General features: G+C 37.0%; 3 protein-coding genes and 1 long non-coding RNA gene across 9 annotated transcripts in view; 2 read left to right on the forward strand and 2 right to left on the reverse strand.

Moving 5' to 3' along the window:
* The window catches only part of GABRB1 (gamma-aminobutyric acid type A receptor subunit beta1), a 439,527-nt gene extending 437,049 nt beyond the window's left edge, over positions 1-2,478 (forward strand). For 3 of the 4 annotated variants that reach the window (XM_032274094.1, XM_032274095.1, XM_032274093.1), the window contains one exon: positions 1-2,478. This exon is cut by the window's left edge and continues 333 nt beyond it. In XM_032274094.1, coding sequence (XP_032129985.1) covers positions 1-12 — 12 coding nt within the window. In that variant the 3' untranslated portion in view covers positions 13-2,478. The other variant, XM_032274096.1, reaches the window with a different exon arrangement.
* A 3,784-nt stretch (positions 2,479-6,262) lies between these two features.
* LOC116548684 lies at positions 6,263-7,806 on the reverse strand. Its single transcript, XR_004267505.1, has 2 exons — positions 7,662-7,806; positions 6,263-7,170 (listed from the first exon to the last, which is right to left on the reverse strand). It is a non-coding gene; the product is annotated as an uncharacterized LOC116548684 (long non-coding RNA).
* Positions 7,807-28,793: 20,987 nt separating this feature from the next.
* Positions 28,794-41,718, reverse strand: COMMD8 (COMM domain containing 8). 3 transcript variants are annotated; one of them, XM_032274100.1, is made up of 5 exons: positions 41,579-41,718; positions 38,096-38,251; positions 34,494-34,640; positions 31,023-31,178; positions 28,794-29,679 (listed from the first exon to the last, which is right to left on the reverse strand). In XM_032274100.1, exons 1-5 carry the CDS (start codon positions 41,642-41,644, stop codon positions 29,659-29,661), a joined length of 546 nt encoding a protein of 181 aa, XP_032129991.1. In that variant the 5' UTR covers positions 41,645-41,718; the 3' UTR covers positions 28,794-29,658. The 3 variants fall into 3 exon arrangements, with proteins under 3 accessions (XP_032129991.1, XP_032129990.1, XP_032129992.1); XM_032274099.1 differs by having other exon boundaries at positions 34,488-34,640; XM_032274101.1 differs by lacking the exon at positions 41,579-41,718 and adding an exon at positions 39,815-39,835 and having other exon boundaries at positions 34,488-34,640.
* Positions 41,719-63,721: 22,003 nt separating this feature from the next.
* Positions 63,722-72,089, forward strand: part of ATP10D (ATPase phospholipid transporting 10D (putative)) — a 106,308-nt gene continuing 97,940 nt past the window's right edge. Inside the window, exon 1 of the mRNA XM_032274098.1 lies at positions 63,722-64,013. The gene's annotated coding sequence lies outside the window, so the exon portion shown is untranslated. The remainder of the gene's footprint in view (positions 64,014-72,089) is intronic.

Here is a 72,089-nt window from a genome sequence, read left to right on the forward strand (position 1 = left end):
TATGTACACTGAGGTCTGTTCTAATGGTTCCATTTAGACTGCTTTCCTCTTCTATTGTTTTTTAACCTTACAGGTCCCCAACAGCGATACTGCTGTGTTTCTTGAGGTAAGAGATTCAGCCATCCAATTGGTTTTAGGTCTTGCATATGTTTTATTACTGCACTATGTTTACTTCAGAAAGACAAAACAAAAAAAAAAAAAATTTTTTCCAGTCTACTGTGGTCCAGGTTATCAGCTCTTTAAGAGCTCTATTAATTGCCATGTTTACAAACAAACACAAAGAGAGAAGTTAGATAGGTAGATCTTTAGCAGTCTTTTCTAGTTGCCCAGGATTTTACTGATTTATTTTTTAAGTGAAAATGAAAAGAGGACCTTGCTGTCTGCCTGCACTGCTTCCTGGTAAACTGTAACAATCTTATGTTGCCAAAAAAAAAAAAAAAAAAAGAAAGAAAGAAAAAAACCACCACAATTTCCAGGATCTCAGAAGAAAAAACAAAGCCATTGACAAGTTACAGATTTCCAGGAAGAAGGCAAAAGGAAAAGGAGCTTAGAAAGGAAAGGAAGATTCCCCTCTACCCATAAGTTCTCCCATGTCTGTTGTGAAAGGGCTCCACAGCTCGGTAGAAGAAGAGGGAAGGAAGGGCACGAGCTGGTCAAGGTTACACAATCCCAACCTGCCATCTTCACCTCACCATTAAGTTGGATATTCTGAAAGAGGCTTCTTTCTCAGACTTCTGGCAAATTTTAAATTAACATTAGAATCCAACCTGGTTGACCTGGTAGCAATGGAGAACATTTTTCATTTTTTCTTGAGAATAAGGAGCTTGGAAGGCAATGACCGTTTTTCTAACTGGCCATTTCAGATGTGCAGCCCTGAATTCATCTCATCACCCTGGCTCTCCCTGATGCTGTGCCAGGAAGCCATGCCATCCCAGTTCCATCATTGCTGCTCCAGAGAGTGTAGGAGGAAGGGGATGGTGAGCAATTTTTGCTTGAGAAAAATAATGCCCTTGCCACTAGGAAGGCAAGATTTATGTGCTGTGAAAAGGGTGCCTGGGCAGTTATCTGAACTGCCAAATCTTAAATCAAATAGTATATATTTCTTTGCCTTCTAGAGAGCAGTATCTAATGGTGACAGGCCAGTCACACAGGCCTCAGCTGGCACTTTATGGCTCTGCTCTCTGAGCTGTGCATTCCACACTGGAATGAATGCTTCGGAAAATACGCAAACACCCATGTTGGTGTCATTCCCCTTCAGCACCATATTTCCATTTTAAAGAAAATCTTGAAAATAGCAGAACTACAGATAAAAACAACAGCAATGACAAAAGCAGTAGAACTTCCAACACGTGCACCAGTCCCTAAAGAATAGACCCTGTCTACACTCATTAATCACTGTCATTGCTCCTCTGTCTTATCTCTACTTGTGGATTAATCTTGGTCATGGTTCTCATAGAAGAGGCATCCTTCAGTAGCCCAGCATAATTCTAAACATGTCCAACCAGCTACAGTTGAGATTCTTCCTATGTTATGTCATTGAAACCTCATCATTTCATTTTTTAACCTTAGTATCTAAGAATTCCATATGTTCATTTGCAAGATTGAATGAAACCGTAAGCTAACCAAACAGTGATACAAGAGGTTTGGGACCTGACCCATGAATGTGAAACAGGTTGAGGTAATAATTAGGAATGATGGCCTGGTTTAATGATCTAGCTTTTTCCCTAGAGCTGTGATGAGGGTCCATGTTTACAATAGCATCAGCTTCTGGAAATTACAGCCTTCACTGGACAAATGATGCTGAATTCTTACCGGTGAGCTGAAGGGGAGAAAGTTACGAGATATTCTTTTAGAAGGCAAGAGGAAAAGGGGACTTCAAAATAAATGAATAGTTAAGGCTGAACATGACATACAAACAAAGACTCTGCTTTAAGTGGAAAAAAATGATCTCAGTGGTGTCACGAGAAAATAATAGGGTTATAGGGACCACATTTTAATTTAGATTTTTAGTTGTATTATCACACTTTCCTGGTCAAGGAAATCCCCAGCCTTGGAGTCATTCATTTTGAAACTTTTCAGTCCCTTGACAGGGTGAGATGCTTTGCCATCGTAAAATGGCCAAAAAGAGTGGCACATGGCCATATCAGTGATTGTAAGGTTAATATTCTGTAATGACCACAAAGGAACCACTGTGCAGCCATTTATTTTAAACACAGGAAGGAACATTGTTGGCTGATGCCTAATAGAAATGAATCATTCTGGGTGTCAAAGCTCTTTTAAAAGCTTTTAAGAATGAAATGCCAAATCAGAAAGGAAGTGTCTGTAATCTATGTTCCTAACAAACAATTTCTTTTTATTTATCGACTTAGATTATTCTTCTTGGGAAGGATTGAAAATATTTGTATTTTTATTATATTTTTATCTTGCCTTTAAAAATCTAATGACTTCGATGCTGTAGTTTTAGATGTAAAGCATCTTCTGAGAAAAAAAAGAGAGAACATTTTGAATTCATATATTCACCTTTGTAAAATGTAAAATTATTAAGCCTGAATCTACCCATCAGGCACAAACTGGTGTCACCATACGCCCTCCTGGGCAGTAAAGGGGTCACAGCCAGCATTATGCAAATCCTGTTAAATAGCTGATTATAGAGGCAATGGCAACCAGAAGAACGGAGAAGCTGCTATATTTACGGTTAAAGACCTCTGTCCCCACTTCTTTCTGGACACTTCTGGGCCAAAGTCATCCCTCCTTGGCCCCGCTCCTGGCCAACTCCTCCCCTTTCAGGGTGAACAGTAAATAGAAAACAACAACAACAAAAAACAACTTCTTTTTCTGGCTGTCTCCCTTGTCCTGCCCTAAATCATGTACATAAAACATAAATGTTGTTGGACATTGTTAAATGCCCTCAAAACTGAACCCATTCTTGAAAGATTCAGATTATTACATGATAGATTATTATTCAATCATTATTGAGTTGTTTTCTTTTTGCCATGAAAATAGCCATACTCCCCTGCATTACTTAAGTTGAGGAAGAGGCTGAAAGTTGTACAGACTCACTCTCTAATGCCACAGTCATGTCCAAGTATCCCATGTTTACCGTTCAGAAACTGACATAAACTGTGTCACAGACATCATTTGTGTAAATCCAGTGGAAATTCCATCTTTCACTGGACAGTGATGACTGCATACTCATTCCTTCCAATCGTGCTCCTTGGCTTAAAATATTAGGGGTGACCTCTGCATCACACTTACCAGCTTTGTGAGGCAAAGATCCAGGTCAAGACATATTTTTGGCTTGAATTATCCAGGATTATTGCCTCTGTTTTCTACATTGCCAAATAGAAAACAGCAGACTGGTTGATAATTCTGCCAAATGATTGATATGTGTTTTCATACATGCCGTCTTTATTGTGCAGTACAATCAATGAAGGGTCTTGAACATGCAAAGAGAAAAGAAATGTGGTGCAGGAGAATAAACTTTGGTTTAAGGGTCCAAGGACAGGTGTTTCTTAAAAAGCATTATGTACAATACATAGAAATGTTGACTAAATTCCATCTTTCTAAAATCAATTACTATTTTATAAATATTAAGAAAATTCAATTACAATTTGCCAAGTTAAACAAAAAAGATATATTTATAATACTTCTAGAGGGAAGTAATTTCCAAGATTTCTTACGGACAATTTTGAATAGTATCTTACCAAAGGGTGATGTGTCACCATTTTCTTTCCTAAACAAAGTAAATCATATATCCCAGGAGGGAGGGAAAAAAGTAATGTACAAGCTCATGGTGGTTCAATCAGCATTACTGGGATGAGGGGGACAGAAAAACAAACAAATATATCTGTTTCCTGAAAGCACGCAATGAACATAAAGGTAAATTTGTTAATGAAATGTAGACTATTATGTAAACTTCCTTGTAAATTCTGTACATAGTTCATTGAACTGTTCCCTGTTGCGTGGTGGTCCTCAGCTTTGGGTGGATGTTAAAAAAATCTGATCATTGTAAATAATGTAAGCTTACAAGGCATTTGCTTTTCTTCATGAAGTGAAATGACTAGTGATTTGGGCCCAAACCAGAATCTTTTTAGCTCTTGCTCTTTCTCTGCCATTCTGTGTGTGCAGTTGTGTAACTCTGCTGCAAGCCATAGCCAGGTGTCTGTGATCACTGCCTCATTCCCCTACCCCACTGAAAGGGACAGCAGCTGATGAGAAGGCTGCAAGCCTGTGGGGCTCGGGAACAGTGCACCAGCAGAAACGGAAACTGTAGCAAGCTGCTCCTTGAACTGCGTCATAAAGATATTTGTCTTTATCAGTCATTCGTGGCTATTCATATATTCAGATACTGAATTATTCATGCTGTTGAGAGGGTCAGGAATGGAAGAGATATTCTAAATCCACAGGTAATCCAAAGCTTTATTTGCACCAATAGCTTTAGCTTCTAACTTCTTCCTTCCAGTTTCCCAGAACTTCTATTAAGAATAGAAGTGAATGAATGGGTTTGATCAGGATAAACAGTCAAATGTCCAAATGATGGGAAGGAGCAAAGGAAGAGACAGTAAATGACTGATAACACCAACAGGCTGATTCATTCCTGAAAGATCCAGAGGTAACTATGTCATTGTTTTTTAAAGGCAAAGAGAAACATTGATATACATTGGGATTTGAAAAAGTCTTTTTGGACAGATATGGCGATTCATGCCTGTAATTCCAGTACTTTGAAAGGTCAATGTGGGAGAATCATTTGAGGCCAGAAGTTTGAGACTAGCCTGACAACATAGCAAGGACTATCTTTATTAAAAAAAAAAAAAAAATTAGCTGGGCATGTGGTATGCACCTGTAATCCTAGCTACTTGGGAGGCTGAGGTGGGAGGATCACTTGAGCCCAGGAGTTCAGGTGAGCTATGATCTTGCCACTGCACTCCAGCCTAGGCAACAGAATGAGACTCTGTCTCTTTAAAATAAAAAAAGAGACAGAGAGAAAAAGAAAAAAAAAAAAAAACACATAAGTATTTTCCAGCTGGAGATAAGGATATGTGTGACATGTGCCAATTAAGCTTAAAAGAGTCTGGTAATTAAGTGTTCTCAAATACATTTCTCCCAAATATTGATATTCCTGAAAAAGTCTTCAGAATGGTGGGATATTATGCCACAAGATGTGTTTCCATGCAAACTGGCAGTCCCAGGGAGAGCAATGATGTCTACGGAAATTCAGAATATCCAAGTCAGCTTGTTTCTTAGTAATGTTTTAGAGTGGGCACGTCTTTCTTGGAGGTAAGAGCTTTGCAAGGTAGGACTTTTTGTGCCAACATTTTAAGTGCCAGAAGAGTTCAGTAAGCCATTATTTTGAAACATTGGTTCTAAAATGTGCCAACTAGGGTCCACCATCAATTGAGAAAGAAAAATGCTTTTTTTGAACTAATTAGGTCAGTCAATTACTAGTTCCAGAACACACTGTGCTTTTACTTTAGCCATGCTTTTTTTTTTTTTAAGATAACTGAAATCAACTAAGTAGAGAGAAAACATAATTTTTGGAGGCTGCAATTTCACTAAAAGCATTTTAAAGTATATCGTTTTTAATAAAAGAATTGCAAACCAGAGAATAATAAGCTTCTGGGAGGATAAAGGTAAAAGAGTTTTGTTTGTTATTACTTCTCATATAGCAGGAATTTCCTATTCAAAGTTGTTTGTTTGGGTTTTTTGTTTGGTTGTTGGTTTTGTTTTGTTTTGTTTTTTTCTAATTAAAGAGTCCTTGTTATATAATAAGAGACTCACCACTCCCTACTGGCCCCTGGATACTTTGCATATCCTGAAAAAACCAGCACTCATTAGAAAGCCTGCAGACCAGTCAGAATTCAAGGTGGGAAAAGTGGGTGTATTTCTGAACGATTTGGGAAGGAAAATCATTCTTCTGAACAACGCTACCTGCATTTCTGTTTCTGCAGACAATCGAAAAACAGACCAATAAAAGAAAGGCCAAATAGCATTATTCATTTGCCTTAGGCTTACAGGGTCACAGATTCATTAGCTTAATACAGCTTCATTTGGAAGCCAAAGGATGAGCAAGAGCAATCAGTATTGCTACCTGGCTCTTGCTTCTTCTTCCTGGGTTTTTTGTTTTGTTTTGTTTTTCAGAGAAACAGGGAAGGGATGACATTTTCTAATATAATTGTTTATAGGTACAAATTGTTAAAATATGGTATGTGTGCATTTTGCAAGTTTGACTTGGGTAAAATAGATTACGTCTCCTGTCTTCTTGCCTTCACACACTGTATACCATCCTGCCTCATGTTAACTCAGTGAAATTGATTCCATTATTTTCCTCTTTCTTATTTCCAAACCACCTAAGCTATCGTGCCCGTGAAAAGTTGAAAGCTTTGACTTCTCTGGACTCATATTGTGTATTTTCAGTTGAATTCATTAAAACAATGAATTTAAATAACTTTTTCTAAATTCTTATTCCTGTTGCCTTTAAAAGTCCTTGGGAGGCAGGTTGTATAATCATAATAGCCTCCTCTAAACTGCCTTGAGTTATTTTTCTTTTCTGCTTTTCTGTCACTTATGTAAAGAGTACACGTGTTTACATAAACCTTCTCACTCCCAGCCTACTTCAAAATAAAGTGGAAATAAAATTCTTCAGCTCAATCTTATGGAAATTTATATTATCTTCCCCAGAGTTTGAAGATAAGGCCATCTCCTTACATTACAATTGCAATATAGTGAATTTAAAGTGTATCAGTCCTTTATCAAATTTGTTTATTCATGCCCTTTCAGTCTTAAGTAGGCCCATTTTACAATTTATTATGAGTCTTCCTAGAATTCAAATAGCACACCACTAGTCACAAACTGTCCTCTAGGAACTTGATGCATTTCATCTTTTTGTATATTACTCCCATTACAAATTTCTACTTCTGTATATCACCCTGCCCACTCCTCCTCAGCCTTGCAGACAGCCTGCAAACTGTCTAAATTTCACCCATAAAAATAGGGGGAACACCTGTTTCCTCTAGACAGCATTTATATAGATTTAGAGAATAGAGAGTTCTCTAAACATACACCAAGCAATATGCAGCCTAACCTGAAAAGTTAATAAGTGAGCATCATGATGGAGACAGGGAATTCATAGTGAATGGAAGACACCTTGAAATTATTAATACGATTGAGGACCTGGACTTTGTGCTGCCTCTGCCACTGCCCAGGTGCATGACTTTAGACATGCCACCAGATGACCTCCAAGTTCTCTTCCAAAACTAAATTTCGAAGGTAATTTTAGAGAAGTTCATTTGCATGGGAGATGGGCAGAAAAATACAGGAGCACCATAGTCTCTGCTAACACAACCCAACAAATTTAGTAATAATTCTTGACAGCATGTCTTTGAGAATAAGCTATCTCAATCAAGTGAATTGAATTCAATACCTATTCATACTGCTTTAAAAATATAGAGAACATCCAGTTACGTTTGCAAGCCAAGTGAAAATATGTTACTATTTTTGTAATGTTCTATAACTACCACTTAGAGAATAGAGAGTTCTCTAAACATATACCAAACAATATGAAGCCTAAGCTTAAAAAGTTAACAATAAGTGAGCATCATGATGGGGACAGAGAATTCATAGTGGATGGAAGACACCTTGAAATTATTAATACCATAGAGGACCTGGCCTTTGTGCTGTCTCTGCTACTGCCCCGGTCCCTTTAAGAGAGAGTCTCAGATAATACAAATCAGTGTTATCTGGTCTTTATTTTTAGATCTCTGAAAGATAAAGATGTCCTTAAGCCATTCTCTGTAATTCAATCAAAGAAAAGCCATGAAACACCCATCATGGGTGGAAAAGCCAATCTATACGCAGCATCTAAGCCCAAATGTTGTTGCAGTGCCCTTCTCAGTCCTGGACCCCACACTGTCTTGTTTCCTGAAAGTAGAGTAGCAGATTTTTTTGAGTTCTCAGGCAAGAAGCAGCTTTTTATTTATAATAGTTGGAAAGATTCAAGGTCTTTAGAACCTCCATTATCCGCTCTCCTTGTTCAACTCCTTCCATCCCAGCTTACCTAGTTAAATCCAACTGTGTTAGGCACAGCCATGCCAAAACTGAAAATGTATTAACTTGTGATTAACATTCTAGCTATTAATGTTCTTCAAGCATGCATGAAGAATTCCAGTCTCTGAACACGGTCCTCAATTCAATTTCTGCAAACAGCTGTTCTTAACTTTTTTTGTTTGTTTAAAGACACCTTCCAACTCTAAAGTTTTATGATTCTCCTGAGAATTTCTTTACCAGTCAAGCTTTTTCCACTGTACTAAACTGCCTAGATTTTATCCATTTAACTTGATGATCCAGATTTTGGGTAGTTCAAAAATGAGTGGAGAGTAGTGGGGAAGAGAACTGTTCCCACTCCCAACAGATGAATATTGTGCTCATAGACACTCTGTGTCCAGTTTTGTTTTCTGTTTTTTCCTTCTGCTCCGCCCACCTGCTTTCCCATACACAAAAGCCCTTCCTTACTCTCTTGAGAAAACATGTAGAAGGAAAGTTTGCACAGCAGCTCAATAGCCTGAAATGTGCTCCAGTTCTTTTTGGTTAACATTATTGTTGTTAGAGGACTATGTGACCCAGTTTGCCTCAGACAGTCTCAGTGTGTAATTACTAAGAAAATTCTCAAAATTGTCCATGTGAATAATAAATTGTAAGGCCACCATAATTATGGGATCTCAGCAACCTGAAGGGTGGGGGAAATATTAACAAATTTCACATTAACACACTAGAGAAAACATGTCTTGGCTCCCTTCTCCACCACTCATACTCACCTTATTTCTCCATGAGTTCCTTAGCTTCCAGTGAGCTCATCCTCAGGTCTTCCTTATCCTTCCACTCCAACAGCCACACATCATCCCAAAATGTTCTCACTGCTGTGCTTGAAGTTTTACATTTTATTTCCACTGCCTAGATATTCTTCTTCCTAGCTCCACCTCAAGAGTGGTTTAAGAATCAGGCCAATATCATCCAAAATGCAGTCCTCAAGCACCCTTCCTCATTCAGTTCACCCTTCTGCGAACACTCCCTCAATTCATGTGGTCACTTTGTTCAATAATAATAGATAGTTTATTTGCACATTTCTAGCTTTGCAAATATTCTGCCACCCTAAATGGATTGTGAGGTCCTTAGGAGTAAACGCCCCATTTTCTAATTCTTTTGTATTATCTTTGCATCAATTGTTTTGTCCATGGCAGGGTCTGTAAATGCTGATTAAATGACCTACCATGGGAAATACAGAAAAGAGAAACACTTTTTCATAACAAGCAATATTTCAGGATTATAGATTATGCCTTGTGGGACAGACGACCTCTACACTCTAAGTTATTTTAGTCCCACAGAGCCTATATCTACAACTTCTCCATGAATAAAAAATGCAGTCAAAGTTACAGTAGAACCCAGGTTTGGGCCTTGCAAAGTGGTCATTAAGATTTTTTTCTACTGAGATTTACTAAACAGACTGAATCCTGATAATACCACCAATTTAGATTCTACCAGTTCTAGGAAAATTGAATATTCTATCCTAATTACTGCTGCTTTTTCCTTTATGGAAAAAGGAAAGTTTTCTTTTATAGTTTTTTTCCCCTGTTTATCCTTGCTTATTAAAAGCCTTTTGAATCTAGATTCTACAGGGTATTTATTCGTGAAGCTGGGGCTATACTGCATTATTGATGGAACATTCCAATGTGAATTCTAATACTCCCAGAAGGTGCTGCACAACAAATTCTATTTCTGCCAAGATACAAATAGGAGATTTAGAACTATATAAGAGGGATGGACAGTTCTTGACATTCAGCACGGCTTCTCAAAACTGCATAAAATATAATAGATGTACAGGGAAATGCATTTTCCACCTCCACCCCTTCTTTTAATTATTAACTTTCCTATTGTCCTGTTAAATATAGTATTTACTAATTTACACAAAAGAAATATATCTTTTGCAAGCCTTACCTCAGAGTGGCAACCAGCCATCCCAGTTTACTAGACAACATATTTTTCTACTTGATATTCCCCAAATACATTGAATTGCAGCATATTTGTTTTTTCTTTTTTAATTAAATCATTATCTTTTTCTTACATCTTTTAAAAATACTCACTGGATAAAGCTTGAAATTTTACAATACCCCTGAGACATTTTTAGGGAAGTCCTTTGATTATTCTAACTTAACATCAGTGTCATGGAAAACAGAATTATATATCAAAGTGTTCTCTCATATTCAGAACATCCAGTACTCTTCCAAGAAGGGAATGTTCAGATTATGTACACATATATTTATTGACTATGTTGTTCAACTCCTTATTTCAAGGACAGTCAATAACTTTCTTTCTTGATAAAAACTACCATGTGAGCTGGGCATGGTGGTTCACATTTGTAATCCCAGCACTTTGGGAGGCTGAGGTGGGCTGATTGCTTGAGCTCAGGAGCTCAAGACCAGCCAGGACAACATGGTGAAGCTCTGTCTCTACTTAAAATACAAAAATTAGCCAGACTTGGTGGCGTGTGCCTGCTGTCCCAGCCACTCGAGAGACTAAGGTGGGAGGATCACTGGAGCCCGGGAGGCTGAGGCTGCAGTGAGCTGAGATCACACCACTGTACTCCAGCCTGGGTGACCGGGTGACAGAGCGAGACCCTGCCTCAAACAAGCAAGCAAACAAAACAAAAAAACTACCATGTGCGTTATTACTAAGCCAAGATTTCACAAGGCTTTTGAAAATTCCAAATGGCTTAAATGTTTACAAGTACCAAAAACTTTTTGATATTTTAAAATAAGATTTTTCCTTTTTAATCACCGTGCAGTATGCTGTGCCATCATGATGGGAGCCTGATGGCTAATGTGAAATAATGTTGGCATGTCATTTAAAAGGTTAACAGGGCTAGGTGCAGTAGCTCATGCCTGTAATCCCAGCACTTTGGGAAGCCGCAGTGGGCGGATCATGAGGTCAGGAGATCAAGACCATCCTGGCTAACACGGTGAAATCCTGTCTCTACTAAAAATACAAAAAAAAAAAAAAAAAAAAAAAAAAAACTAGCCGGACATGGTGGCATGCACCTGTAGTCCCAGCTACTTGGGAGGCTGAGGCAGGAGAATCGCTTCAACCTGGGAGGTGGAGGTTGCAGTGAGCCAAGATTGCACCAGCGCACTCCAGCCTGGGCAACAGAGCAAGACTCCATCTCAAAATAATAATAAAATTAATTAATTAATTAATTAAATAAATAAGAGGTTAACAAACATGAAAATTGGGAAATTTAATATTGTTTAATACAAATAAAATTGTTTTTGAAAGACATCTGGGTTGAGGGTGGCTTGCTTGAAAACTTCTATCATCTCGGAATAATTATTTTGCTCCTCCTGACTTTACATAAGGCGCCTAACCCTGAGGCAAAGACCTTTTTACAGTGATTCAGGAGGTTTGAGAAAGCAGGACTCATGAGACTAAAAAGTAGGAAATTACTATCCTGCCAGCAATGGAACACCTCTTTGGCTACAACCTCACCTAGAACTTGATTGAATCAGAAAATTAGTTGAACTTTCCAAACCAGTCTCCTGCTATTTTAATTCATAGCATGCAGCTGGGGCTTTCAAAAGCAGGTGCTACGTATATACAGAGAGAAATACATGCCTTTGGTTGCCTCTCAAAATCCGTTATGCTAAACTCACCAAATACGTTACATGTTAAATGTTTTATTCCTTGTGTTTTCAGATCTCCAATTATCAAGTTGCTATCTATCCTCCTACCAAACATGATTTAATCAATTCATACCCTGATCAGTATTATAATTCTTGTAAATAAAATAACCCTTTTCTCCCTCTTTATTTTTACCAGGTGTAACCTCTTTGATTGCAAAGAAACATAAATTACAATATTTTAACACTCTTTTGACATAAGCATTCGCTTTCTTACATAAGCAGGTAATACTTTTGTACTCCTACCAGACCACTAAAGAAGCTAATGGCAAGAATTAGTATTTCTGTAAAACCTGTAGAAATTTTAATGAAATGGGACAGGTTTCTAAAAAAAAAAAAAAAAAAAAAAATGCCAAGAAAGGAAAAGGTTGACTCCTTACTTTTATATTTCAAGTTTTCTATTTTGTATCAATATATGCTGCATTTTCTGATTGAATTTGCTGTTCTGTCTAATGAAACTTGTGATTTTCGGTAGTTGCTTTTTACATTTGAAAGCAAACTTTCATACTGTGTGTGCTTAACTGTACCCTTTCTGTTAGGGATTGATTAAAATACTCTGTTTCATTAATTCCTTTTTATGTGCTAAATGTATGTGACATTTATGGCTTTGTTATCTTAAAAGCTATCTGTGGACAAAATCCATGAAGCCTGTAGACTGTGATTTATATACATGAAAGAAAAAAATCAATTTCCTTCTAAGCAGTGAATCAGTGAATATGAAACTGTTCAGTGGCCTCTGATTCCTGACCCTTTATCCTTCATGGCCTTTTTTCTATTCATAAACATTCCTTGAGTAATTGTGTGTTCTTGTAAAATGCAAAATCAACTTACATGCAATCAGGTATGGACACAAGAAATGCTTGTGCTCTCGATTTCAGGACTCACAGATACCATAACAGTCACAGGACTGTAGTTCACTCAGTATTTTTGTTAATAATGTGGCTTTGCTATAAAATAAGTTAGTGTTTCCTTTGCTTTGGTACTACAAGATTTTAAATGTTGCAGCAAATGAAAGAATGAAAACACATTTGAAAGCTGGTGTCAAAAATCATCAGCTGTACTTACAAAAGTTGTTGTGCAGCTTCTGAAATGTAGTTTATTGCTGTAAATATGTACAATTTATGTTAGCTTGTTTATTCTGAAAATACTAATAAAACTTTTTTTTAAATTACAAACGCCTACATATAAAGAGCTTATTTTGTACTATATTTTAAAACATTCAAGATTTCAGGCATACCTTTTTATAATCCATAAAGATGTATAGAATTTTGAATCTATCATTTGAGAAATTTTATTATAAAATTTAATACAAAGCTACATCTCTTTATTTGGAAGAAATTCTTTTCAGGATTACCCAAAAATCAAAAAAAGAAAGAAAAGAAAAAAAGATACCAGCACTTTTCCAGGAGCTTGTTTCTGTACCACTTTGTGATTTTTTAAAATATTCTTTACGATAACAACATGGCTTACAAACATTTACACATATGGAGTGTTTATATTAGAAAAGAAGAAATGAATAGTCTCCTTGTATTCAAAAATAATACCTAAAACTGACTTACTGGCATCCATTTGTGAGGTATATTATGTCAAATTTCTTTTAAAACCTCCACTGTAAATATGTATATTAGAGTTGGCCTAATTGTCAGGCTTTCCTAATTTGAAGACCTCCAATTTCCAAATTCATCCTCTCCCTTGAGAAATAGTGTGTTGACAATAAAACAATGAAGAGACCACAGTGTGAATTTTATTTATCCATTAATTGGTGGTTAGTAGAATAGCTTTTCAATAAAGTCTAAACTCCAATCCAGGAGTTAACATCTATTTAATAAAATAACTGGGAATTACCACTTTAAAAGCCGAGCTTTGGCCTGCAGAGCTAGAGATATTTGAGGCATCCTATACTGGCTACTATTTCCAGAGACTATATTACATATTGGGAGAAATAAATGCCCATCAGTTTTTTTTAATTAGAAAAGGAACACATGTATATGTAACATGTTTAGAATTTGCCATGTCAATAAGAAGCCTGAGTAAGATGGGTGCTTAGCATTCAGCATCTTCCTAAACAAAGAAAAGTATTGTTTAATTCAGCAATCATTGAATAGTAATCATACAAGGGCAATGGGAAAAGGATAGAGTAAAGATATCAAACAAATCTTCTCAGCTTCAGAGAAAATTACAATTTAGAGGGAGGCCAATTTAATAAACCATATTAGGGCAAACCAGCATATCTGCACATTCACAATAATTACAAAGTGAATATGAAAGCGCCCAGATAAAAGTATTTTTATCAGACGCTGGCACACAAGAGAGTTCTTCTCCAGGCAGCTGAGAATATATGTGTTCGCCCAGTCCCTGTACCTATGTCACTAGTATCCCACTTATTTCACATCTGAGTCTACTGCATCATTTCTTTTAGTTTTCTTTTTTAAATTCTGAAACATTTCAAACATAACCATCACCCAGATTCCACAACTATCGAAAGTCTGCCACTATTAAGTCATACTTGCTTCATTTGATCAGTTGTGGAGTTTTCTTCTAGGTAAATCTTATCACTTATGTGATTTCACATATATATATATGTTAATTATGGGCATTAAGAAAATCTAACCATAATACCATTATCATAGCAAACAAAAATAATAGCTCCCTGATATTATTTAATGAATTTTACTCATATTGCCCCAATTGCCTCCAAAATACCTTTTACAGTTATTTTTTTAAGTGAGGTATCTTAAGTCTCTTTGACTCTAGAACATTTCCCCTCTCCCTTTCTTTCATGCTATTGACTTGAAGAAACCAGAAGCTCTGCCAGTTGTGCAGAATGTCCCACGTGCTTACACATGGTGCTATTCAGCTGGGTCATTTTTTTTTTTCTCTGAAGATAACATTAGAATTTGCTTCATAGATGTTTTGTGAGAAATTAATCCAAAATTTATGAGATTTTTGTTTTTCTCATTTTGTGCACAGAGATATGGAAGTTCAGCAAGACAAAAAGAGTTTTCCAAGTAAGTGACCGTGCCAGATGCCCAAATCTAAAGCTCACACTCTGCCTTACACTTAGACATTATAACTGTTCATAATATAAACAGAGTTCATCAAAAACTCTTGTTGAGCTTCAACATGTTCAGTTTCAATATACATGTGAAATATGTACATTAATGAAAAACAAATACTACTGAAAGAAAATGTACACTGAATGTATACTATGTGTTTTTCATTAATGTATATTGTTCTATACAATATACATTATACAGATAGTACTGAAAGAAAAACTGAGTTTATCTGTGTGACTCATAGTATGATTCTTACAAAACAGAAAGAAATGAAATCCAAAGATAATATTTAAAATATGCTATAAAGAGGTGGAGGATGTGAAAGAAATAATTAATATACTATAAAAACTTTTCTAATATAGAAATAATTAGTGTCTGGGTTGAAACCATTTTTAAAGACTTAAATTATAAAGATATTCCAAAGGAGAAACTGGTTTGCAAAACAATGTGGCTAGAGGAAGCCCAAGTGACTACAGAACTTTTCTACCCTCTTTTTAAATTATTATTTCACTGTAAAAATATAAATAAGCAAGTAAGACCTAAAAACATAAGAGAATGCAAGTATGGCAAGTCCATATTTTTTTTAACTGTTAAGCAGTTTTATTTAAGAAGAAACAGTACTATCTAATATATTGCAATTCAGTAGATGATTTCATATCTAATTAATTAAAATTTAACTCTGTAACTTTATTTACTCTTTGGATTATATTCTGATAATATTAAACCTTTAACTTAAGAATATTAACATATTTTAGCTTTCTGATGCAGAAGTCAATTTTCTACTCGGGAAAAAAATGGAAGAAACTGAGATCGTGGTCTACATTCAGAGAATGTTTTCACTGCTTGATTAAATTTCTTGGTTTCACATTTAAGACTTTATAAGAAGTAAATTATGTGGTTTTCAATTTAAGAATAAATGAATGGGGGCTGGGCGCAGTGGCTCACGCCTGTAATCCCAGCACTTTGGGAGGCTGAGGCCTGAGGATCACAAAGTCAAGAGATCGAGACCATCCTGGTCAACACGGTGAAACCCCGTCTCTACTAAAAATACAAAAAATTAGCTGGGCATGGTGGCCCGTGCCTGTAATCCCAGCTGCTCAGGAGGCTGAGGCAGGAGAATTGCCTGAACCCAGGAGGCGGAGTTTGCAGTGAGCCGAGACCGTGCCATTGCACTCCAGCCTGGGTAACGAGCAAAAGCCGGGCGCGGTGGCTCACGCCTGTAATCCCAGCACTTTGGGAGGCCGAGGCGGGTGGATCACGAAGTCAAGAGATCGAGACCATCCTGGTCAACACGGTGAAACCCCGTCTCTACTAAAAATACAAAAAATTAGCTGGGCATGGTGGCGCGTGCCTGTAATCCCAGCTGCTCAGGAGGCTGAGGCAGGAGAATTGCCTGAACCTAGGAGGCGGAGGTTGTGATGAGCCGAGATCACGCCATTGCACTCCAGCCTGGGTAACAAGAGTGAAACTCTGTCTCAATAAATAAATAAATAAATAAATAAACAAATAAAGAATGAAGTTATATTATATTGGAAAAAACAAAGAGACCCTAAACTAAACAACAACAAAAAATCCATGTACAACTAATGTGCAGCTCTGAAGAACTTTCTAAAAAATAAATCAACTTTTAAATCTGTTAACTTTGGCATCTGGTAGTATATAAATAAAAGATAATACTTCACCTAAGCTCAGGGTTTTCTTGGAAAAAAAATAAGATATTTATCATGTATCCTAAATAGAAAATATCAGTAGCAGGAGATGCCAATCTTGGCTGGACATTAAGTCTATGAATATTATCATATCACATTCTCAAAATAGGTATTAGCTAGAGAAGTAACCCCCTTTTCAAAGAAAACAGAATTCTTAACAAAAACTTTAGCCTTATTAGAAGATAATTATATCTCAATGTTAAACAAATATAAACTATTTCAATTAGCACAGGAATATGTGACATTATTATCAATGACTTATGTTTGGGTTTGTAAGGCAGGCCATCACAAGATTGAACAGCTTTTGCTAGACAAGTTACAGATCAGTCTGTCTGTGCAGTACAGCCTACCAGTTACATACTCTATATCTGTAAGGAGAGATTATTATTTGAATCTGTTCTCCTTTAAAAGGGTCTTCACTATTTTTAGGATGTTTTTTCTTAAATAACCCTAGGCAGAAAATAAAATGCTATATGATATAGCCCAGCTTTTGACCCTAATTCTAAGATTCAATCTTATCAGCTATAGTTACAGGGATAAAATAAACATTGTATCCTATCTTCTCATTTTCTCTAATGACTTCAGAATTAACATACTTATACTACTTTATAATTAACTGTTCACAACATCTCTCAGGCATTCAGTTCATATTAAAATAAGAATAAAACATAGGTAAATTTTTTCTTAACCTCAAATTTTAATGACATGGATTTATACTTCCAATTAAGACGGATTAACAAGTACAGTATTTTCCCTTTTACAACAGCTGCCAAAACTAAAATAAAATATGTAGGAGTATATTTAACCAATGAGGTAAAAGATTTCTACAAGGAGAACTACAAAACACTGCTGAAAGAAATCATAGATGACCCAAACAAATGGAAACACATCCCATGCTCATGGATGGGCAGAATCGATATTGTGAAAATGACCATGGTGCCCAAAGCAATCTACAGATTCAATGAAATTCCCATCAAAATACCAACATCATTTTCCATAGAATTAGAAAAAACAATCCTAAAATTCATATGGAACCCAAAAAGAACCTGAATAGCCAAAGCAATCCAAAGCAAAAAGAACAAATTAGACTACAAGCCTATAGTTATCAAAACGGTATGGTACTGGTATAAAAGTAGACACATAGACCAATGGAACAGAATAGAGAACCCAGAAATAAAGTCAAATATATACAGCCAATTGATCTTCACAAAGCATACAAAAACATAAACTGGGGAAGAGACACCCTGTTTAATAAACGGTACTGGGAAAACTGACAAGTCACATGTAGAAGAATGAAAGGAATCCATACCGCTCATCTTATACAAAAATCAACTCAAGATGTATATTGAGTTGGACTTAAATCTAAGACCAAAAACTATAAAATTCTAGAAGATGACATCAGAAAAACTCTTCTAGACATCAGTCTAGGCAAAGAATTCATGACTAAGGCTCCAAAAACAAATGCAACAAAAACAAAAATGAATAAATGGGACCCAATTAAACTAAAAGACTTCTGTACAGTAAAAGAAATAATCAACAAAGTAAACAGACAACCCACAGAATGGGAGAAAATATTTGCAAACTATGCATCCAACGAAGGACTACTATCTAGAATCTACAAAGAACTTGAACAAGTCACCAAGAAAAAAAAATATATATATCCCCTTGAAAAGTGAGCAAAGGACATAAATAGACATTTCTCATAAGAAGATATATAAATGGCCAAAAAAACATTAAAAAATGGTCAACAACGCCGGGCGCGGTGGCTCAAGCCTGTAATCCCAGCACTTTGGGAGGCTGAGGCCTGAGGATCACAAGGTCAAGAGATCGAGACCACCCTGGTCAACATGGTGAAACCCCGTCTCTACTAAAAATACAAAACATTAGCTGGGCATGGTGGCGCGTGCCTGTAATCCCAGCTACTCAGGAGGCTGAGGCAGGAGAATTGCCTGAACCCAGGAGGCGGAGGTTGCGGTGAGCCGAGATCGCGCCATTGCACTCCAGTCTGGGTAAGAAGAGTGAAACTCCGTCTCAAAAAAAAAAAAAAAAATGGTCAACATCACTAATCATCAGGAAAATTGAAATAAAAACCACAATGAGATACCACCTTACCCATACAAGAATGGTTATTATTAAAAAGCCAAAAAACAATAGATGTTGGCCTGGATGTGGGGGAAAGGAAACACTTACACATGCTGGTGGGAATGGAAATTAGTATAACCTCTATGGAAAACAGTATGGAGATTCCTTAAAGAGTTAAAAGTACATAAACCACTAGATTCAGCAATCCCACTACTAGGTATCTACCCAAAGTAAAAGAGGTCATCATGTAAAAAAGACCCTTTAACATGTATGTTTATAGCAGCACAATTCAGAATTGCAAAGATGTAGAAACCACCTAAGTTCTCATCAGCTAATGAGTGGGTAAAGAAAATGTGTTATATTTACAACAATGGAATATGACTGAGTCATTAGAAGAAACAAAATAATGGCATTTGCAGCAACTTTGATGGACCTTGGGCCAATGAGTCTACGTGAAGTAACAGGGGTGAAAAACCAAAACCCTATGTTCTCAATTATAAGTAGGAGCTAAGCTATGAGTATACAAAGTCATAGAGAGTGATATAACGGATTTTAGAGACTTGGAAAGGGGAGGGTGGTGGGGAGCTAGAGATAAAAAAACTACTCAGGTACAATGTACACTACTTGGGTGATGGATATACTAAAACCTCAGACTTCAACACTATATAATTCATCTAGGTAACAAAAAAAAACTTGTACTCCAAAAGCTATTGAAATAAAAATTTATTTAAAAAACAGGTAAAAGATTTACACTATCACTTGAAATAATCAAAAACAAAAACAGCCACCTGCCCCCACTCCCGACTCCCTGACACACGCAAAGCACTGGTATTCAAGACACAAAATATCAGGGAACAAAGGATTATGATACCTGAGGGACAAGAAACAAAAAAGGTGCAGCCTACGACTGCTCCAGCTTACTTCATTGACAGAGTTTTCAAATCACAGTTCAGGGAGAGGAACCCATGGGGAGCGTGGAGGGCTCCCTGAATTGAGGAAGTACAATTGAAAGTCCAGGAAAACCAAAGCAGCTAGAATTCACAAGAGAGAAAACCCAAGAGGAGGAAGTTGCAGAGAAAAACAACCCCAGAAACCTAGAGCAGATTGCCCTTTGAGTATTCAGCAGAGTATTGATCAGTATATACATGTGAAGAAAAAAATCTAAGGCTGGAAAAAGAGCCACTTGAAGAAATTAGAGGAAACAGGGTCTGGTTCTCATACATTGCCAGGAATAGTGCCTGCTCCCAATGATGAAATACAAAAATCTTTTAATTCACAAGGCAGTAGGTGCTCAGGACAGTCCTGCCTCAGTTATAGGGAATAATTAGCCCATTACTGAGCACTGCTCTGGATTTGCCTCACAAATCAAAAAAGCAAGATCTTAATAGATCGCTGTTTCCAAGTAACTTAATTGTATTCAATTCAAAACAAAGCTCATGGATATTTACAGAAATATAAAAATAGCCAACAGCCAATACGGTTAAATTCATCATGACTGGCGCCTAATCAGAAATCACTAGGCACTCAAAGAAATTGGAAAACAAATTCCATAATGAGAAGACTAGTCAATCAAAACTAACACTGCTGTTAAAATTAAGACTGGAAAGTTATAACTATATGCCATATGTTTAAACAACTAGAGATATAAAATATGTTTACAAAAACAAATATGAATTTCTTGAGATCAAAACTTCAATGTTTGAGATTTAAAAAACACTGGTTTTAATGGCATATTAGACAATGTAAAAGAAATAACTGTTCTTAAAGATATAAGAATGAAACACAGAAGAAAATAATTTAAAAGAATGAAGTGTATTGGTGAGCAATTGGAGAACTTCAAGTAGCCCAACATATGTGTAGTATGGGGAGGGACAAAAAAAAAGAAGAAACTATCAATGAAATTTTTCCAAATTAGATGAAAACTATAAACCTAAGGATTCAAGAAACAAACTGCAAGCACAAGAACAACCAACCAATCAAGTATACCAAAGTACATCACAATCAAATTGCACATAACCATGGCAAAAAAAAAAAAAACGTTAAAAAGCATACAGAGAAAAGGACATGCTATTTAAAGAGAAACAAAGATAAGCAGGATAGCAGTTTTCTCATCTGATATATATTATAAACCCTCAAGCAAAAAGATTCTAAAATGCATGTGGAAATGCAAATGACCTAAAAGAACCAAAACAACTTTGAAAGAGAACAACACAGTTGGAGGGCTAACACTGCCAGATTACATGATTTATCAAAAAACTACAGTAACCAAGATGGCATGGTATAGATATCAAAATAGACAAATAGATCAATAGAACAGAACAGAGTTCAGATATTGATCCGCATGTATACAAACAATTGATTTTTTTTTTTTTTTTAAGACAGAGTCTTGCTCTGTCACTCAAGCTGGAGTGCAGTGGCACGATCTCGGCTCACTGCAACCTCCGTCTCCTGCGTTTAGGCAATTCTCCTGCCTCAGCCTCCCAAGTAGCTGGAATTACAGGGATGTGTCACCATGCCCAGTTAATTTTTGTATTTTTAGTAGAAATGGGGTTTCACTATGTTGGCCAGGCTGGTCTCAAACTCCTGACATCAAGTGATCTGTCTACTTTGGCCTCCCAATGTGCTGAGATTACAGGCACGAGCCACTACACCTGGCCTGAACAATTAATTTTTGACAAAGGCACAGAGGCAGTTCAGTAGAGAAAGAAGAACGTTTTCAGCAAATGGTGCTGAAACAAAATATTCACAAGCAAAAAGTGAACTTTAAGCCACACCGTGTGCCATATACAAAAATTAACACACAATAGGACATAGAATTAAACATAAAACTGAAACATTTCTAAAAGACAAGTTTGGAGATCATCTTTGTTAATCTGGGTTAGACAATGATTTCTTAGATATGATGCCAAAAGCATGATCCAAAAAAGAACTAATTAATTGAACTTCTTCAAAATTTAAAACTTCAGCCCTTCAAGACAATTGGAAGAATGAAAAGGCAAGCCAAAACTGGAAGAAAGTGTTTGCAAAACACATGTCTAATAAAGAACATCTATCCAAAGTATACAAAGAACTTTTAAAAATCAACATTAAAACAACCTAATTAAAAATAAGCAAAATGTCTGAATAGACACCTCACTAAAGAATATGTACAGATAGAAACATCCATAAGAAAAGATGCTCAACATCCTTGGTCACTAGGTAACTGCAAATTAAAACGACGAGATACCACTACATCTCTATTAGAATAGCTACAATCCAAAATACAAATACCTAATGCTGCTGAGAATTCTAAGCAACAACTCTCATTCATTATTCCTAGAACTGCAAAATGGAGTAATATCAGCAAGACTGCAGAATAGGAAGTCCTTGACTACCTGAGATCTGAAGTCAACAACATAACATACAGACCAATTTCTTTTGCAAGTAATCCAGAGACCAGTTAAGACGCATCTGTACCTTAAGAGAACACAAAACCAGCTACATCTCCAAAAGGAACATTTGTGGCATTCACTCACCATAGTCCACTGCCAAAGCTCAGCATGGAACCAGCAGAAAACTCCCAACTCCTGGCTTCTCCCAGGGAAGTGAGGAGTTGGAGCATGACTTCAGCATTCTGGCTTTGCAGGAGCTGCCCAAGTGACTGGTTTCTGTCTGGGATTATGGACAGAACTTGGAATACTCTAGATGCCTGGAGGCCCCTGGGAACAGAAGAAAGCTGCGCTGCTTGCTGTCACTCTAGAGGACCTGCAGTACAGTGGAGGGTGATACAACTTGGTAGTCTCTTCCCGGGAACTGGGAGTGGAGGAGAGAATAGTGGAGCATGCATCCAATGTTCTGATGGTTTAGGGCTTCCCAAGGGACTGATTTTTCTCCTGCCTGACTCAGAGTACTGACAGAACCTAGAAGACTCTAGAACCTTTAGGCAGCTGAGAACAAAAGAGTAGGGCTGTTTGTGACAGTCCAGAAATCCTGCAGTACTACAGACTGACACCAGAAGCAAGAAGAGATTATAGACATCTGACAAACCCACAAATCACTAATTGGGAATCTGCACGAGACAACACAGAGGCAGAAACAGATAAAGGATATTGCATAATGATAAAATGGTCAGCTAGGCGTGGTCGCTCACGCCTGTAATTCCAGCACTTTGGGAGGCCAAGGTGGACAGATCACCCTGGGTAAGGAGTTTGAGACCAGCCTGACCAACATGGAGAAACCCCGTCTCTACTAAAAAATACAAAATTAGCCAGGCATGGTGGCGCATGCCTGTAATCCCAACTAATCAGTAGGCTGAAGTGGGAGAATCGCTTGGACCCAGGAGGCGGAGGTTGCAGTGAGCCGAGATCACAACATTGCACTCCAGCCTGGGCAACAAGAGTGAAACTTTGTCTCAAAACAACAGCAACAACAACAACAACAAAAGGTCAATCTCCAGGAAGATCTAACAATGATATATACATAGCACCCAATATCAGAGTATCCAAAAAGAGGATCTAACAATGATATATACATAGCACCCAACATCAGAGTATCCAAATATATCAAACATTGAGGGAAATGAAAGGATAAACAAGCAGCAACACAATACTAGTATGTTTCAGTATTCCCACTTTCTGTAATACTGGCATCCAGACATATCAGTAGTGGAAGAGAGGACTTGAACATCATTATAGATCACATACACCTAACAGACACATAAGACACATACAGAACATTCCATCCAACAGCAACAGAATACACATTCTTCTCAACAGCACATGGAACAGTCTTCAAAATTGCCCACATTAGGTTACAAAACAACTCTTAACAAATTTAAGATGATTGAAATCATACCTCATATCTCTTTAGACCACAGTGGAATGAAACTAGAAATCAATGGCAGAAAAAAACTAGAAAATTGACAAATGAAAATTAAACAAGATACTCTTCAACCAGTAGAAAAAGAAGAAAAAATGATGCCCAAAATTAGCAGCAGGAAGGAAATAATAAACATTGAAGCATAAATAAATATAGAATATAAAAACAAAAGAAAAATCAATGAAACTAAGAGTTGGTTATTTGAAAATAGCAAAATTGATGAATCTTTAGCTAGACTAAGAACAAAAGACAATTAACATTTTAAAAATCAGAAATGAAACAGAGGATACTACATCTGATGCCACGGAAATAAGGATTATAAGAGACTACTATGCTAATAACTTAGATAACCTAACAGAAATGGACAAAGTCCTAGAAACACACAACCAATGAAGACTGAATCATGAGAAAATAGAATATATGAAGACTTACAACTAGCAAGATTGAGTCAGTAATCAAAAATCTCCCAATACAAAAAAGCCAAGGACCAGAGGGCTTCACTGAAGAATTCTGCCAAACACTTAAAGAAGAATTGAACTCGATCTTCCTCAAACTCTTCCAAAAAAATTGAAGAGGAGGGAACGCTTTCAAATTCATTTTACGAAGTCACCATGATGTTGATACTAAACCCAAAGATATGACAAAAAAGACCATATGCCAATATCCCTACAACTATAGGTACAAATATCCTCAACAAAACACTAACAAGCCAAATTCAACAATATATTAAAAAAAATCAAACATCATGTTCAAGTGAAATTTATCCCTGGGATGCAAAGATAGTTCAACATATGAAAAATCAATCAATCAATCACACCACGTTAACGAAAAGGATAAAAATCACATAATGAATTCAATAGATTCAGAAAAAGCATTTGACAAAATCAACACCCTTTCATGATAAAAAACACTTTCAACCATTAGAAATAAAAGAAACTATCTAAATATAATAAAGGCCACATATGAAAACCCACAGCTAAAATCATACTTAGTGAAAAACTGAACGCTTTTTCTCTAAGATCAAAAAGAAGACAAAGATGTCTACTTTAACCACTTCTGAAATATAGAACTGAAAGTCCTAGCTAGAACAACTAGGCAATAAAAAGAAGTCAGAGGCATCCAAATCAGAAAGAAATAACTAAAATTATCTTCGTCCATTAATGATATGATTTTATATGTAGAAAACCTTATTTTAAAAAACCTGTTAGAATCAAAGAATTCAGTAAAGTTGCAAAATACAGATTCAGCATACATAAATCGGTTGTATTTCTATACACTATAAATGAACAAGGCAAAAAAAAAAAATTAAGGAAATCCCATTTACAATACCACCAAAAAGAATGAAATATTTAGAAACAAACATAACCTAAGAGGCAGAAAACTTATATACTGAAAACTACAAAATATTGCCAAAAGAAATTTAAGGGCCTGGCGGGTGACTCACACTTGTAATCCCAGCACTTTGGGAGGCCAGGAGGGCGGATAACAAGGTCAGGAGTTCGAGACCAGCCTGACCAACATGGTGAAACCCTATCTCTACTACAAATACAAAAATTTAGCTGGCTGTGGTGGCACGTGCCTGTAATCCCAGCTACTTGGGAGGCTGAGGCAGGAGAATCGCTTGAATCCAGAAGGCGGAGGTTGCAGTGAGCCAAGATTGCGCCATTTCACTCCACTCTGGGCGACAGAGAAAGACTCCTCAAGGGAAAAAAAGAAAGAAAGGAAGAAAGAAATTAAAGAAAACACACAAATAAAAGACAGTATTCATTATAAATTAAAGATTTAATATTTTTGAAATATCCACACTACTCAAAAAAATCTACAGATTCAATGCAATCCCTATCAAAATCCCAACGGCATTTTTTGCAGAAATAGGAAAAAGCAATCCCAAAATTCAAAGGAATCACAAAGACCCCTACTAGAAAAACACATACACACACACACACACACACACACACATACACACACTCACACACAATCCTGAGAAAGAACAAAGATGAAGGCCTTGTAGTTCCTGACAGGTGCCTACAAATGTATGAAAAAAAACTACAAAAATCAAAACAGCAAAGAAGTAACATAAAAGTAGGCATGGAGACTAATGAAATAGAATGGAGCACTCAGAAGTACATCAACATGATCCAGTCAACTGATCTTCTACAAGGGTGCCAAAAATACACAATGGGGAAAGGACAGTCTCAACAGATGGTGCTGTGAAAATGGAATGCCCACATGTAAAACAATGAACCTAACCCTTATTTGACATCATACACAGAAACCTACTCCAAATGGATTAATCCATTTCTTGTGGGATTTGAAATTTGTAGATAAGAAAGGATAGGAGGCTAGAATAATCCATGTAATGGATTAGATTTGCAGACATCAATATGAGCTTGTTTAGCTTAATATAGATATGTATGCTCACATAAATATTTATAGGTATGTGTATATACACAGATTACTACACATGCACATATTTCTTAGTTCTGTCAGCACCGAAAGAACCTAAAAGAAGTAACACCTCAGTAGCAATGAGCACACCTAGCTTGGTTTCTAACACCATTCTTCAATAAAAGGAGAGTTCCTTGGAGAAATAACTGATTTTAGGATTGGGCAGAAAATACACAAGATGAGCCTGAAGCATCTTGTACTGCCAGAGAGTAAGGAAATAACTTTCCAAGATAAAAGGAAAAAGATGTACCTCGCTTCCCTGAAAAAAATTAAAAGTCCACTCTCATTGATGGGAATATTGTCAAAGGGACATAGGAGCCAAGTGAAAGAGCTCCTAATGGCCAAGCCTAGAACAATTTGAGTAACAAAGCAGTACTGAATTATAACCCAAAGTATGAGTCCATCCTGATCATAAGTAGAAATCTCAATAGTAGAAAAGAGACAAATATGTAAAAAATTCCACACAATTTATGTAGATACTCCAACCCCAAAAAGAGAGAGCACACCTGCCCACTCCTTAAGTATGGGCTGAACTACAGTGATTTCCTTAAGTACAGTAGGAAAAGAGGAAAATGAAGAGTCAGTTAACAGTGAGGACACCTGTACATCAGCCAGGTAATCAAGATTAATGTCAAGTCATAAATCATGCTAGCAATATGTACCCTTAATTTGATGTGATAAAAATGGCTTTTTATCTCTGTGATCTTCCTTCTCAACACCCGTAACCCAAGTCTAATCATGAAGAAAACAACATCAGACAAATTCCAACAGAGAAAGACATCCTACAAAGTATTTCATGCACTCTTCAGAACTGTCAAGGTCATCAAAACATCCCAACTAAATGTAATAATGCTACCTAGGATAGAATTCTGAGGCAAAAAGTTAAAAAAAAAAAATATATATATATATATATATATATATATATATATATATATAAACTTAGAAAGTTTGAATAAACTCTAGAATTTACTTAACAATAATGTGTCAGTATTAGTTCACTATAGCAAATGCACTGTATTAATGTGAAATGTTAATAATATAGAAGCTCTGTACTATCTTTTAAATTTTTATCTAAAACTGCTTTAAAAAATATAAGATTAGTTTACATGGTTCAGAAAAGATAAGCCACAGATTAGAAGTATCTGCAAGGTATATATCTGATCAAGGATTTGTATTCAGAATAAGAGAGCTCTTGAAACGCAATACTAAGAAAACAAAAAATCCAATTGAAAAATGAGCAACAGATCTGAGCAGACACTTCACTGAAGATGTATACATGGCAAATATGCATATGAAAACATGCTCAGCATCATTGGTCATTAGGACAATTTGTTAAATACTGTTAGAACCACAGTGAGACACATACATATTAAAATAACTGAAATTTAAAAGACTGGCAATGTCAAGTGTTGGCAGGATGGAGCTGGAACTCTCATAGACTGCAATGGAAATACAAAATGGTAAAATCACTTTGAAAAATTTGGCAGTCATTCTAAGTCAAGTAACTTGAGAATGGAAAACCAAGTATCATATGTTGTTACTTATAAGTGGGAGCTAAGCTATGAGGATACAAAGGCATAAGAGTAATATAATGGACTTTGTGGACTCAGGGAAGAAGGTTGGGAGGGGCATGAAGGCTAAAAGATTACATTTAGGGTACAGTATACTGCTTAGGTGATGGGTCCACTAAAATCTCAGAAATCATCACTAAATAACTTATCTGTGCAAAAACCACCTGTACCCCCCCAAAATTATTCAAATAAAAAATTTTTTAAAGTTTGGTAGTATCTTGAAAAAATAAACCTACCGTATCATCCAGCCATTTCATTCTAAAGTACTTGTTCAAGAAAAAGCATATGTTCATTCAAAGATGTATGTAAGAAACTGTGTATTCTAATGCCTAAAACTTGTATCAACCAAAATATCAATCAATAGGTGAATAAATTGTGGCAGAACTCTATAGCATAATACTTCCCAACAATAAACTACTGATACACGCAACATAGATGAAATTCAAGATAATGCTAAAAGAAGCCAGATTTTTTTTTTTTTTAGAAAAGGAGGCACACACTACCTGATTCCTTTACCCTAAACTTTCAAAAACACAATGATTGGTAGTGACAGGAAGCAGATCAGTGGTTACCTGTGGGGAATGGAAGGGGCAGGGACTACAGAGGACAAAGAGGAAAACTTCAGGAGTGATCAAATATTTATTATCCTAGTTGTGGTGATGTTTTCATGGATGTATATATGTCAAAACATCACATTGCACACCTTTAATATGTACAATATTTAGTATACAGATTCAATTTCAATAAAGCTGCTGAATATGCTAATGGAGTGTTACCATGTGGTGAGGGGGAGACTAAATACAGCAAGACGTTTTCCTTGTAAAGAAGATACTGCATGGAAAGCTGAAATTTAGGAGACTTCATGATGAGTGCTACTCAAAGTGCTGTTCTACAAACTGTTACTGGCCCATAACAACAAAGAACTTGCATAAGAAGGTAAATCAACTACCGCACTAAGCACACTGTTTGCTTCAGCTGATACAAAATTTCTCGATGAAGAAAGCAGTATACTGATAACGCTTTCTAGCCCAAGCTCCTTATTAAATCACCGACCTGTAACAAACAGAACTGTACTTTTTGGCAGTTTTTGAGTAGCACTGTTTAGATCACACTCAGATATTTATTAAAACTCTCTAAGCCTATCCTCATCTGTATGATGAGAACAGTAATAATTGCTCTGGATGCCTCAAAGAATAATCTGACACTCTAATGAGCCATATGGCTTGCAAATAGCAAGCACCTATTAATTGTGTATTATTGACTTATGCATAATTATGTACAACTACTGAGTTATTTGGAGTCATTTAAAATAAAGTAATATATAAAAATAAAACAAGACACTTTTCGTTTGCTCAGAATACTTGTTTTTAAAGTTAACTGAGGTTACAAATGGTTTGTTTTTCCAATGAATCTGTTAACATCCAAAAGTATTCAATATTGAGTTTATTAACAAAAGTGGACCTGGACATAATCTTATCTGATATTTGAATAACATACACACTGCACAATGACATCTATTTTTTATCAGAGCAATGTTTCCCAAACATAGAAATGCAGAAGTAACAATGTTACTTTCATTTTTCTATATTGTAGAGATTTTAGTTTCTAGAATTCATAAACTCAAAATTGTTCACATAAGTTTAGAGTATTTGTTCTTGTTTGTCTCCAACAAAGAGATAGTCTCTAAGAAATTTTACATTTTATAATCTTTCCTCTGAAATATGAGAAAGATATGGAATCTCCTGAGTTATATATGCAGCTAATACATTCTTTGAAAAAGTTAATTTTTAAAAATATGACAAAGTAATTATATATCCATAATATAAGTTGCTATTCACATAATTCTTTAAGCAATATTCAAGTATATTTGTGCTTTATATGTTTACATTACATTAGAACTTATTTTTAGCTTTCAATAAAACTGTGTATCTCCAAAGATTTCTCAAATATTTAATAAATGAAGCAAAACAATCATGAAAATATAAACTGCTACTATGGATTTTTCATCTTTCATTTTATGCATTTCCTCTCAACCATGTAATTTCCTGTTAAGGAATGTTGATAAATTTTTATCTTTATAATATCAACACTGCCGCTTTCTCAGCCTGGTGTAACAGTCAAGACATCGCAGCATTTCTGAACACACAGTATTCACTCTGCCATATAAGTTGGAGCAATAAAATCTGATAGCACTGGTATTCATCATTTCCAGTTATTTCAACTGCAGGACCACCTTAAAACACAAATTGAGGAGAAAATATCAGGTTATATGAGACTGATGCTGATATATACCATATTAAATGTTTTAAAATCTCTGAAAAAGGGCATGGAGAACTCATAACAAGCAAGTACAATGCACAGTAACTGATGACACATGCCTGCCAGGATCTATGGTTCAGAATCTGTTAGCATTTATACCAGGTTCTACCACACACATCCTTCACACATGTAGTCCCACTCAGCCATCCTGCGAAGCCTGGGCTGCTTGTTTCGTTAATAGGCATGTGGACCAGTAATCAAAGCACTCAAATGTTTGAGCAGATGCAGAGTGCGGAGAGAAGCTGAAGTTCATCAGAGATTTTAAAAAGTAGGATCAAGAAAACTGAATAGTGGGACAGCAGAGGTAAGAATCACTGAGATTTAATCACTGAGATGAGATCACTAGAGAAAACAATGAGCAATAACAAAGAAACATACATACACAAAGATAATTATTTTTATTCCTCCTCACAACAGGTTCTACTGTTTAAATATTATTTTTCTCACGTATTAAACATTAGGAGTGGTTACTGTTGTTTAGCCACTCCATTGTAAAAGTGAAGTTTTTGGACATTCATTAGTTCTGTCTTGCCTCAACCTGATTTTGTCATAATAACTACAAGCCATATTTTGTCTTCCATACTTAGAGGATCATAAAAGCAATTTTCTATTATTAGTTCAGTTAATAAAGCCACGTTTTATCAGGATCATAATTTTTTTAATCATAAAAACTTCACAATCAATTAATTTTATGATTCTAAGGTGAAAATTTTAGTTTTATTATTAATGAGCATTGAAGCAAAAGAAATTCAGCTGTTAGAACAGCACTATTATTCTTTCAAAAATTACTTAATATGTTATGCTCAAAACTAAGTAATTGAACATTACAAGTTATAATTAATATCCAAAACTAGAGCTTAGAACATATTAACAAAGTACTTTCTGTGCTTAATTAACATAAAACATCAGGAGAAAAAACACTAAAAGTAAACTATGAGTCTAGGAGTATAAATCAAAACATAAACACTTGGCTGGGTGTGGTGGCTCACGCCTGTAATCCCAGCATTTTGGGAGGCTGCCTGAAACCCCATCTCTACTAAAATACAAAAATTAGCCACGTGTGGTGGTGGTGGGCACCTGTAATCCCAGCTACTCAGGAGGATCAGGCACAAGAATCACTTGAACTCAGGAGGTGGAGGTTGCAGTGAGCATGATCGCACCACTGCACTCCAGCCTGGGCAACAGAGCAAGACTCCAAGTCAATGAAACCCGAAAACCTTAAACATTCAAATCATATGACAAAATTATGGCAAATACCTTATATGCTGCTTCCAAGGAATGTATTAGATTCTGCAGTTCCTCTCTACTCATTTCAATAGAATATGGTTTTACTTCACCATTTTCTTTTACATCTAGATGCAGGCTTAAAAGTGGCATTCGTAATGCAGCAATCTTGTCACTGGAAAGTGCAAGCTGTTTAAAATTAGAAAAATAGCAATTAATAATAAAGAACTATAATGAATATGCATCAGGGGTTAGTTAGCAGTAGATTTTTTAAAAGTACTCCTGTTTGCCATTAAGTATAGAGAAAGGTGAAAGAAAAATTAAATTCATGCTAACACGTATTTGAAGAATAGAAAGAGAAAGAAGAGCAAATAAAGGAGAGGAAATGGGTAAGAAAATAAGACAACCAATCAGCAATCTTGTGGCAGAAGCAGATATCTAGGTCAGAGTCATGCCTGGGAAGTACTGAATAGGTCTAAGATGCAAGAAACATAGAGAATTCTTAAGGAAGATTAAAGGCACCAAGAAGAAAAAAGTTCATGTGCAAAGACAAGTGAGACCAAAAATATTGGTAAACTCTCAGAAATTAAGATGCTTAATCCGGGCAGGTGTGGTGGCTCACGTCTGTAATCCCAGCACTTTGGGAGGCCGTGGTGGGCGGATCACAAGCTCAAGAGATCGAGACCATCCTGGCCAACATGGTGAAATCCCGTCTCTACTAAAAATACAAAAATTAGCCGGGTGTGGTGGCACGCGCCTGTGGTCCCAGCTATTCAGGAAGCCAGGCGGAAGAATTGCTTGGCCTCAGGAGGCAGCGGTTGCACTGAGCCGAGATTGCGCCACTGCACTCCAGCCTGGCGACAGAGCAAGACTCTGTCTCAAAAAAATAAATAAATAAAATGCTTAATCCATGGTCAGCTAGCTAACTACTATACTACTGATAAATACGTTATCAAGATATCATCTTCAATTATAGCCACTGGACAGAAACATTCTGCACATTTACCTCACTTCTTAATTTCCTTCTCCGGAGTATATCCTAGGGGAATTGGAAGAACCAAATATTTATAATACTAATACTTTTTGAAACGAGCACTGTAGCATCCTTGGCAGACAGCATAGGGAAATTCAATTTTCCTGGAATCTGAGTCAGAGAAATCCACAAAAACTGAACCTTTGTTTAGAATGCTACCACTTGCAAAAAGATTATTTGTACAATGATAAGAGACATCTCCCTTAACAACCTCAAAGGGTCTCCCTTGTGGTACATACACACAGAATCAAATCTTGACATAGCTCCTCCATTCTCTCATCCCAAAACTGGAAGTATCAGCTTTGGGTTATCTATTTCATGCATAATTCTTCTTCTCAATATTTCCAATAAATGTTTCTTCAGCCTATGCTTGAATACCACCAATGATGAGGCATGTGCTACCACGAGAAAAGGTTACAATCATTTCCAGATACTCATATTTATTAAAAAGTCCTTCCCTAGGTTGAATTGAAACGCATCTTATTGCAAATAATATACCTTAGGCCTTCTCCTAGTCTCTGGAGCCACAAAGTCATAGAGCCCCCCTATGACTTTTAGCGTTTTAAAGATAAATGTCATGTTTCCACTAGGTTTAATCTTTTCCAGGTGCATGGTCTCAGTGTTTCAAAGCAATTTCACACACCATGATTTTAAGTTTCTAGTCATTCTTTTCTAGTTGGAGTCCAATTTCTTTAAATCTCTCTTAAGTTTGGCAGCCAGAACTAAAAAGATTACATTACACTAAAAAGATGTCATCATCGAAAACAGAATGTACTAGTACTATCTCTTGCTTGAAGAACTGCATTTCTACCCATAAAACATGAGCCTGAATCAACACTAATGAAGCTATACTTTGATAAACTAACTAAATATTTCTCATATATGCTACTATTAACATCTCTCCCTTATCTTTTATTTATTTACTTTTTTTCTGAGACAGAGTTGCACTGTTGCCCAGGCTGCAGTGCAGTGGCATGACGAACTTGGCTCACTGCAACCTCCACCTCCTGGGTTCAAGCAATTCTTGTGCTTCAGCCTCCCAAGTAGCTCGGACTACAGGCACACACCTCCATGCTCAGCTAATTTTTGTAATTTTTTAGTAGATATTCAGTTTTGCTTTGTTGGTCAGGCTGGTCTCAAACTCCTGGCCTGCAGTGATCCACCCGCCTCAGTTTGCCAACATGCTGGGATTATAGGCATGAGCCACCATACCCGGCCTCCCTTATCTTTTATATTTATAAAAATATAAAATCTGAAACTGAAATTTATAAAATTTAAATAAAGATTTAAATTAAAAATCCTCTGTTTAGGTTGCCTGATTAATGCAATTTTGCTTCATTTGGTCACTGATTATAATTGCTGTGAAATAATTTTGAACTTTGTGTCACATTATATGCTTGTTGTTTCTCTAGTTTTGTGTCTGGGCCAAGACCAGAACCACAGAGACTTCTTAGCTAATATAAATTCATCTGTCCTTGGGTAGTTATTTATCCAATTATGAACCCACCTGTTATATTCTCCCACATTTTTCTCTACTTAATCTAGATACACAATGTAAGGCACTTAATTAGGGTCATGCTAAAATCAAGAAACACAATGTGTTTGCTTCCTCTTCAGCCACTAGTCTAGGTATCTTATAAGGACAAAAAGTTGGTCTGGAATTGTTCTTTATAAACCCTACTGATAGTGACTCTCCAAAATGTATTTAAAACTGATGTTTTAATAACTTATAGGTTTTCCTTCTAGAGGAAGAATCACATTTACCAGTATTAAGAAAGCTATAAAGTCTAGAAAGTTGTCGTCAAAAATATATGTTGACCAGGTGTGGTGGCTCACGCCTGTAAGCCTGTAATCCCAGCACTCTAGGGGGTGGCAAAGGTAGGCAAATCACTTGAGGCCAGGATTCGAGACCAGCCTAGTCAACATGGCAAAACCCCATCTCCACCAAAAATACAAAAATTAGCTGGGCATGGTGGCATGTGCCTGTAGTCCCAGCTACTCAGGAGGCTAAGGCAGGAGAATGGCTTGAACCTGGGGGACAGAGGTTGCAGTGAGCCGAGATCGCATCACTGCACTCCAACCTGGATGACAGAGCACAACTCTGTCTCAAAAAAAAAAAAAAATATATATATATACACACACACACACACACACACACACGTATATACACACATATATGTTGACTATATGCTGCCCCATCACTTATATCATTTAATGTTTTATAGATCTAATTGAATTTATTATCAATTGAATTTATTATCAATGTAATGTTATTATATATGGCTTGGATGTTTGTAGTGTACTTATGCCCAAGTTAATGCAAGATGTAATTTAAACTATCTTTGATATTTATTTGGGATAATACATTCCCAAAACAACAAATTTTAAATATATAATATTATAAGATATTTCTCTGTATCTAAAAAATGAAATAAAAATACGCATACTCATAAATAGATTCTTACCTTTACCTGCCAATCAAAATCCTGTAGCTGTGCAGAGGAAATAGCAACTATTTCTCTTAACAGAGCCTGTTTGATTTCATCTTTCCTACTTTTCACGCATTTCATGATAGTTTCTTGATGAGATGAATTCAACTGATTCAATTGCTGAAGTATCTATAAAAATAAAAATAGGCAAAAGAGGCTTTCTGTTTAAAACGTAAAAACACAATTCCACTCTCCTTTTACACATCTTTTAAAACAACAGTAAAAGGAAAAGAAAAAAGAAATACTTCTGTAATTATAAAAAAGAAAAAGATGAGAATGAGTAACCAGAAAATAGGATTTTAACAAATTTCTGCAAAATAAAGAGTAAAGAAAAAGGACTGATGGAAGAAGCAGCACAAAAATGAATACACCTGGAAAACACAAAAGCTGATACAGCCACGCAGGGTGAGTATCTCAAATTCCAAATGGAAAAAGTTCTGAGCACTGACAGGATGCTCAAAGGAAGGACTCATTTGAATAGTTGAGGTTTCAGATTTCAGATTTTTGGAGTAGGGATGCTGCACTGGTGAGTATAATGCAAATATTACAAAGTCAAAAAAAATCCGAAATCCAAAACACTTCTGGTCTGAAGCATTTCAAATAAAGGGTACTCAACTTATATTAATATATCAGACAATGTAGCCTTTAAGGCAAGAAATATTACAACAAGTAGAGAAGGATAGTAAAAGGGCCATTCAACAGAAAGACATACAATCATAAATCTGTGTGTACCTAACAGCATAGTTTCAAAATATATAAAGCAGCAAAACTTGGCAGTACTAAAAGAAATGAATAAATCCACTTCACAATTAGAGGTATTACTACAACTCTCAATAACTGACAGAAAGAAATAACAAAAAAAATCAATGAAGATATAGAAAAATTGAAAAACATATTCTACCTAAGCTTAGCAATATACAGAATACTACATATGACAACTACAGAATACACATTATTTATAAATGCATATGCAACATTCACCATAATGTACCATATGCTGAGCCATTTAGCAAACCACAACAGACTCAAAATCTGAAATAATATTGTTTATATATGTATTACTGTGTAATGAAGTCATAACTAATGAGAAAAGATAATCAAAAAATTTCTACATGTGTGAAAATTAAGTAACGCAACACTAAATAAATAAATAATATCAATTTCACTTACTCTTCCTGAGGACAAGAAGAAGAAAAAAAAAATCCTTCCAAATTCATTCCATGAGGCCAGAATAAAACTTGACCCCTTGACAAGAGTATTATAGGGAGGAAAAAAAAAAACTATAAAAAAAAACCCACCTAGGCCAGTATCACTAAAACATACATGCAAAAATCGTAAACAAAATATTGGCAGTCCAAATGAAGAGACATATATACAAAAATAATACATCATGATCAAGTGGGGTTTATTTGGGCAGTGCAGCCTTAGTTTAACATTTGAAAATCACATTAAAAAAATTAAAAAAAATTATAAATTCAGGGAAAAAGCATTTGATAAAATTCAATATCCAACCATGATTAAAAATTCTCAGCAAAGTTAGAATTGTAGGATACTTCTTTAGTCTGATAATGGAGATCTATAAAATCACAGAGCTAACACACTAAATGGTGAAATAGCGAACACTTTCTCCCTTAGGTTAGGAATAGACATATGTCTACCATCACTGCTTTTTCAAAAGAAACATTGCCTGATAGTGTTAGCCAATGCACTAAGGTAAGAAAAATAAGTAAAAGATGTTAAAGTTGAAAAAGAAAATGATTATATACAATTGTCCCCCCCAAAAAATCTATACACAATTAGACACTGTAAACAAATTTAGAAAGGCTGTGGGACATAAGATATATAAAAATCAACTGTTCGTACATACTAGCAAAACATTACTGAAAAATGAAAGATCAAAACATCACTTAGAAATAAAAAATATTTGTGAGAGCTCTACACTGAAAACTACAAAATATGAGAGAGAAACTAAAGCTAATCTAAATAAATAGAGAGTTATCATGCCATATTCATAGCCTTGGAAAGATAATGTTGTTAAGATGTCAATTCTCCCCACAGATGATCTAGCAATTCAGTGTGATCTCTGTCAAAATTCCAGCAATTTTGTAGGTTAACACTGAAAAGTAGATTCTAGATTGTTATCTGAAAATATAACAGCCAAGGCAATCCCAAAGAAGCATGAGAATGAAGGTCTTCTATTACCAGATATCAAGACATAATTTAATTTAGCTTTAATTCTATAGTAATCAAAGCAGTGTAGGATTGGCAAATATACAAAAGTAGACTAATGGAGGATGTTAAGAGTCCAGATACAGAGGCACACCTATGTGGCCATTTGATTTACAATAAAGGCTACATGGCAACATTGTGGTGCAAGGATGGTTATTTCAATAAATGGTCAACTAGATATTCATGTAGAAAATTTTGAACTTGACCTCCAGTCCATACACAAATACTAATTCATAATGCATCAGTGACATAATGTGAGACCTAAAACAATCAAGCTTCTACAAGAACACACCAAGAATCTTCATGTCTTCAGCACAAATATTTCTGAAACAAAACATTAATAGCATTAGCCAGCAAAAGAAATATTGACAGAGTGGACTTGTTAAATTTCGTAAGTTGTTTCACCAAAAGACACCATTAAGAGAGTAAAAGGCAAGCACATAACAGAAGATATTTAAAATACATATTTCTAGCAATGAGCTCATATCCAGAATATCATCCAAATCAATATGACAAACATACGTAACTCCATTTTTAGAAAAGTGAGCAACCTACACAAATAAGCTCAAATGATTTTTGAACAATTCAGTGGGAGAAGGATATCCCATGGCCCTGCAATTTCACTTCAAGATATCTACCCCGGAAAAGCAGGTCTGAGTGTGCACAAGGAGACAGGTAGTAAAGAATGTTTATAGCAGCACTGTTTGTAATAACAAGAGAAGCAACGACTAACTGTTAGTCAGGAGGGAGATAAATCTTATGTAATTCCTATCATCAAATACTAAAAGGAGTTAAAATACACAAACTAGATTCATGTTTATCAATGTAAAACAAAATGCTGCATTTAAAACAATTTACAAGTGCATACATATGTTACAGTTACAAGTTATACACTTAAACACCCCAAATAATTCAATATACTAAAAGATTCAAACATACATACAACATATAATACAAAACATGAACACCACCTTCAAGATGGTGATCTCTAGGTAAGGATGGGATATCTAGGTGAGGGACAGGGGAATTTAGGTGTCTCTGTAATGCTTTCTTTCTGAAACAAACATACATATTGCAAAATGTTAACACCGTTTAACTGTGGTAATGGAAACGTAGGTAACAGTTATATAACTTCTTGTTTTCTTCTGTAGGCTTTAAATGTTTCACAATTAAAAGAGTAAAAACAACCAAAAATAAACTGCAAAAACCTAGGACTTCCACAGATTTTTCCATCCGCAATTATGAGGTATTTGTTGTTATTGACGATGGCCCTTGTATTATACAGTGCTCTAAAAAACTCAAAGAGAAACCTAAGCATTAATTATTAAAGTTATAGAAATGTGCAGAGAAGTTACCTCTTCATCGGGTAAGTTTTTACCAACTACAGCTTTGAAAAATTTGGTAACATCTTCTAAAACGTGGATCCATTCTTCTGATTCCCAAACACTGTGATAATCTTGGTACACAGGATAAGCTCGACCACAAATGCCATCAATTATTTTGTGAAGAAGCTAGCAAGAAAAAGGGAAATAAATGTACTTATAAGTAAAATGATAAAACAAATTTATCTTCCTTTTAGCAAACAAATGTTAAGAGATGTTCGTGTTAACTGCAAGACCAGCTGAAGTTAAAATGTATAAACCACTTTTAAGATTATTCTTATGAAAAATTAAATCTCATAAAAATCCTAGACTTTCTATTATTATGTCGACCTTCAGAAACTAATTTTTATGTTATAAAACATAATTTTTATGTTATAAAAATTACATAATGAAAAAACTGAAATGAAGATATGTATAAAAGACATCATATTTACAGCATTTACCAAAGGACAGGACTTACATCAAAGTCTCTTACTGTAGGCCTATAAGCTTCATTTTGCTTTGCCTCCATTTTCGTAAGGTTGATACATTTTTTTTCTCTTGAGGGTCTCATTATGTTGCCCAGGCTGGCCTTGAACTCCAGAACTCAAGCAATTCTCCCATCTCAGCCTCCCAAGTAGCTAGGACTGCAGGCGAGCACCACCACACCCAGCTCAGCAGTTACTTTTCTGTATTCCCAGAAAGTCTTCAGTAATTTTTTCCTTTTTTTACATTCCTTTCTATCCTATTAGTATCTTCATATCAGCAATGGAAAGCCTAACACATGTATAACTGAACATAGTGAGATAAGACTGTGAATTTTGGAATAAAACTATCAGTTCAAATCCCAGTTTCAGTATTTTTAAGTTTGATTTAAATGTTCTGAGTCTGTTTCCTCTAGTGCTAAATCAGGATATCATCTATGCTCGTAATCTTGTTGTAAGGATTGAATAAGAATATATGCAAATCACTCGGCACCTTCCTGGCATGTAAAAAGACATGTAGACATTGCTAGCCTGCATTACCATTCTTCTTCTCATTATTATCACTCCTCCTCCTCCTACAATCCATGCCTTCAACATCTATTAACTGAGACAACACAATGCCAGTACTATTCTAGGCACTTAACATTTAATAGGGTTATGTTTCTCAGGAGATATTCGTATCTTACAAGAGGAGTATTTGAACCAAATAACTTGGAAATGATATCTAAGCAACAAGTCTTCCAACTCTTCTCCCCTAGATCATATTCCACCCCATTTTAATGGATAACTCCTTCCCTCTAACACCACACATACCAAAACACAAGCAACTGTTTCCAAATGGTGGCTAATATACTATACAAACTAATTTTTATTAACCATAAATCAAACAACATACTCAAATTTGAATTCATTCAAATTCTCTATACCTTATCCTATATCGTCCCCATGCTAAAGCAAAACCCAGAAGTCAAACTGAAAAATAAAAGCATTATCTTTTTTAGAATATGTTATTCATTCACAAATATGCAATGAACACTTCATTCCAGTTATTAAACAAGGTCATAGAAATGACCTTATTTAATGGCAAAGACACCATAATAGCTAGCACTATGGGGCCCTAACTAGGTACCATGCTCTGGACTGATCCTCAGTACAACTCTAAAGTAACTATTTTATTATTCCCATTTTACAAACGAGGAAACTGAGAATAAATAAAGTAAGGCCCTACCATAACAGAGCTTTAGTCCATTAGAAAAAGGCAAACGTATAAATACATGCAATTTAGAATGATGGGACCATAATAAAAGTATATAGAAGGTATAAAGGAGCTCAGAGAGTAAGCAAGGAAAAGGCTGTCTTAAAAGGATGAGTAGTTTGCCAGGCAAACAGGAGAGAAGGGCATTTCTAGAAACAAGCACTGGCATATACATAGGATGAAAACTGTAAAATCACACTGCTTGATTTAGGGAATAGGAGGCTATTTCGGGGGCGAGGGAGTGACATGAGACAAGGCTGGAAAGGTGGGTGAAACCAAACCAAAAAGGGCCTTGTGTACAAAGCAAAAAAGCCTAGACTTCAATCTGTGCTCAACCGGGAACAATCCTATTCACATATCTGCATTATATTTCCATATATTTAACAGATTGGAAGATGTAAGAGAAGATGAGAGAGGGTGAGCCTACAGGCTTCCATTTTCAGTTAAGGAGCTAAAGATTAAGGCGCCTAAATTGTTGAGGACAAGGGAGAAGAGATGTGAAGAGGCCATGAAGGAGACCTAGAATGGCAGGTTGAGTGGCTGGGTGAAAGTGATGGTGCCACAAACTGAAAAGGAGGCTACAGGAGGAGTAGGTCCAGGGGGAAAGAAGAGCTCACGCAAGGGTGCACTGAATTTGAGGTACCTGTGGCAGAAGGCTGACACTCAGAGAAGAGAGTCTGGTTTGGGTTTACGTTCTTGAATCATAGAGGAAGAAATTTTTGGCTGGACCTAGAGATTTAAGAGTCATCAACATACATGGTAGAAAAGGTTATGGGCCTTATCTAAATGTGTAGAATGAAGACAGGGAGAGCCAAAAGCCAACAAAACACTCAGAATCAATAGATCTGAGTATAAAATCCAGCTTTGCCACTTACTGGCTGGGCAACCCTGGGCAAGTAACCCAAAATTTCTGCGGACATTTCAGCTTCCTCACTTGCAAAATCAGAGAAAAGAATTCGGGTGGTTTTTTTTTTTCTTGATCCTGGCAGGAAGTAAGTTAATTCCTTTCTGTCTCTCCCACACTTTCTCCAGTGTAAGTGGAATAGAGGAAACAGGAAGATCAAAATTGGGGCTCATAAAAAAGATGCTCCATCAGGTCACAGGCTGTCTCACTCACCATTTTACCTCATCCCATATGGGCGCTCAATGTATGGCAGACTTCAAAGAAAAACTGGCTGAACAAATGAATGAGGTTGCTTTTTCCGGATTCTTACAAGCCAGGTTCTTTGATAGACTGGAAGTCAATGGGCATATCACCTCTTGGGACGACTCTAACTAAAGTAACTCTCCCAGTTATTTCGCTTCCTTCGACGCACCCTCAACGGGGGTCAGGGTCCGCTTCGGTCTACGCCGCATAGTATTCCTAGCACCTAGCACTGTGCTCGCTGCCAGGTACGTTTGTGTTGAATGAATGAAGAAAATGTTTGCAAAGAGGCAGCAAACACCGACTTGACGTCATAAGCTTTCAAAGCCCAGTCTGAGGCGGGCGCCTCTGGGCGCTTCTGCGCGGAAAGCGCCTGGAGCTGCACCTCTAGGCCAGGGCGCAGAGGTGGGGCCCCAAGCTGTCCTCCCAAGTTCCCCAGAGGAGGCGGGGACCGAACACCCGAAATCACGCCCCTTCCTCCTCCCTTCTCCAGGGAGCCTGCAAAGGCGTCTGGGTCGCACCAGGCCTGACCTGCAAGCCACACCGTCCCAAAGCCCCGGCCCCGCGCCGCTTACTCAGGGACACCCCCTCACCTGCGGTCCCCGCTCGGCCGGCAGCTTTTGCAGCTGCCACAGGGGCGTCCCCTCTTCCGGCTCCATCCCTGAGAGAAGCTGGGGCGTGGGTCACGTGACAAGGCTGGCCGCGCGTCCTAAGCCGCGGCTCGCCCACGTGACTCTCTCTGGAGGGGAGGGGCCGGGCGTGGAACCAACGAGTCCCTGTGCGCTTGCGCAGAGACCCAGCCACCGCTCTCTCGGTAACTAAGGAGCGTTTGCAGTTTGCAGGGATGTGGCTAAGATACCCCTGTGCTGTTACTTTGAAGGCAAGTGTACATATCTTTCAACGCAGTTTGTAAGTTTGTTCCGGGTTCTATTAAGCTTTCTCTGTACTCTTTAGAAAACCGTTGAATAAAGGTAACCTTCTATTTGGGTGCCTGTGCATGGTCTTTGTCCCAGAGTTTTAACAAAGTCTCTACCAAAATATCCTGATTTGCAAGGTAAATTAAAGTTTTGCCATGAGCAGCGTTCTGTATATAGATTATCTTAGGGAGAAAGTGCTATTTTCAGCTCCATTTGCAGAAAACAAACATGATCAGAGAAGCCGCTAGGGTTGTCAGATTTAGCAAATGAAAATACCAAACGTCCCGTTAAATGTGAAATTTCAGATAAACAAAAGTATTTTGTTTTAAGTATGTCCTAGATATTGTATGGGGTATACTTATACTGAAAATTATTTGTTTATCTGAAATTAAAATTTAACTGGGTATCCTATATTTTATCTGGCAACCCTAAAAATCACTAACCTAAGCTAAGTAAGATGCCCAGTCTGAAGTTAAACAAAATCAGAGACTCTAGAGGCATGCTGTTAACGTTGGACTAAGTCCAAAGTCCAAAATAAACTTGAAGTAATATCTTTTGCAAGGTTGCATAGATAGAAGTTACAAAATTACTGGTCTGAGTCCAGAAATGGTGGTCTCAGTCTGCATGCTTGATACCCCTGCTGAGGAAAGAAAGGCATGCTGTGGTGAGATAGCTTACCTAAGGCCACATAACAGATGACTAAGGTAAAATGACACATCCAGCAGGGCCCAAGATTTAGTCAGAGGACACAGGATTAGACCCTAACTTATCTTTCAAGCAACACTGAGTACTAAGAAGAATTTGATCTTTTCTCTTGAATTTGGATGGGACAAAATTTAGCCTGTAACAAATTGGCTTCTAAAATAGTTAACTTGAAAGAGAGACAATGCTTAATATTTGCCCTTTGATTAGTAAGAGGATGTTCTTTCTTCTTCTTCTTCTTTTTTTTGAGATGGAGTTTTGCTGTTGTCCAGACTGGAGTGTGATGGTGCAATCTCGGCTCACCCAACCTCCACCTTCTGGGTTCAAGCAATTCTCCTGCTTCAGCCTCCAGAGTACATGGCATTACAGGCATACGCCACCACACCAGGCTATTTTTTTGTGTTTTTAGTAGAGATGGGATTTCACCATATTGGCCAGGCTGGTCTCAAGCTCCTTACCTAAGGTGAAATGCCTGCCTCAGCCTCCCAAAATGCTGGGATTACAGGCATGAGCCACCGTGTCCAGCCTTAAGAGGATGTTCTTATGTGTGTAATCCATATGTCTGTATTAAATTATCAATTTTATAAAATTGGTAATATAAAATTATAATATTATAATTGGTTATAATATAACCAATTGTGATTGATTATAATGACAGCATAAAATTTGCAGGGTTGTTGTAAGTTGACACATGTAAAGTTCTTGAAAGGAAGTCTGGTCTGGCACATAGAAATGGCATTATATTCCCTTGTACATGGCCTTCTTTGCTCTCCTGTTATCTAGCCAAAGCCTAGTGGGTTCCAGAAAGTCTAGTGGGTTCCAGAAAGTTACCCTCCTAGTGAACTGTCGCTGCCTTAGAGATGTGGTCTGCATCTAAAACCCAACTAGCCTGCTATATAGTGCTGGATAGGTGATATAGGTCAGTGCTTACAGTTGGGAGAGATGTTCAAAGATCTCAGGTAAACCCCACTGTGTGCACTTGCTGAGCTGAAACTGGAATTCAAGCTTACTATTTGTGAAATAGTTAATTTGTTGCTTTTTTCTGAAGGTAGTTTCCTTGAGATTTTTTGTTTTGAGGTGGAAGCAGGAAAGAGTTTTGTACACCATGCGTTGGGAAATTCATTCATTCACTCCTTTAACAATTTGTTTAAACATCTACCATTGATTAGATGCTCTAATGACTCTGGGAATGCAAGCAGTGGACAATAATTTACTTTCTGGTTTCAGGGAAGATGGAGTGCTTAGATAATGAACAAGTAGACAATTAGGATGATTAGATATACTGAGAAGTATCTTTAAGAAAGTAAAACAGTAATATAATAGAGATGGATGCTAGAAATATATCTTGGATTGGTCAAAAAGCACCTAGCTAATAAATTGCATTTATACTAAGGCATAAAGGCTGAAAAGACATAAAGGCAACATCTAGGGAAAAATAGTTATGAGCAGAATGCAGAAGCCTTGAGGCAAGAGAAAGCCTGCCTTATTCAGGATAGTGATGCAAGGCCCCTGTGGCTGGGCAGGCCTTAAAGACGCCAGAGATGTGGGCATGGATTTTGACCAGCAAATTGACATAATGTGGTTTACATTATTAAATGGTTATACGCTGGAAAATAGTTATACTATGCAAAACAGATCTTAGAATGCATGAGCAAAAGAAGGGGAACCAATTTGGAGACTACTCCAAACTCACTCTAACTACACTACTATAGACATTAGAGTTAATACGACCCAGTTTGTACCCCCAGACTAGGGAATTTCAGGGGCTTAGATGATAGGTGGTAGTGGCAGGAGCTAAATACAAATGGAAAGAGTCAAAATATATTTTGGAACTAAGACCTATAGAAGTTGATGATGGATCGGATGCTTGTGGAAGAGAAAGAAAAGTGGAAGTGAAATGCAGACTAAAAGAAATAGTAAAGCCAGCATGAGGTCTTATGCCCTGAACAAGAGACAGTGTGTAGAGCCATATACTATATATAGTGTATAGAGCCATACGCTATAGCTTCTTTGTTGGTGAAAGACTTCTGGAGGTGCAGTAGTGTAGTGATTAAGTACACAGGGTCTAGAGTCAGACCTGGATTCCAATTATGTCTCCACCACTTACTAACCCACATTACCTTGGACAAGTTGCATAAACTCTCATACCTAAGTTTCCTCTACTGAATATAGGATAAAACTACCATTTATTTAATAAAGTTGTTCTGAATCTCAAATAAAATGATGTACATATTCGTGTCCAACTACTGATAAAAAAAAAAAAAGAAGAATGCATATAAAGTGTTAAGCAAAGCACCTATATAGTGTGCCCATAGTAAAGGTTAACTGTTAATGTTAGCAGTAGTAGTATTACTTGGGACACAAGTAGTGCCAATCGGGAGCCCTGGGAACAAAGTGAGACACATTCACACACATACGCACACACCCTATGCCACAGATTAAAAACATTCATGAGCAACAGATAGGTGGATCAGGTGACGTGCCTTGACAAGTAAAAGTAAAGAAAAAATGGAGCTTGCCTCACACCTGTAATCCCAGCACTTTGGGAGGCTGAGGCGGACAGAACACTTGAGCTTATGAGTTCGAGACGAGCCTAGGTAACATGGTGGAAACCCATCTCTAAAAAAAATACAAAAATTAGCCAGGTATGGTGGTGTGTGCCTACAGTCCCAGCTTCTTGGGAAGCTGAAGTGGGAGGATGGCTTGAGCCCAAGAAGCAGAGGTTTCAGTGAGCCAAGATCATGCCACTGCATTCCAGCCTGGGAAATAGAGCCAGACCTTGTCTAAATAAATAAAGAGAAAGGAATTGAGAGGGAAAAAAGAGGAGAGGAGAGGAGAAAATGGAGTTGATTCAGAGGAGAGGGGAGGGGAGGGGAGGAAGGAATGGAGCTGATTCATCCCTGTGAGGTCTCATAAACTGACTTGGGCAAGGGATAGCTGGAGGAAGGTTCTCCAATCATTTGGGTACAAGCTAAGGGCCTTCTTAAGTTGGACATTTTAGTAGAGTCTGCAAGTTGTCCCCCAATATCTATGTTCTCTGTTATGGGTTGCATTGTGTCCCTCCAAAATTCATTGTTGAGGTTCTCAATGCCAGGACCTTAGAATGTGAGCTATTTGGAGACAGGGTCTTTACAAAAGTAAGCAAGTTAAAGAGAGGTTATTAGGTTGGGCCATAATGAAATGTGACTGGTGTCCTTGTGAAAATGGGAAATTTGGACAAAGTGATACACAAGGAGGGAAGATGATATGAAAAGACATAGGAAAAAGATAGCAATCTACAAGACAAGAAGATAGACTGGAACAGATCCTTCTTTCATAGCTTTCAGAAGAAACCAACCCTGCTGATACCTTGATTTTCGGCATCTAGCCTCCAGAACTGTGAGACATTATGTTTCTGTTATTTAAGCCACCAGTTTGTGGAACTTTGTTATGGCAGCCCCAGCAAACCAATACACTCTTCTTTCACCACAGTAAAATAATTTCTACCTGGGCACAAGTTTGCCAGAAAGAGGACCAACTACATTTCCCAGCCTCCCTTTCATCTGGGTTGGGTGGTATCTAAGTGCTGGTAGTAGGATGAAAGTGGAAGTATCATGTAGCACTCCTAGGTAACTTTTATTTAAGGAGAACCCAAATATACCATTTGCCTTTTTCTTATTTGTGTCTGCTTTCATCCTTCTTCCTGGAACTCAAATGATGCTGTTTTTGAACAGGGAGGTCATGGGCCAAGTACAGAGAGTCAACAGGATGGAGTTAAGGTACCTGACATTGTTGAACCCATGCCTGATGTCGCGTTAGCTAAGGACTACCTACACGGACATCTATGGGAAATATTACTCTACTTCCCTCTTATGTAAGCCTCTTCTATGGTGGTCCTCCTGTCAATATCCCTCAGCCTAATCCCAACTAATATAAACATTATAGTTAATGACACCTAATTTGCATCCACATGCCTGTAGCCTTGGATTATACTTATGATGTCAATGGTAAAAATTAAAAGGCAAATTGTAAAACAAAAGTGTAAATTTGAAAAATAGGCATTCCTATATATTGCTATTGGCATATTTTCTAGAGGGTTGTGGTTGCATTTAGAAAGTCTTCTAAATGTATATACTCTTTGACTTAGAAATTCCAGTTCCAGAAATATAAAAGAATAAAATATTTGGTTCTAAGATTATTCATTTATACATTGTTTACAATAGCAAATAATAGTAATAAGTTACTGGCTTAATAAATATTATAACATAAAATTAGCCACAAAAAGTGATTTTATAGAAGAATATTTAATAGTATATAAACTTGCTCACAATAACTATTGGGAAAAGTACTGTGTGATCCATGGTGTGTTGGGTTTCTGTGCGTGTTAAGTTTCTGTTGTTTAAGCCACCCAGGCCAGCGCCTGTATGTGTAGTGTTCAATTTCCTAGAAACAGGAATATACAAAATTTTAGCAATGGTTATCTTGCATTTAGGAGATTACAGATGATTTTGATTTTCTTCTTTTAGTTTTTCTGCATTTTTCACTCAAATTTTTATTTAAAATGTCTTAAATATTTTAAGATTGCTATGGTAAATTATGACTCTAATGATTCCCTTTAATTTTGCTTTCAAACCAGCCAGGTCTTACTAGCCAGCCCTTTCCTCCAACATCTTGCTAAACATCACCAACAACAACCAATTCGCTGATAATAATCTGTTTTTCACCCCCTTGTCTAGAGTTGCACTCTCCATTGGAATTGAATTTGTCTTCCTAGTTGTCGAGTTGTTTTAGCCACTGCATAATATGGATCCCTGAAGTTCCAGCCTGCTGATAATCACTAAGCAACCACATACTTTAACTTATATTACAGCAGCCTTTCACTTTTTGTACGAATGTCTGTATTAGTCAGCTGGTTAATTCGTTTAATCGTTAATGAGTTCAATAAAACTGCAAAATTTTAGAAGTTTAACATAATCTTTGTTTTATTTTGTGTGTGTGTGCTTAGCTAACAGTCTGATGTGTACAAGTGTAGGCATTTAGGTGGCTCTTCTATTCTCTAAGACCTCAGAATTATTCTGTTTATTCGCGCATTGGTTGCATATGAAAGAAGTAGCATATGAAGGATCACGGAGGGAATTTTTATGTGCCAGACTTAGATATGATGTGTATTATTCCTACCTGCATTTCATCACCTGGAACCCAATTGCGTGGCAGCATGCAACTGTAAGGAAGTTTTAGAAATATAGCTTAGCTGTGTGCCCAGAAAGAAAAGGAATTTAATAAACGTGTAGTCGTTTCTACCATAATCATGCCTTTTTTTAAAAAAAGAGAATTTATCATAGAAGAAATTCTCATATAAACACTGTAAACAATTGTCTTTCACATTTTTATGATGAGCCATTATCCTTGATGACTTGCAGCTACCACTAGCAAAATATAAAACTGGGATCCAACTAATGTCTTGCATCTGTCTCAAAAATGTATTGATTCAGATTTATATTAAGAGGAAAATCTGAGAGGCTAGTAATCCAATCAGTCCCTTTTCATTTTATTGCCATGATCAGGTTAGATTAACATTTGTAATTATAGCAGTTATATCTGAGAGAAGTCAGGGAGGTGAACTTGGGTGGCTGCCTGTTTAGGTAAGCCTCTGGATTATACTAATTCAGAATTAAGAGTCTGTTTTTCAGCTTTTTAGGTCCCCAAACTTGAGCTCATCATTTCATTCAGAAGAGACTCACTCATTATAACCAAGCTCTCAACAAAAAGTAATTGTCTGTATCTCTTTTGTTCACATTAATTTCCTCAGTTCAAACCTGCTTTTCAGGTTATCCTATGACTTGAAGTTGACTAATTTGTTCACCTGAATTAGATGTGTTGTAATATATATGTAATTAGTTATTTGAATTGTAATCTGCGTAAAATCATTCCTGTTCATAAACGATTGAGAGAAAAGGGGCTTAAGGTTCAAAGGAGTTAAATTACTATCTTGTAACCATATAGAAAATATTTGAATGTTACATTGGCATTGGTTCTATTGCATTAAAAGAAGTTATGAATGACTAATTGGCAAAGATTTGCAAGGTGATAAGTTTAATCTTATCTGTATAAACCTAGACAGATTTGGTTGCCTATAGAAATTGATTCTTAGAAATCAGTTTAATAAATGTCTCATTTCATTCTGGTCAATGAACTTAATAAACTGAAGGCCTTTATGTTTCTTTTAGAGGCTTGTGTGTAATTCAGAAATGTTAACACCTCTTTATTTCATTATATTTTTGTAGAAAAAATAATCTTGTAGCTTGAGCCACCTAAGATCTCCATTAAAGAGATCTTTAAAATAAATAGATATTTTGATTTAAGAAGAGCAATAGAGGTAGCCTATGACATTTATTTCAGTGTAGCACTAAAGAAAACAATACATTAAAAGCTCTGAAATAGCTCTGTTAAAGTGAAATACCTGAGTGAACTGCAATTTTGGACCTAAGAAGTAATACACACTATATCCTCAGGGGTTGGCATTGTTTAATGGCATGCCAAGTGTTCAGTGACTCTTTCCAGTGAAGATTCTGTGCCTTTCTATGCCTGTAAACCTCTCACCTTCCAATTGCCACCTCTTTTAATCCCTGTAGAACCACCACATCTGTAAACTGTTAGGATTTCAGCCAGTGGTTCTTTTCTTTTCTTTTCTTTTCTTTTCTTTTTTTTTTTTTTTTTTGGAGACAGAATCTCACTCTGTCACCCAGGCTGGAGTGCAGTAGTGTGATCTCAGCTCACAGTAACCTCTGCCTCCCAGGTTGAAGTGATTTTCCCACTTCAGCCTCCCAAGTAGCTGGGACTATAGGCGTGCACCACCACAGCCAGCTAATTTTTGTATTTTTAATAGAGATGGGGTTTCACCATGTGGCCAGGATGATCTAGATCTCCTGACCTCGTGATCCTCCTGCCCTGGCCTCCCAAAGTGCTGGGATTACAGGACTGAGCCACCTCACCCAGCCCAGCCAGTGGTTCTTAATCAGAGAAGCACATTAGTCAAGAATTTCTGAGTATTGATTTTTCACTTTAAATGTGTCACAGTTTTGTTTTCTAATTTTTAAATAGCTTTATAATAACTCATACCATAAAGTCTACCCATTTAAAATACAGGTTGACTTACTAAGTTTACTAAAGCAAGGTTTTTTAAAATTGATATAGGAATGCAATTATCACTACGTCTCCCAAAATGGCACTTACACCTATTTGTAGTGGACATATGGGGAGCTTTTTAAAAAAAAGAAGAAGGAAAGTAAAGGTCATACCTTGCACACAAATACTATCAGAATCTCTTTGACAACTAACACCAGTGTTATGTTGTTGCTGTTATAAAACATCCCAGATGATTTTAAGTCAATTTTGAGATACAGTGATGTGGACAAAACTTTGTAGAAAAGATGAAGATCTGGAAAATACAGCCTTTTACTAACCAAGAGATCACCTGGCTTAAACCAAATGTCACAACAGCAGCAGCAGCAGTAACAAAGGAGGCCTTTAGAACATTTAGAAAATGGTGGTTTTCTGATCCTCAGTTTTTGTTCCTGTAGTTTCCTTTGCCTAGAATTTCCCCTCCTTCTTCCTGCCACTCTCTCCATGCACACCTAGTTGACCTAGAGAATTCATACACAACCCCAGAGAACTTTAATTGCTGCCTCCCCTGTGTTTTCATATATCTTTGAATAAACTTCTATTATAGTCCTTATTGCATCATAGCTGTTTCTTTTTTTTTTTTTTTTTTTTTTTGAGACGGAGTTTCACTCTTGTTACCCAGGCTGGAGTGCAATGGTGCGATCTCGGCTCACTGCAACCTCCACCTCCTGGGTTCAGGCAATTCTCCTGCCTCAGCCTCCTGAGTAGCTGGGATTACAGGCATGCACCACCATGCCCAGCTAATTTTTTGTATTTTTAGTAGAGACGGGGTTTCACCATGTTGACCAGGATGGTCTCGATCTCTTGACCTCGTGATCCACCCGCCTCGGCCTCCCAAAGTGCTGGGATTACAGGCTTGAGCTACCGTGCCCGGCCCATAGCTGTTTCTTATATTCTGACATTGTTCTGAGAGCTCCTTGAAATGCAGAGGTCATGCCACATTCATTTGAGTATCTAAACAGTGTCTGGCACAAAGCTGATTCCCAACAAGTGTTTGTTGAATTCAGAAATAGAAGAGGTGCTTTAAAAACTATGAAAGCTGGGCACGGTGGCTCGCACCTATAATCCCAGCACTTTGGAAGTCTGAACCTGGGAGATCATGAAGCCAGGAGCTTAAGAACAGCCCTGGTGAACATGGTGAAACCCCGTCTCTACTAACAATACAAAAATTAGCTAGGCGTGGTGGTGGGCGCCTGTAACCCCAGCTACTCAGGAGGCTGAGATAGGAGAATCACTTGAACCCAGGAGGCAGAGGTTGCAGTAAGCCAAGATCACGCAGCAGCACTCCAACCTGGGCAACAGAACAAGACGCTGACTTGGAAAAAAAAAAAAAAAGAAACTATGAAAAGCATAGACAGTGATTTCCAACCTTGGCTACAAATTAGAATCAACTGAGGAGCTTTTCAAAATCCCTATGACCAGTGCACACATACACTAATGAAATCATCTCTAGGGGGTGGGACCAAGCAGTGTATTTTCATTACATCTAATTCTAATGTGCAGCTGAAATTGAAAACCAAGGGCATAAAGCCACAAAGGATGGTCCAAAATTTTATCCTTAGCCAAAACACACTGGCTCTATTGCCTGAAATATTTAAATTGTTTGCTATTACATTGCTTGGAAGGAGCTCAGAAATACATGTGAATTAACAGATAGCTGTTTTTAAAATATATGGAAAGCCCTTAGGATACTCAAAGAGAACTGGCCATTCATGTTAAGTCATTGAAGTTTTGATTATGATTACTTACCTTTTGACATTTCATTTGAAGAACCATTATGAAATAGGAATATTGATTCGGGTAGAAAATTGAAAATATCAAAACAGAAATTGTATTGGACAATGATGCTATTCAAGATTATTCCAATAGGGGAGAGGGGCCAGAGCTCAATCCAGACGCAACTCCACTGAAACATAGGACAGGAGGATTTCTAAGTTTTGGAAGTGAGAGGGAGTATATAGGCTATATGTGCTTACTAACTGGCTTTACTCAAAAGTAAACTTTCTCATAACTTTGTGACAGGATGCACTTTTACCACTTGGAGGAAGGTACCCACCAAAGTTATGGAAGATAGAGTGACTATCTCATTTGCTGATTACATTTCAAAGAGTTGGCTCAAAGTTTTTTGAGAAAGACATTTGCAAGTTGTAAAACCAACAAGAGACTCATTAAGAGATTTGTATTTCAAAGGGGCAGAGAAAATATGTTACAAGTTTTCTAAATATGCTGTACAAAAATGGAGATCAGGGGCCTAGTGTCAGGGAAGAAGCCGATCTAAAGTTTAGTCAAGCTGGGGAATGTTAAGGCAGTCTTGGTCCAAGTCAAATAGATAGTTGATTTTGAAGAATGTAGATGGACCAGAAGGGCTGTCGGAGAAATTCTTCAACAATGAGCTTTCAGCAGCAAAGGTTAGCGTGAGCATATTTGATCCTTGGGAGAACCAAAGAGGAAAGTTAGAAAAGGCCTGGAGAATTAAAATATTTTGCAGATTTTTCTTGCATAGTCTGGTTTATATCAGGAAAATAAAAAGGGAACACTTCCTTCTGTACTTTCTTACTCCTAAAGGAACTCTCAGATCCACATTCCTATGTAAGATGTAGAACTATATATTGGCATACCATGTAACAACCATGCACATAAGCTAAAATACAAAAAAAATTACAAGCATATACATGTGTATTTTTTAAATAATCTGGAACTTTACATACGTACATGTAGCTTTTGGCAATGAGACTTGGACTAGTGTTGAAGAGGATTTTAGTGATATCTATAATATTTCATCAAAGCAACAGGGGAGGCCAGGTGTGGTGGCTCACACCTGTAATCCCAGCACTTTGGGAGGCTGGGATGGGCAGATTGCTTGAGCTCAGGAGTTCAAGCCCAGTCTGGGCAACATGGCGAAGTCTGTCTCTAGAAAAAAATACAAAAAAAATTAGCCTGGCAGGGTAGCATGCGTCTACAGTCCCAGCTACTGGGGAGGCTGAGGTGGGAGGAAAGCTTGAGCCCAGGAGGAGGAAGTTGCAGTGAACCATAATCTTACCACTGCACTCCAGCCTGGGTGGCAGAGCAAGACCCTGTCTCAAAACAAAAACAAAAACAAAAACGAGATTGGAGGCATAAAATCCAAAATGGTAATTGTAATTCATTCTGAATTTCTGAATGGTAAGATAATATGAATTTGTTTTATGGACCTTGTACTTTTCTAGATTAAATTCCAAAAACAAAACAAAAATAAAGACAAATGTCATATGGTGGGTCTAAGCCAGGAGTTTAGAAGGAGGATTTGGGAGATTGGTTCAATATCCATAGGCAGAAATGGATAAGCATGGCAATTTAGTTGGAAGGAATCACCCAAATAAAAAAGACAGATTTTAAAACCCAATGTCAGTATGTATCCAAAACTGAGTAAATTTCTAAATCAAAATTTGATGCCCAAAATAAAGATATTTATATATATAGTATCGTGAGAAATATTCAGATCCAGGGGAAAGCAGGTAGAATTTTCTAACACAGCCCTTCTGTTGATATTGTTGCTAAATTATAGGAAACAAAAACTTGGACAGATAATTATGGTCTTAAAAGCCAAACTAATCTCAAGAGGCATCATCAGACTTCCTATTACACAAGAGGAAACAGAGGCCTTCAGAATTTGAAGTCATCAGTGGTCAATTCCAGTCCAGACTCAAGCACTGGCTATTACATCAACATCATCAGAACACAATTCAATAGAGCTAATCAAGTCCTGACCTTCTCTGATAGTAAAACAGAGCTGTCCATTTGACATGCTGGAATGTAGGGAGAATGAGGAGTAAAAATTATATGCTGGAGATAGTACGTTTTAAAAATTAATGGAAAAAGAACACAGACACTTTAGTAAATTCATTTTTGTTAAACCCATTTTATTCTAACCTGTTTTTATGCAAAGAAATATTTTCGAAAATATCAAAGGGATTTTAGCAAAGATTAAACTATGTAAATCAAGTGCATATAAAAGGATAATGTAAGCCCTCTCTGTTAGCATTTGTAAAAGCTGGTTTAATAAAAAGTACACACACGAAAACATTGTTAAGAATTCTTACAAAGGGCATATGCTAATGATGGCAAATGGATTTTATACAAAATAATAACCTATCAAGGGACAACGTAAAGAACCACTCAGAACCTAGCAGACTAGTATAGTATAGTGCACATAATAATGGCCCTTTTATGAGAAAAGGAGCATAACAAAATTTGAAATTGTAAAAGAATTCATCATCAGCCTTCTTTAACAATAAGCTTCTCTAAGGCATTTGAAATAAAATTTGATTTATGGAACTTCAATAAACACATTATTTTTAAGAAACATCATTTTGGTAAAGAGAGAAATACATATTTGCCTTGCTCTGCATTTATTGTGAGTTCAGGAATTGTGTCTTCTAGATGACAAATGATTCAAATTAGTCTGAACATGAAACATGATAGCATGGGTGGATTTAAATAATAGCAAGTTTCAGAAGAATAGTCAATGTCAGCAGGTGCCAGCAGAAGCAGTTTTAGATACAGCAAGGGAATCAGCCTCTTGGGATTCTGGGCAGCCCTCCTTTCCGCCTCTCAACTCTGCCTCCCTGGCTGACAAAGGCAATAGTTAGGATGTTTTCAAGATTCTTCCCTTTAGGTCTTAACTAACACTTCAACAAATGCCCTGAATTTCCAACTGGGAAGCTATTAACAATCTTCTGAACCAAAGAGATTGATAATGTGGGCTAGGACCAAGCATGTGAAAACAGGAAATTCCAGCCTATGTTATGTGTTTGATTCCCTTGCATTCCAAAGGACCCTTTTTTGGCATATCTTTTTTTTTTTAAGGCTCTTGTATTATATTATTTGCTCACAGATGCTTTCACAGTGTTTTAGCTAATTTTGAGATCTTGTATTCCAAACTGTAATCGAAGATACTTTGTTTTGGTTTAGTTGTTTTTTTTTTTTTTTTTTTTTTTTTTTTGACCCAGGGTCTTTCTCTGTCAGCCAGGCTGGAATGCAGTGTTGTGATCACGGCTAACTGCAGCCTCAACCTCCCTAGGCTCAAGTGATCCTCCCACCTCAGCCTTTACAGTAACTTAGACTACAGGCAAATGCCACCACACCTTGCCAATTTTTAATTTTTTGTACAGATGGTGTCTCACCATGTTGCCCAGGCCAGTCTCGGACTCCTAGGCTCAAGCAATCCTCCTGCCTCAGCTTCCCAAAGTGCTAGGATTATAGGCACGAGCCACCACGCCTAGCCTGTTTATATTTTTAATGTATAGTTATAGTTTAAAGGAAGACTCAAGTACACACTTGTCATGGTTAATTTTATGTGTCAACTTGGCTGGGACACAGTACTAGATATTTGGTCAAACATTATTCTAGATATGTCTGTGAAGGCACTTTTTAGATAAGATTAACATTTACATTGGAAGACTTTTAGAAAGTAGATTATCCTCCATAATGTGGGTGGACTTCATTCAACCAACTAAATACCTTAATAAGCAAACATTGATCTCCCCCTCCCCCTGCCCCCAAGAAAGGGAGAATCCTGCTGGCAGTTCTAATTGGAACTGCCGCATCGACTCTTCCCTGGGTCTCCAGCCTGCTGGCCTACTCTGCAGACTTTAGATTTAATAGACCCACAGTCTTCTGAGCTAATTCCTAAAAATAAATATTTATCTTTTTCTACACACACACATACACACACTTTCTCTGGAGAACCCTAATCCACCACTGCTGTGTTTAAGAAGTGGTAGAACATCACCAGCACCTTTGAAGTTCACTGTGTGTCCCTCAATGGCACACAGGAGATCAGTATGACTTCTGTGGCCATACTGACTTTATATATTGTGATATTTCCATGAATGAACATCCTGATATTGGAAATACTTGGTCAGCAAAATCACTCCAAAAGGAGATGTGACACTTTTGATGGCAGGGATGTCCCTACATTCAACATGGAAACCTGCACTAGACTTTATGAGGCAACCAAATGAATGGACTAATGTTACTTCCTATTGTCATTTAAGGGATGTATCATCTGTCAGACCAAAAATACATCAGCTAAGACTCAGCTAGTATAGCTTGTCCAGGTCAGGGATCTTCTGAAGCGCTCAGGACCCACTGACTGACCCCATATCTGCAGAGCTAACATTCCTGCAAGCATACAACCTAAATTGTGGGATGCAGCTCTGTTCCTTCTCATTTTTCTTTTCATAACGGGGAAGACCTGGCCTTGCACAAACTTTTGAATACATCCCATCCTTTCCACACTCACTGCCAGTTTCTTGTTTCAGACCTTCATCTCACTTCTCTCACACTGCAGTGTCAGCACTACCCATTCTTTTAGATGACTTTACTATAGCCCAGGTCTGACCACAGCTCCCCTTCTTGAAAACCTTCACAGTGGAGCCTTAATTTTCTTTCTTTACTTCTCTATGATATTCTGGCCACATAAAAAAAATTTTAAAATTCCCAGATATGCCATATACTCCAACATCTTTGTGTTTCTCTTCTTATTTCTTTGTTGTGTTATATTTAGCCAGAGGCTTTTCCTCTATTTCTCCATCAGGATATTCTTACTCATATTTTAAGGCCCACTGAAATGACAACTCCTATATAAAACTTCTGCTAGCCCCTCTGAAACTTCACTTTGAACTTTGAAATCATTAGTTTCTATTTTGAAATTTTTGCAACATTCTGTTAAAGATACTCAACTAAAGAGTAAAATATTTTTAAAAATGTATCTAAATGGGAGACAAATAAGCAAAGAAAAAAGTTATTGCTATATAATAGACCTTTAGCAGCAATACTATTGGGGACTTAAAGTGTCCAACTAGACTTATCCTTAAAGGAATATCATTTTTCATAACTGTTGATTCCAAGTGGCCAATTATCAGATACTGAGGCACTTATGAAAACAAAATAAAGGCCTGGCATGGTGGCTCACACCTGTAATCCCAGTACTTTGGGAGGTCAAGGCTGGTGGATGACCTGAGGTCAGGAGTTTGAGACCAACCTGGCAAACATGGTGAAACCCTGTCTCTATAAAAAATCCCCCCAAAAAAAAGGCTTGGTGATGGGTGCCTGTAATCCCAGGTACTGAGGAGGCTGAGACAGGAGAATTGCTGGAACCCAGGAGGTGGAGGTTGCAGTAAGCCGACATTGTACCATTGCACTCTAGCCTGGGGAACAATAGGGAAATGGGAAACACTGTTGGCATTGCCCCACATTGGGCATCATGTTGGGGTCACCACCTGCCAGGGTCCGTCCCACAGACCCCAGCTGCATGACAGATAAATAAATGCACCCAGACACAAATTTTCAGTGAAGGAGTGGGCTAAGGGGTTGTGAGCCACTCACAGAGAGAGATCACAGCTACACCACCCTGACTAGTTTGCCCTCTCACCATTTATTCAGTATAGGTTTAATAACAGAGGCTTTAAGTCAACACGTGTGTAGACAAAGATTAAAAGCCAGGTTCCAATGCCCAAAGCAAACACCGTTAGTAGGGCTTTTTGTTTGTTTTGTATATTCCCTGTACCTGAAATGGTGCCTGACACATATTCAGTGCCGTATTAATATTTGTTCAATGAATAAGTGAATGAATAAGATATACAAAGTTCTCAGTACAGAGGGGTTGAAACTGAAGACTTAATTCACTTTGCTCTCTCTGACTTCTTCTAATGATTGTAGAATTGATTTTTAATCCACATATTTCAAATTATTTCTTCCTTCTAAGGTTACGTTATCCCTTAAAATTTTAATAAAATAGCTAGTACTTCCTCCTGTTTACAAGATTCCCAGAGAAAGGAAGGGCTGGTCATTCCTTCATTTCTTGCCCTGAATTTGTGCTCTTCCTGTGGAGTTTTTTTTTTTTTTTTTTTTTTTTTTTTTTTTTTTTTTTTTTTTGAGACAGAGTCTTGCTCTGTCTCCTAGGCTGGAGTGCAGTGCCATGATCTTGGCTCACTGCAACCTCTGCCTCCCAGGTTCAAACAATTCTCCTGCCTCAGCCTTGTAAGTAGCTGGGATTACAGGTGTCTGCCACCATGCCCAGCTAATTTTTTTGTATTTTTAGTAGCAACAGGGTTTCACCACATTAGCTAGGCCGGTTTTGAACTCCTGACCTCAAGTGATCCGCTCACCTCAGCCTCTCAGAGTGCTAGTTCATAGGTGTGAGCCCCTGCACCCGACCTTCCCATGAATTTTTAATCCTGACCGGTCATATAGCCTCCATGTTTGCCATCTTTTCTCTGGCCTCTTCCTCAGGCAGAGACATTCCTCCCCAGCTTTCCCAACCCAATTGATAGATGCAGTGAGAAGAGCAGACTTCATTATAGGTTGGAGGATAATATAGCACAGAGATTTCAGTACTTTTTCATGTGCTGGCACTCATAGAAAATGATGATACTTGTACTGCCTAATGAAGTGAACTAACTGATCTCTATGGGGCTTGGTATAAAATGTCATTGTGTTTTCCTTATATTACAGAGTTGTTAAAAATTAAAATTCAAGTATTGAGAAAAATATTAAACTTTGAGTCCATATAGAATGTCCTTACAAAACATTTAAAAATTCTTGTTGAGTATCTTTTGCTTGCTTCAGCGAACAGATTTCTTACATGTTTGGTTGAGATATAACTCATGTATCGCAAAATTCACACCTTTTAAGTGGTTTGATTTCAGAACCCTTTATCACTCCAAATAGAAACCCTGTGTCCCTTCGCAGTCATTCTCCATTTCCCTCTTTCCCCAGCTCTACTGTAATTTCTATCTCTATGACTTTATCTATTCTGGGTATTTCATAGAAGTGGAATCAAACAATATGTAGACTTTTGTGTCTGGCTTCTTTCTGGGTGTATTTTTATATGAGGTTTTATGCTTAAAATGGCTACTTATAATTTTTGATACTTTATAATGATTCATTCAAATTCTTGATTATTATCAGTGAGAAATTATGTTCAGTCAAATATGTAGCAAGAACTAATAAATGACATTTACAACCATACCAGATTTTACAATAATTGACATTATACTTAAAGATGCTAATAGTCCTTTTTTTTTAATTAGTTGAACCAAATAAAGCTCTCATTTTTATGTCAAAACTGGTTGAATATTGGCAATCACATATGATGCCAATTAATATTTTACTCAATAATGTAATATTGGAATTCCTTGTGATAATGTGATTGGATTTTGAATCCAGTTCATTTTTATATGCCAATTTTTAATTAGCAGAACATACTATGAAAATAAAGAAAATAAAGAATAAAGATATGTGAAAATTAAGATAGCTGCAAGGGACCTGGGATGTCTGGAGCTGTTCTGGTCCAGTCTCCTTGCCAACCACAACAAACATTCTCTCGGCCACTTGCAGTGCTCTTCAAGAGCCTGGAACACAGGCTTCTTCATCAGATCCATGAGTTTCTCATCCATGATGGGCTCCAGACACCTCGGGTCCCATGCAGCGGTCACAGAGGCTAATAGTGTTATCTTGTAGTGTACCTGAAGAGCTCCGATTTGGAGGAGTACAGCATCACAGAAAGAGAAAACAGCTTAAAAGTGAAACTTTTAAGATATTACCTTCTGAAAGTCACTCAGCCATTAGTCTTCTACCACATTTGGTGCAAGATTACATATCATTCCTGAGAAGCTGGATTCCATCTTATCTCTAGGTAGAACTATCTCCCACTCCCATCCTTTCACCTCTCCAAAGTTTTCAAACTCCGGCCTTCTCTGGTCAGTAGGGGAAATACACATTATCCAGAAAAACGTATACTTCTTTTTTGCAACTATGTCTATTCAATTAAAAGCTCTGTTACCTATCTTTGTCTAAATAAGAAACTAATTAATTCTCTTTCCTAGACTAAAGGGCCATCATTTCATATAAGGAATGGTGCTACTGTCCTGTACCCATGATCTTGATATTACAAACAGAATCAAGAAATGGTTGATGGAATTATCTAGAAGTCTGGGGCCACACTGGATCTCTGCTAATCTGAAGTTTCTCTTTCTGATACCCTTACATTACATTACGTATCAAGGGTTTTTACAAGGTTAAAAGCCAATTCGTTCTGTGGACAAAAGGGGACTCACCTGATATAAAGGGAAGGAAATGTATTTCCTCTCTCTCTCTCTCACACACACACACACGCACACACGTAAAATTAAGATCTGTGTTTACAACTGGTAATAATAATGTAGATATTCTTGTTGTTTCTAGAAATAGAGAATTTCTACTGCCAACAAGGCAGTTATAGTCATAGCATGGTTTTACCCTATCCCAACAAAAATCATTTACTATGCACTTCCCTAATTTATTGAAAGCCGTGCTGCTTAGCCCACAGTATAGAGCTGCATTAAGAATGTGTGTTCTCGGCTGGGCAGGGTGGCACATGCCTGTAATCCCAGCACTTTGGGAGGCTGAGGTGGGTGGATCACCTGAGGTGGGGAGTTCAAGACCAGCCTGATCAACATGGAGAAGCCCCGTCTCTACTAAAAATACAAAAAATTAGCTGGGCATGGTGGCACATGCCTGTAATCCCAGCTGCTCTGGAGGCTAGGGCAGGAGAATTGCTTGAATCCAGGGGCCAGAGTTTGCGGTGAGCCGAGATCACGCCATTGTATTCCAGCCTGGACAACAGGAGCGAAACTCCATCTCAAAAAAAAAAAGAATGTGTGTTCTCCATGGACACAGGGGAGGGGAACGTCACACATCGAGGCCTGTCAGGTGATGGGGTAGGGTAGGGATAGCATTAGAAGAAATACCTAATGTAGATGACGGGCTGATGGGTGCAGAAAACCACCATGGCATGTGTATACCTATGTAACAAACCTGCACATTCTGCACATATGTTACAGAACCTAAAATATAATAATAATAAAGAATGTGTATTCTCAAGCCAGCTCTTTCACCTGCTATCTTGCCATCTTGGATAAGTTGCTCTGCCTCTTTGCACCTCAGATTTCTCATCTCTAAATGAAGAATGACCTCATAGGGATGATAAGAGGAATATATGAAGTCATAGCTGTAAACTGCTTGGTACAGTGCCTAACAGAAATGGCTTACTAGCGCTCAACAAATATTAAGGAAAGGAAAAAAAAGAGACAGAAACTCCTGTGATTCTGTTATTAAAATTAGGGCTTATCTATTAGGGACAAGTTTAATTGCCTGCAGCATTGATCTTGTCTTCTTTTTTTTTTTTTGGCCAAAATTTAGTCAGAAAACTGAACATGGGAAATGTTCTAATCTGTGCTTGAGTCATAATAAGTACAAAGAAAAAGCAATGGTTGATTATGAATCATAAGAAATCAGCCTGTGTGCCACTTTAGGAAACGTGAAATATTTTGAGGTAAACAAAATTAAACCATGTGGCTTTATATGTTACATGTTAAAGCAGTAGCCAGAAATAATGAGTATGTGTCTCTTTCACATATAACTGGGTAGCAAATATAATAGGTTCTAGGAAGAATCCTGTTTGCGGCTTTAGAAAAATGTTTTCTGATAATTCTTTGTCTTTTGCTGCCATACTAACCCTTTAGTTTGTTTAAGAAAGGGAAAAATAGAAGTTAGTGAATTGATAATTATCATGTATTAAGCACTTACTACATGTTTTACACAGTGATAAGCACTTCAGCTACCTGACTTCATATAGTCTTAATAACACAGAGAAAAATATTATTAGATCCATTTTATCTATAGAGCTTAGGGTTGGTACCCAAGATCATATATCTAAAAATTTGCAGAGCTAAGATTTAAAACCAGGTCAAACCTAGGCCCTTCACTACTGTGCCATATATTTCCCCCTGACAATTATGAAGTATTGAGAGTTAGTACTGTTGACAGTCCAAATAATTTTCTAGCTGGAAAAGATGAAGTGCCCTCACTTCTATATTATATAGGTAAAATATTAGTTTAAAAAAAAACTTTCTAAGAAGTACAAAAAAAGAATATATATATGAAATTAAAAGAAAGTAAATACATTTTAAATTAAAAATGACTATGTAGATTTAAAGTAGCTAATGTCTTAAATTAAAAATCGTATTTTATCTTTTTCCAAAACAGGAATCACTCTGAGAAAAGTTGTATATTATAGAAACATTGCAAAAAGAAAACACCAAACATAACAAAACCCAATAAATTGACAGAAACCCACCTTAATAGTGGTTATTCCAAGGACCTTCATGGCATTTATGAGTATCGATTTGAAAACATTTGGTTAGAAATATTGAAATTATCAATATAATACAGACACAAATTTCATTCAAATGACAGACATGAATAAAAAGCTAGCAATCTCCCCCCACTATCCTTCCCTGAGTAAACAATTCTGAAGTGTACCTTCACGTTTTTATATTTATATTAAAATATATAAAGAATATGTATAAGGCTAAGTTGTACTATGAAATGTTTTCCATTCTACTCCTGTGCTTTTTAGACTTAAATATAATATAGATTTTCTTTTAAGACAATAATTCAAATCCTAGCAGTGATTCTCAACCCTTGTGCACATTAGAATTTCTAGAGGAGCTTGAAAAAAAGACATTGCCAGAGTGCCACCCCCAGAGATTCCGGTTTAATTGGCCTGGGTGGGGCTGTGTTATCAAGCTCCCCAGTTCACTCCGATGTGTAGCTAGTTAGAACCACTGATTTAAGCAGTTAAAACAGATTGCAAATGCCAGCTACATGCCTGAATTGTCCTGGTATGTGCTTTCCCAGGAAGGCCTTCTGCTGAGGTCACACCAGTGCTTGATTGGGGGAGCTCAGGAGGGCCCAGTTACCTTTTTAAGTCTCCTCTATAAGGTCAACTCTCAGGTAGGAAATGTGTTTCATCTTAAAACATGTTAGAGACAGTCATATGATTGCAAAAAGTGCTACTAGGGCCAGGAATTTCAGAGGCCACGTAAATAACAGTGTGTTCTAGGCTGGGTTAGTTCTGGCAGCTGAGTTTGACTAAGCTGCAGAGATTTGTCCTTACCTGCAGATGGAGGCTTCCCTAATGGAGCATCACAGGAAGCCACACCCAGAACTTGTTTCTCCTCATCTGGCAGAGGCACCATCTAAGTGGGTGCAGGAACTTGTTTGGCTTCTCTTGGTCTGAGAGAATTTTCAAGCCGACCAACCAGCTCCCTGTGTCTGTACTGGTGAGCTCTTCACTAATAGTCAACCATTTGCATGATCATTTAGTTTTCTTCACTCTTGCTGCACATTTGAGAAACATTTGAGAGAATGGAAGCTAGAGGCACAATATGGAGAGTTGTGGAAGGTTTTGCCTTCCTTTTTATATTTGTTTCAATGGGATAAAACAGGCAGCCAGGATTGTTAGGTTTTGTTCTGAGTTACTGGTTCAGCCTTCTCTAAATGGCTTTTCGCCTTTCCAAATTAGACATTTTGAGAAACCTGACAGGTTGTTGAAATTTATTTAGGAGTTAAAAAAAAGTTGTGAGTTTTAAGCAAACGGACCTTGGCAGGTGTATGAACTAAAGCCACATTATCCTGAATAAGGGAACGGAAGGGCAAGGAGTGAGAAAAACGACCAAATCGGAATTGTAATCATTTTCCTAATTTCTAGTTATAAAAACAGTCACATTTTATTTATTTAGTTAGTTAGTTATTTAGTTAGTTTTAGTTAGTGGTAGGGTCTCACTAGGTCGTCCAGGCTGGAATGCAGTGGCGCAACATTTTTAGATTTGATCTCTTTTACCCTCCAAAAAATAATTGTACAGTGTTCCACGTTTAGCGAAAGCAGTGAATTGTTAGAATTGCAGCAAAACAAAAAAACCAAACCGTCAACCGCGGGCAAACCGTACTTGGAAGGTGAAAGTCAGAGGTGAGACTGTAAGGACTCTGGGTCACTGGGGCATCTGCGCTGAGCCGAAGGGCAGCCCCGTCAAACAGCTGGAGCTGGGAGCCGGGCAGCGGCGAGGCCCCGCCCCTGCTGCGTCACGGAGGGCGGGGCGGCGGGCGCTCGGCGGTGAGCGGAAGCCGGGGCTGCTCCGGAGCCCGGCGGAGACTGGAGGAGGAGCGCAGGGAGAAATAGGTCGCAAGCTCGGCACAGGCTCTGGCGCCGGCTCCGGCCGCTGAGTTTGGAAGATGTCTGAGAAGTGATTTTTTTCCCCTTGGAAGGCAGATGGCTGGCGTGGAAGCACAGCCCGCTTTGACTCTTCGGATTTGTGTTTGGCTCTTTTCTTGCACTTCGAGACCCGTGATCATCATGCTGTGATGTGTGCGGAGGGAGGAATTGGTAAGAGTGAGACGGCGAATCCCTTTGACTGTCCCAGCCTTCTGCTTCACCCGCTTTTCCTCTTTCTGTTTCTCTGTCCTGTTTCTCCCTGCTCCACTGCCCCAGTCGTGTTTGGAGTTGATGACATGGCTCAAAACTACAGTTTTGGGCTGTTACTGAGCTTAAAAAAAAAAAAAATTAATCATTTGATGTTAAAGGGGAATTTTAAAATCTGTTTTAAATGCTGGATTTTGTAAAATGGTACGCTATGCACACGAGGGCACGTACGGGCATGCACACATACACAGACACACACACTCTTTTGTCATCCTGTTGTGAAATCAGCAGTTTAAAGAAATTTTGGCTATCTGCCTCAAAGGTGATGAAAAGAGAAAGTGTTGAAGATTTAGCCCAGCAGATTGATTCCTTAGGAGAAAGGTGTTTGTATTGGAGCTTGCTCAGAAATATTTTTCAAAGGAGTGCTACAAAGAAGCCCCCATACTTCCCTCAAAACACTAACTTTAACGAAGCAGTTATTTGGGGCACCCTTTATTTTATATTATAAAACACATAGTTTTAATTTACTACATACAGCAGAGAGACATCAGTTGGTTAGGGAATGGTTGGTTATTTTGGCGTCTGGGACCCAAAATAACCAACCTTTAGAAAGATATGTTTTAACTGCCCTTATCACACTAGCTCAGGTATTTAAAATGTGATATAATAAAATCAAAGTTTCTTCTTGCGTTTTTTTCATGCTGGTTCTAAGCAAGGGGAAAAAACAAGTCTGTATGGACAGAGCAAGCCTCTAACTCAAAATCAACCTTGAAAAATCCATCAACAAGGATAAGGGCTCCTCACCCACCAATATTTACTTGTATCGGCCTTTAAATCAGCTGGGTCACATTTCTGTGAAGAATAGCATCATCAAAAACCATTGCTGACTTTTGAAGAGCAAAATTCATCGCAACGGAGTAGTTCATTCAGTGCTGCAGCAAAAGCCTCTCACCCCAATCCACCTCAAAAAGTATTAACTGCTTCTTCTGGACTGTTTTCTATTCTCATTACAAATACGTATCTTATACCTACATTGAGATAGTTTGTTTTTATTAAAATGAGGTGATTTTATACATTCGGAAAAATAACTTAGAAACATTTTAAGGTTTGCGGGAGTTTAAAAAATAACACTACAACTGCTAATTTAACATTCATTAAATTGGATGAAAAAGATGGAGAATGTAAGTGCTCTAAACCAAGATGTGGGGAGTTTTGACCTTGGCTTGGCAAAACCTGAATACTTTTCATACTTAGTGATTAACTAGAACTGGATAGGATATCATTTATTTTGCTATTGTCAGTAAAATGAAGGAAAACGCTAAAAAAAGATTATAATTTATAATAGAACAGAGATTAGTCACCTGTCACACAAATATACTTTCTAGAATTCATTTTTTTATTAAGGATTAAAAAATATACACATGTTCAAGCCTTCAATTACATGTTTTCTTTATTGTCTGATATAGTTGGAAGTAGTTCTTCTAATGAAGGAAGATCAAAGAAAATACTACAAGTAGGATTGTTTGAGAATTCTCACAGCACAATGCATTGATAAATATAAATTTAATAGTGCTTGAAATAAAGGATAATTGATTTATCAACTCTAAGAACAAATATATGTGTGCTGGATCATATCACTATTCCTGGTCAGCTATTCCTTCTTTATTTTCTTAGATAAATTTATTTCATTTCAGAAATCATTTTAGCCATAGAAACAATACTTTTTTTTTTATTGCTTTGCTAAATAAGTACTAATAGTGATGCTAGTTTTGTGAAAGAGTTGTGGCCTTAATGGTATCTTTTTTTATGCTGCTCAATAAAAGGTATATCAATACAACTGTATGAGGCAATTACATGGTCATATGTATTAAAATATGTGAATTGTGTGCCAGGCACACTGGCTCATACTTGTAATCTCAGCACTTTGAGAGGCCGAAGCAGAAAGATCCCTTGAGCTCAGGGGTTCAATACCTTCCTGGTCCTGTTTTGCTCTCATCTCTACAAAGAAAACACAAAACCTGTGAATGTTCATAGCCTTTTATTATGTGATCTTGGGTCTAAAAATATAGCCTAAGGAAATAATGTGAATTGCATATGAAGATTTATATATGTGTTTATTACCATCTTATCTGTAATACAAAAAATGGAATCAAAGCCCAGTAACAAAATATTTAAATCAGTTAGTGCAGTTTGTATATCTATATTAATAAAACTCAGTTATAAAAGTTTTTTTTTTAGTTGAATGACTTGGAAATATACTTGCAATGTACTCAGTAAAAAAGCAAAATGTAATATGTGTAAAACATAATTTTGAAATAAATACATAAAATTCATTTAATCAAAAATATTTATTGAAGATTTTTGCATCTATGTTCATCATAGATATTGGCCTGTAGTTTTCTTTTATTGTTGAGTCTCTGCCGGGTTTTGGAATCAGGATGATGTTGGTCTCATAAAATGATTTGGGAAGAATTCCCTCTTTTTGTATTGTTTGGAATAGTTTCAGAAGAAATGGTACCAGCTCCTCTTTGTATGTCTGGTAGAATTCAGCTGTGAACCCATCTGGACCTGGGCTTTTTTTGGGTGGTAAGCTCTTAATTGCTGCCTCAACTTCAGACCTTGTTATGGGTCTGTTCAGGGTTTCGGCTTCTTCCTGGTTTAGGCTTGGCAGGAGGCAAGTGTCCAGGAATTTATCCATTTCTTCCAGGTTTATTAGTTTGTGTGCATAGAGTTGTTTGTAATAATCTCTGATGATGGTTTGAATTTCTGTGGAATCTGTGGTGATATCCCCTTTATCGTTTTTTATTGCATCTATTTGGTTATTCTCTCTTTTCTTTTTTATTAATCTGGCTAGTGGTCTGTCTATTTTGTTGATCTTTTCAAAAAACCAGCTCCTGGATTTATTGATTTTTTGAAGGGTTTTTTGTGTCTCTATCTCCTTCAGTTCTGCTCTGATCTTAGCTATTTCTTGTCTTCTGCCAGACTTTGAGGTTTTTTGATCTTGCTCCTCTAGCTCTTTCAGTTTTGACGATAGGGTGTCAATTTTTGATCTCTCCTTGTTTCTCATGTGGGCACTTATTGCTATATATTTTCCTCTAGAGACTGCTTTAAATGTGTCCCAGAGATTCTGGTATGTTGTGTCTTCATTCTCGTTGGTTTCGAAGAACATCTTTATTTCTGCCTTCATTTCATTGTTTATCCAGTCAACATTCAAGAGCAAGTTGTTCAGTTTCCATGAAGCTGTGCGGTTCTGAGTTAGTTTTTGAATTCTGAGTTCTAACTTGATTGCACTGTGGTCTGAGAGACTGTTTGTTACGATTTCCGTTCTTTTGCATTTGCTGAGGAGTGATTTACTCCCAATTATGTGGTCAATTTTAGAGTAGGTGTGATGTGGTACTGAGAAGAATGTATATTCTGTGGATTTGGGGTGGAGAGTTCTGTAAATGTCTATTAGGTTTGCTTGGTCCAGGTCTGAGTTCAAGTCCTGGATATCCTTGTTAATTTTCTGTCTGGTTGATCTGTCTAATGTTGACAATGGGGTGTTAAAGTCTCCCACTATAATTGTGTGGGAGTCTAAGTCTCTTTGTAAGTCATTAAGAACTTGCCTTGTGTATCTGGGTGCTCCTGTATTGGGTGCATATATATTTAGGATCGTTAGCTCTTCTTGTTGCATTGATCCTTTTACCATTATGAAATGTCCCTCTTTGTCTCTTATGATCTTTGTTGCTTTAAAGTCTAATTTATCAGAGATGAGAATTGCAACTCCTGCTTTTTTTTGCTCTCCATTTGCTTGGTAAATCTTCCTCCATCCCTTTATTTTGAGACTTTGTGTATCCTTGCATGTGAGATGGGTTTCCTGGATACAGCACACCGATGGGTTTTGTCTTTTTATCCAATTTGCCAGTCTGTGTCTTTTGATTGGGGCATTTAGTCCATTTACATTTAGGGTTAATATTGTTATGTGTGAATTTGATACTGCCATTTTGGTGCTAGCTGGCTGTTTTGCCCTTTAGTTGAGCTGGTACTTGTTGTTCCTTTATATGTGTAGAGCCTCTTTCAGGAGCGCTTGTAGAGCTGGCCTGGTGGTGACGAAATCTCTGAGTACTTGCATGTTCCCAAAGGATTTTATTTTTCCTTCACTTATGAAGCTTAGTTTGGCTGGATAGGAGATTCTGGGTTGAAAGTTCTTTTCTTTAAGGATGTTGAATATTGGCCCCCATTCTCTTCTGTAATGAAAAATATTTATTAAGCTGTTACTCTAAGTCATTATCTTAAATTAATAAGGATTGAACAAGATTAATGCAATTTCTGTTTGCATACAAGTTTCTTTTATATCAATGGGTATATCCATTAATATATTCTTCCTAACCCGCAAAAAATGTATTCCTAGGTGGTAGAGTTACAGCTTGATTTTCTTTTTTATATTTTTCCTAATATTCCAAAATCTTTGAAATCAACTATTATTTTTGTAACAAAATACCTCTTTCAAAAAATCACCAGAAATACCATAAGCAAAAAAAAAAAAAAAAAAAAAGACAAATGCTAAGCTCTGTATTTTACGTACTCCCTTTCAAAAGATATTATCAGGCACTGGAGTCTGTTGGGGGGAACTAGGGGAAGGACAGAGTGGGGGTGGGGAGTTGGGGAGGGATAACATGGGGAGAAATGCCACATATAGGTGATGGGAAGGAAGGCAGCAAACCACACTGCCATGTATGTACCTATACAACAATCTTGCATGTTCTTCACATGTACCCCTAAACCTAAAATGCAATAAAATATATTTTTTAAAAAGATATCATATAAAGCAGTGAGAGATTGCTATGGTCTAAATGTTTGTTCCCTCTCTTTCTGAGTTCCTATGTTGATTCCTAGTCCCCAGTGTGATGGTAGTAGGAGGTGGAGCCTTTGGAAGGTAATTAGATTATGAGAAAGGATTCCTCATGAATGGAATTAGTGCCTTCAGAAAAGAGGCCACAAAGAGCTGCCTTGCCCCGTCCACCATGGGAGGATACAGTGAGAAGGTGTCACCGATGAATCAGAGAATGAGCTCTCACCAGACACCATATCTTCACCTTGATGTTGGGCTTCCCAGCCTCTAGAACTTTAGGAAATAATTTTCTGTTGTTTACAAATCACCTAGTTTATGGTAATTTGTTATAGCAGCCCAAATGGACTAAGGCAGAGAGAGTTGAATACTGCTATACATATGATCCCCAATGAGAAATAGATGTAAATAGGCAATTCACAAAAGACAGAAAACTTTAATTGTCCAAGGTTGGGGTAGGGGAGATGTTAACCTCCCAATAATCAAAGTATATCAGCATAGCGATAAGTCGCCATATTTTCACATGTCACATTAACAAATGTGGACAACAAATCAAAATGTATCATTTTGTTGGGAAGACTATTCAGTATTATGGGAAAATGTTCATGATATGGAAAAATGTTTATGATATAAGAAGTGGATAAAAACAAGTTACAATAACAGATGCTGGAGAGGATGTGGAGAAATAAGAACACTTTTACACTGTTGGTGGGAATGTATTATTTCAATCTTTGTGGAAGACAGTGTGACGATTCGTCAAGGACCTAGCAATAGAAATTCCATTTGACCCAGCAATCCCATTACTGGGTATATATCCAAAGGATTATAAATTATTCTATTACAAAGACACATACACACGTATGTTCATTGTGGCACTGTTTACAATAGCAAAGAGCTGGAATCAACCCAAACGCCCATTGATGATAGACTGGATAAGGAAATTGTGGCACATATACACCATGGAATACTACACAGCCATAAAAAGCGATGAGTTTGTGTCCTTTGTAAGGACATGGATGAATCTGGAAACCATCATTCTCAGTAAACTGATCAAACACTGCATGTCTTCACTCGTAGGCGGGTGTGGAACAATGAGAACACATGGACACAGGGAGGGGAGCATCACACACTGGGGTCTTTTGGGGGGGAAAGGGGGAGGGACAGCGAGTGGGTAGGGAGGTTGGGAAAGGATAACATGGGGAGAAATGCCAAATATAAGTGATGGGGGGATGGAGGCAGCAAACCACATTGCCATGTATGTACCTATGCAACAATCCTGCATGTTCTGCACAGGTACCCCAGAACCTAAAGTGCATTAAAATACATATATATATATGTGTGTGTGTGTGATATATATGAATTCTTTTTTCAGTAAGCCCTACTTTTTCCAAAGAATTATTATTTGAGGTTATCCTTTAAAAAATAAAAAATAAACACAGTTTCCATCCTTCTTACCTGTATTCATATTACCTTTTCTAAAATCTATAAATCTCTTCCGTTAGGTTTCTAAACATTTCCCAAGGCTCACTTATAGTACTTCCTTTTCTGCAAAGCATCTTCTCCCTTTCTATCCTCTGATCTCAGATCATGCTTTCTCATAGGACTTTCTATTTCCCTGAATACATATACTTCACGATTATCTTAATTTTATCTTTTTTATTTAATTGAATACTTGACCTGTTCTGGGACTCATTTTTTCAACCCCAAAGTACCCAGCACCATGCCTAGGACAAGGTAAAATAAACTAGAAGGCAGATGATAATTTTGTCTGTTTTGTTCCCTGGTTTATTTCCAGTATCTATAACAATGCCTGGCATATAGTAGGAGTGCAAAAAATATTGGTTGAAAGATTAAAATTATTGAGCACCTTCAGTGTGTTAAGCACAGTGCATTATTTAATAAATCTCTTCACCAAATTGTGTGAGGTAGTGATATTATTTCCATTTTACAGATTGGGAAACTGATGCTCAGGAAGGCTAAAAGCTTGTGGTCAAAAGCCAGCTGTCATTCTGTTTGCCAAACTTGTGTTCATTCTGCTAATTGCATATATGCTATTTGTTGCTGTTTTGAAAATAGCTAATTATTATATTACCAGTACTTATGCAAAATAAATGTAGTGTGAGGGATAGTACCATTGAGTAAATTATTGGCATGGAGTATTTATCATGAATGTATTTTATAATTCCAATGAAGATCAACTTGTTTTTAATACCATTTATAGTTTTGATCTGCCTCTTATTTGTGTTTATATACCATACTTGGTAATACTTATAGGCCTCAGGTACAGTTTAACCATATATGTTGAGACAGTGTAAGTAATTGACATGTATAGTCCATGCTTTCAATCAATTAAATCATATGCTGAAGTAATTTTTAACCACTGTGAAATGATACTTCTCTGTATAATAATCATAATATATTAATATTATAATTCATCCAGTAGCTTCCAAAAGAAAGTCTCTACATTTTAGAAATTAATTAAATTTCTCATCTGTCAGACCAAATTTTCCTTTTTATTGTTGAAACAAAATAACTGATGTTAATACCTATCTGTCTTCGTCACATATCCAGTAATATGCTATATTCTTTAAAGAAAATAACACAATATAACTCAAAATTTTAGTGTCTAATATGCTTATTTGCCTCATATGTATAGCTTGAGCTAATAATCTGTGAGAGACCTTTAGAAAACCTTTGACGTAGCCTATTGATAAAACCTTTTGATCTTAACAGTTTTTTTCAGGGGCTAAATTCTTTCCATTTCAGCTACAAATAATTCTACTTTCCTATTCATTATTCTTTTTATCTCTTACCTTTTCTCTTTCTTTTAAGTATATTATTTTCCTTTGCTTTTTAAAAACCTCTGTGGTTACTCATACAGAAAATAATTGCTTTATTTCTTGTATATAGGAGCAGTAGTTTAATTATTTAAACAATAATATATGCATCATTGGTATGGGAAAGATTAGCTGCATAAAAATAATATTTAATGATAATGACTTTATGGGGAAAATACACAGTCCCTGACTTCTGATAATTCAACTTATGATTTTTCCACTTTATGATGATGCAAAAGAGATACACAGTTAGTAGAAATCGTATTTCATGTTCCCAAACATCATTCTTTCGCTTCCAGTATAGTATTTAGTAAAGTGCATGAGATATTTAACACTTGATTGTAGGCCTTGTGGTAGATGACTTTGTCCAACTGT

The sequence above is a fragment of the Sapajus apella genome, unplaced genomic scaffold (genome assembly GCF_009761245.1).
Source record: "Sapajus apella isolate SASKATOON/1434 unplaced genomic scaffold, GSC_monkey_1.0 scaffold5, whole genome shotgun sequence".
Taxonomy (NCBI): domain Eukaryota; kingdom Metazoa; phylum Chordata; class Mammalia; order Primates; family Cebidae; genus Sapajus; species Sapajus apella.

Excerpts from the sequence above, each read along its gene's own strand:
- COMMD8 (XM_032274099.1), bottom strand. The coding sequence starts at position 41,644 with ATGGAGCCGGAAGAGGGGACGCCCCTGTGGCAGCTGCAAAAGCTGCCG. Across the intron at positions 38,252-41,578 it reads CGGCCGAGCGGGGACCGCAG|CTTCTTCACAAAATAATTGA; the intron begins GTGAGGGGGTGT and ends TTTTCTTGCTAG. Across the intron at positions 31,179-34,487 it reads ATTTTGATTGGCAGGTAAAG|CTTGCACTTTCCAGTGACAA; the intron begins GTAAGAATCTAT and ends AATTTTAAACAG.